Source organism: Phoenix dactylifera, chromosome 1 (assembly GCF_051530095.1).
Source record: "Phoenix dactylifera cultivar Ajwa chromosome 1, Ajwa_hap1_PhDact_Kaust_v1.1, whole genome shotgun sequence".
NCBI classification, from domain to species: Eukaryota; Viridiplantae; Streptophyta; class Magnoliopsida; order Arecales; family Arecaceae; genus Phoenix; species Phoenix dactylifera.
The window spans coordinates 2,211,488-2,283,576 of NC_143190.1; the positions used below are offsets into that span (position 1 = coordinate 2,211,488).

Here is a 72,089-nt window from a genome sequence, read left to right on the forward strand (position 1 = left end):
AAGACCAACACTTACTAAAAGACAAACTTTGATAACTACTAAAGGATAAAAAATAACTATTCTAGAAGGAATAACTAAGTAGAATAAAAAAATATTTATTTTAAGTAGGATGACTAAATAGAATAAAACTAGGAAGGGAATTCTAGTATAAATGAGCAATGATACTCAACCTCTCATTACGAAGTCTATGCTGATAACATCGAGTTTGCTATGCAAATCTTTAAATTTATAACTGCTAATTCTTTGATAAGATATTCGCCAGTTAGTCCTTTGTGAAAATCTCTCTCTTTTCTTATCTTATAGACTCACTTACAAGAAATAGGAGAAATAATAGTAGGTAAAGGAACCAAATCCCATGTCTTATTCTTCTTAAAAGCTGAAATTTCTTCTTTGATGCATCCTCCCAAACAATAATGCTTTTAGCCTCATCATATAAAGTAGGTTTTAGCTGATCATTAAAAAAAATAATCCTAATCTCCATACCTGTCAACTGATTTCCTCTTTCTTGCTTTTCTACAATGGTAATGGATCCTCGGGAGTTTCAGTTTCATCTTCAAGAAACTTTCTATCTTCGTTCTTATCTAATAATATGTCCTTTTTTTTTTTAGAATTTGAGGCATGTGCACTAGTTTTTCATAGACTTTCATAAGCATCCGAAGTAGGCAAAGATGAAGAAGATTCTTGTTGTTGAGCTAACAAAAAAGAAGCTGGGAAAGGGAAAGAAGGTTCATCAATTTTTGTGGGAACAACATCCTTCTAATATATTCGGTCCTCATCAAAAACTGCTCTAAACTCACCAACTAAAAAATTAAACCCATCAGAAGACCATCAAGAAGAGCTCTTATAAAAAACAATATGTCTGGAGATATAAATCTTCATTGTCTCAGAATTAGTGCATCTCTAACCTTTCCTAGCCTCATCATAGCCAAAATATATATATTTGATAGATTTCTTATCTAGCTTATTAGAGAATGTATCACAGCCATGCACAAAGCAAACACATCCAAACACATGAAGATGAGAAAAATTGGCAATTTCCAAATAATTTTTCATAAGGAGTCATATTATCAATACTTCTTAAAAGTATCCTGCTAAGAACATATATTATTGTCTGCATGCACTCTGTATAGAATTCATACTTCACATTCATTGCATAAATCATATTGTGGATAGTCTCAAATAGATGCCTATTCTTCCTCTATACCATGTTGTTCTATTTGCATATCTTGAAGTCTAACACATGCATCAATCTAGCCTGTTGTTGTGGTTCAAATCTGGCCCGAGGGTGACCACACTGGAGGAGTCGGAGGAGTTGCCGGAGCACAGAAGAAGACGGGGAGAGCCACCCCCTGCGGCAGGCGGTGTACCTGCACAAAGCCTCACCAGTGTTTCCGGTGAGGATCCTCTGACGATCAAGTTAGAGTGGAACTTTGTATATCCAGCCCAAAAAATCCTCCTAAGGGTTACCTATTGGGGTCCTTTATAGTCCTGATAGGAGCGCTTAGGTGGCAGAGGTATGGCCCATCTCTATTATGAGAGGGAGTGGCGCACAGCTTGAGCTTACTTGTGGCGCGTGGTGGAGTCTGCTCTGGGGAATGGTGAGACGTTGAGCCGTAGCAGGGCATGGCCCATTCCCATTATGAGCGGGAGTGGCGCACAGCTTAAGCTTGCGTGCGGTGCGCAGTGGAGTCTGTTTTGGGGAATGGTAAGGCGTTGCCCATGGCTGTCGTGGGCTGATAAGCGAAGCACGGCGTAGTGGCGTCGTAGTGCGTAGCTTCGTAGGAGGGCGGAGGCACGCACATGGGTACGATTGTTGGCAGGGCTGAGCTCGTTGAGAGGTTGGTTAGGCGGGTGTTGAGACCAGCCTAGCATCCCGGGTTCCGGAGTGTACTTGGTGGAGCGCCCCGAGTTTGAGGGTCGGGGTGCAGTACTGGAGAGGGTGTCCGAGCTTAGTCGGGCGTGTCGGCGAATAAAGAGGGCGCCCGAGCTTGGTCGGGCGCGTCGGCGAGTAAGGAAAGCGCCCGAGTTTGGTCGAACGCGTCGGCGAATAAGGAAGGCACCCGAACTTGGTCGGGCGCGTCGGCGAATAAGGAGGGCAATGGAGGAACTGTCGGTGAAGTCTGAGATCAGGCTGATTCTAGGCCGAACTAAGGAAATGTCTGATCAGCATTGGTATCTATCGGGCCAAAATTGGGCCCCTTTTTGTTGTGGGCTGGACGATCCATTTTGACCCTCATCACCTGTCATGAATCAGCGGTATCATGGTGAAGAGTCCGATTAACATAAGAATTATTAGCAGTCATAACATAAAGCTTGCTTATTTTCTTGCCTTGAGTAATAAGCTTTCTAGAAGCTTTAACATTAGCATAAATCTCCACAATATCAGATTCAAATAAAACAAAATATCCTTTATTTATGATTTATAAAACAAAAGTCAAATTATTCTTCATACCAAGCATATAATAAATATTATTCGTAGAAACAAAAAAATCAATAGATGATATGAGAGAGAATTCACCAATACTTTTGATAGAATAAAGTGAATCATTGGTAGTAGTAATAGCATCAAAACCACTATAAGCACACAAAGAATCAAATATCTCCCTATGACTAGTCAAATGGTTAGAACACTCAGAATTAACAATCCAATCATGAGTAAAATCAATATTTGGTACATGAGAAGAAGTGAAAATATTTGTATGCTGGCTATCAGGATAACTAGAATCAACAATAATAGTAGTAAGAGCCTAACTACTAGTTTTCTTCTTTGCCCCATACTTTGATGTAGAAATGCAATATTAAATTATTTGTGCTTCATCCTACAATTTTGAATTTTGTAGCCAAATTTTTGACATCTATGATAATTCGCCTTGAATTTATAATTTTTCCTTCCGATTAGGATTTTTTACTTCTTAGATTCTTCGACTAGCCTATTTTCTAAATTTTTGACTTTATTGTTTCACTTCTTATTTTTACTTTTACTACCAAAAAATAAGGTCTCTTCTTTCTAAGGGGATATAGTCAAATCATGCATATGAGTGTCATGTGCTAATGTACGTTGTTGAGCACATCCAGATATAGCAAGCATATAAGCACTATAGTCTTCATTTAAATCACAAAGTAATAGGCTACGCCATTTATTTTTATCATAACGAGAATTTGGATCAAGCATACTAAGAGAGCACCAATTTCATTCTCCAAAAATTGAAGCCAAGCCTTGTTAGACTTTAAGTGGAGAGTAGCAAGAATATCCCATGTTACTTTCTGCTCCTCTATATTTTGAATATACTGATAATTTTCTTCATCTATATTGGTCTTAAGAATATACATAGTGTTTCTAGCTTTGATCTCTTACGTTTTCCCCACTTTTGCATGGTCAGGAGTTTCTAGCGGCTTCACCATATTTGTCTTGTTCACAAGCTCCCATGAATCTTACTCAATCAAATAAGACTTAATGTAGGCCTTTCGATATGTATAATTTGTGTTGTTTAATTTTTTCGATCCTAGTGCGGGAGATGGTAGAACATTCAACCATGATGATTCTTCTTTTGAATCATCAAACAAAAATCTATATGTTTGCACCACTACATGACAAACTACTGGAAGCTCTTTAACAATATCAACCTACGAATACATGAACAATTGACCTCCAAGCCTATGGTTCTAATACCATATAAAATGATATGCTATGCAGAATAGATTGATTGTGCCGGCCCAAAATCTAGAATAAACACCAAACACGAAAAAATATTTGCAGAGAATTACAAAAAGAAAATAGTAATTAAAAAATAAGAGAAAAAATAAATTTGTTCAAAAAAAATAATAGCCAAAACAATAAGTTCGACTTTCTTTTATAAGAATTCTTTGGATTTCTTTGCGTGTAACTTTCTCTCTCTCTCTATTTATAAAGCTATACTATTGCTATCCCACTTCAATTGAAAATAAATTAAAAAACATTAAGCTTAAAATTCAATTTAACTAAAATAGACTAGCACTAAAAAAAATAAATTATTTCAACTGGCATTAGAATAAAGAATAAGAATAAATTATGGATTTTAATGCAGAAAAGATAAGGAATGAAATCATTTTTCAACCACACTAATCGACCAGCTTCGCCACAGCTAACAATTGGGTCAAAGCCAACCAAGCTTTGTTGAAATATCGGCCCTGGCATCAATAAGAGATGGGTCCATGCAGGGCGGGTTCTGGCCGGTCGCATGGCCCCAAATGCTCCTTCCATCCCCATCCATCACATCACTATTGCGGCTCTAGGTCTATTTTTATAATTTCCCATCAAGCAGACCCATATAACTCTCAGCCAAATACCGAATTCTATACCGAATTGATAAAATAAGACCATCACCTCTAGAAGGAAAAACCATGGTTGCATTAAGTTCTAGATAACAATCAAAAGCCTCATGTCTTCTTTGATGGAGGAAGGCTTGGAGGTTCCCATCCAAGACTTTGGAGTCCGCTTTCTCTTTTTTGACCACTAAATTGCACATGGACCACCTCTCTAATGGGCATAGGTATTTTGCATGTCACATTCAATATTTTGCCTATATTACATACAAAACCTCTCCCTATCACTGTTAGCAAAAATATCCAAATAAAGTCTATCTATATTTCATTGAGAATCTTGAGTTAAGGTTCTATCAATAGATCTTATGAGATCATTATCATAGGCATTCTCGGGGACTCTAGTACATTTTATGATTAATTTACCTACTTTATATGTAATGTCGGCAAAAGCTTGGGTGTGATTATTTGCAAAAAAATCCTTTATATCCAAGCTTCACCTGCCTGAAGCATAGTAATTATTTACAGCTGAGTTAAAATCAGGTTCAAGTCTGGGCCTTATAACATACCACCAATTTTTTCTGTATAAAGGTCAATAACCTCATCCAACTCAAAATTGAGATATTATATTATTTATCATAGTGAAAACATAGCTATGCTATTATGTTTATTTGACCTGGTTTGACCAAATACAACATGAGCCAGCTCGAGCTCGAACGGTGCTTGGTTCGAACATTTCTTTAGTCAAGTCTAGTTTGGGTTCAAGTTGTTAGTTTTTCTATTTGGCTAGGTTCAAGTTAAGAATGGACAATTAATTAACTATTTCAGGCCTAAGTTAAGTGACCACCTGAGTCGATTTGTTTAACTTGCATCCTCCAACTAAGTAACAAATTTGGGTAGGCATGCTTACTATAATAACTCAGGATCTCACCCAAAATGGGCTATCCGAAAAGTATTATTTGGGTTCCTTGATCCTGTATAAGTACCCAAGATCTACCCAGCGAATAACCGATATGGAACTAAACACACGCCCGCATGGGTCCTCACATACTTCCCCAGTTCAAGCCCTGACATCCTCGTCGGGCTAAGGGTTCATATCTATTCAAATCTAATCACAAACATCACGATTGGCCCGTGGTTAGCCCCAATGGATCCGTGCTGCAGTGTCCCCTAGTCCACATAGGTTATAGGCCGGGTCCGCTCTGATACCATTTGTAACAACTCAGGATCTCACCAAAAATGGCTAACCGGAAGGTATTATTTGGGTTCCTTGATTATGTATAAGTACCTAAGATCTACCCAGCGAATAACCGATGTAGGACTAAACATACGCCAGCATGGATCCCCACACTTACCTTGGGGCTTAGGTTAAGCTGGGAACACAGAAGTGTAGATCTCAAATCTACAATTAGTTACACTTGTGGCATGGCTGAGTTAGATCTCATACCCCTGGATTTTTCTAAATATGTAAAATACTGACTGGACTTGCAGTGCTGCAGAATTTAAACCTCCAATGAGGACACTTCATACTCTCTTTGCACCAGGATTTCAGATTACATGGCAGTTAATAATAGGTCCCTCTTATTAATTGCCTACAATTTTTTGATTTGCATGTTTCATTTGTGGGACAAATCATTGGCAAGGTTGTTTCAATTCTTTGTGCACTCTTTGCCCCTCTCAATTAACCACCCAAAGAATAAAGGAGCTTTCCAAGGATGGCCAAATAAAATTGGTGGGGCCTATACTAAAGAAAATATATTAGTTGGTAAGTTGATCATGGGTCATGAGCTATTCCTAATTTGCTCTTCTTGATTTCAAGTCCAGGAAATAATCATAAATTCTTGAATTGCCATCCATATCCATGCCGTATTTTCGTGAGTGGAGTTGTCAAAATAGTGTTAGAAATTGATAGGAGGCAAAATGGGTCGTCCTATTCCGGCATGGAGTCACCTAATTCCGGCCGAGCAAATCTCAAAGCCGAGCAAGCCGACCTCGGACCCCCCAAAGGCCGAGCCGACCTTGACCAGAACCAGGCCGACCTCAGCCCGCCAAAGGCTGAGCCGACCTTGACCAGCAGCCAGGGCAACCTCAGCTTGCCAAAGGCCGAACCGACCTCGCCAAGCACATCTTTACGTGTAACTTTCTCTCTCCATTTATAAGGCTATACTATCACTATTCCACTTCAATTGAAAATTAATTAAAAAACATTAACCTTAAAACTCAATTTAACTAAAATAGACTAGCACTAAGAATAAATTATGGATTTTAATGCAGAAAAGATAAGGAATGAAATCATTTTTCAACCACACTATCGACCAGCTTCGCCACAGCTAACAATTGGTCAAAGCCAACCAATCTTTGTTGAAATATCGGCCCTGGCATCAATAAGAGATGGGCTCTGGCCGGCAGCAGTCACTCCCTCCATCACCACCTCCCTTCGTCGTCGTCCCACATAAATTTAGCTTCCTATTTTGAATCTTAGGCTCCATCACATCACGATTGCGGCTCCATTCATCCAACCTATCGTGGCCTAGGAAGCCAAAAAGAGCTCTTGCTCCTGTCTCATGTCTTCATTTCGAGTGGCAGAGGCTGCAGAGTAGGAAACGAATGGGTTTTTCTCACACTCACTCATGTGGAATCACACGTACCAAGACGTTTCACTGTTCGTCGCACGGGACAAAGGGTGCTGCCATCGTGCCAATTTACACCATGCATGCATTCTGTGGTAGGTTGCAGGATGCATTCTTTTATTGTTGTGCTTTTTCTGCAGGTACTTCCATTATTGTTTCTCCTACTGATTTCATGATAACAAAATAAACGTGGCCACAGCTAATGCTCTATCACAAACAAGCAAGCAAACAAACAAACAAAAAGAAGCTTTGCTCATCGCACCACAAGTTGCCTGCTGTCTTTGACCATTGATATATCCCAGCTCCCAAGTTCATCCTCAGGGGTTCATCCTTAGCTACTCGTACAGCTTAAGGGTCCCAGGTGGTGAATTAATTAGGTTGGATACGGGTCACTCCAGTAGCACAGTATGCTGCTGAAGTAATATCTTTTTTCTGCACGCGTGCGGTGCGAAGGATAGGCCAACTTTATGATTAAAAAAGTAACTTTACTTTTCTTAATATATTATTTAATTAGGACGGAAATAGAATTAAATAATGATATGCCTATATCTATATTTATTTTATTTGACGAATATAAATATGATTAGTCGAATACAAAATTCATATGCATATTTATTTTAAATAGATATTGATGGAGGACGAAATGAATCGTCCAGCCCACAGCTAAAAAGCCGCCCAGTTTTGGTCCAATAAATGCCAACACCGTCCGGTTGAATCCTCGGTTCGGCCCAGAATCAGCTCGGCCTCGGATATTCGCCAGCTCGTCCGACCAAGTTTGAGGTGTCTCCAATACTCGCCGCCCCGTCCCGACCAAGTTCGGAGCGCCTACTTCAGTAGTACGCCTCGACCCTCGAGCTCGGGATACTCCACCGAGCACACCTCGGAACCCGGGGAGCCGAGCTACCCTCAACACCAGTCTAGCCGACCTCGCCGAACGCATGATGCGACCTCTCAACGGCTCGGCCTCGCCAATAATCGCACCCATGTGCGTGCATACGCCCTCCTACGTGGTCGTACATTACAACACCACCATGCCACGCTTCGATAGTTGGGCTTCAACAGTCAAAGGACGGCACCATGACTACTCCGGCCATATCCTGCTGTGACTGTCAACACCTTATCGTTCTCGAGAACAGACAACACTACATGCCACCAACCAGCCTTAGCTGCGCGCCATTCGGCTCAGAACCATGCCCCCTCATGATGAGGGTGGACAGTGCCTCTGCCACTTGTGCCTCTTCTCCGGGACTATAAATAATCCGGTCAAGTAACTTCTAAGAGAGCTTTTTTTGGCTGGACCAAACTTACCCCACTCTAACTTGATTGTTGGAGGGTCCTCACTGGGAATACTGGCGAGGCTTTGTGCAGGTCCGCTGCCACCGTTGCACAGGAGGTGGCCCGCTTCTTCTTCTTCAAACCACCGGCGGCTCCCTCAACTCCTCCGGCGTGGTCACTCTCGAGCCAAATTTGAGCCACAACAGATATGAATACAAATCAGATATTAAAAATATTGATTTAAATTAGATAATTAAACTTTATAACATGGAATAAAAAATACTAAGTTGATGATAAATCAAGTTAATAACATGTTAATATGGTTATTTATTTTTTTAAAAAAAATTATAAGTATCATATAAAATTATATAGGATTACAAATAGAATCGAATATTCGGATGCGGATTGGATAGCTGTTTATCCATATCCATATCCATATCCGTTTTTCTTTAATGGATATTGTTATGGTTCAAACTTGGCCTGAGGGTGACCACGCCGGAAGAGTCGAGGGAGCTGCCGTTGATGGGAGGAAGAAGACTGGGGCCACCTCCTGCGTGACGGTGGCGGAAGACCTGCACAAAGCCTCATCGGTGTTTCTGGTAAGGGCCCTCCGACAATCAAGTTAGAGTGAGGTAAATTTGGTCCAGCCAAAAGTCCCATAGGAGTTACCTGATCCGACTATTTATAGTCCCAGTGGAGAGGCCTAGGTGGCAGAGGCACTGTCCGCCCTCATCATGAGAGGGGGGCGTGGCTCTGAGCTGAATGACATGCAGCTAAGGTTGGTTAGTGGCGTGTGGTGCTGTTTGTTCTCGAGAGCGGTAAGGTGTTGACAGTCACAGTAGGGTATGGCCGGAGTAGTCATAGTGCCATTCTTTGATTGTTGAAAGCCAGTTGTCGAATCGTGGCGCGGTGGTGTTGTGAGGTACGACCACGTAGGAGGCCGTGGGCGCGCACGCGGGTACGGTTGTTGGCGAGGCCGAGCCCGTTGAGAGGTTGCGTCATGCATTTGGCGAGGTTGGCTAGACGGGTGCTGAGGGTAGCTCGGCTCTCTAGGTTCCGGGGTGTACTCGATGGAACGCCCCGAGCTCGAGGGTCGGGGCATACTACTGAAGTGGGCGCCCGAGCTTGGTTGGGGCGGGTCGCGAGTACTAGAGGCGCCCCGAACTTGGTCGGGGGAGTCGGCAAATATCCGAAGCCGATGGAGCTTTTGGCGGAGTCCGAGGCCGAGCTGATTCTGGGCCGGACCGAGGATTCAACCGGTCGGTGTTGGCGTTTATTGGGCCAAAACTAGGCAGCCTTTTAGCTATGGGTTGGACGATCCATTTCGCCCCCCATCAGATATGGAAACAAAAATAGATATTAGTCAGATGTTCAAATTTCTATCAATATCCGGATAAATTTAGATACAAAAATAAATTCTAATAGATATTATCCGATCCACTTTTACCCCTAATACTATTTGATGCTTTCCCGAGTTGAGGTGGATGCATGCAAATCCAAGAGTTAGATGGGAGAGCCGGAAAAATAGGGCACCCATTCAGTTTGCAGACAATAGAAAAAATTACAAAAACACCCTGCAAATTCAAGCTCGGTACAGTTCAATCTTTAAATTATAAAATATTCCAATTTGCCACCCAAATTGAATTCTCGTCATAATATCGCCTGACCATCTATCTGAACCCTAACACTATTAACAGATGAGAAAAAAAGATAGAAATACTTTTGACTCAAAGAGGCGGGACCGTGCCTTTCCTACAAAAGAACATTTATTTTCTTTTTTGCGAAACTACTGTCGCATAACCTAACATATATATCCCAAAGCGCTTTGCACTTCATCATTCTTCCATCAGCATAGTTCTCAAAGCAAGTTCATGAACTTGATACTGACATAGACCTTAAAGTGAGTTTATGCACAGATCTCAACAAGGACCGTCTCCTCCACACGTGACCACCTTGATCCCTAAGTTGCCTTCTTCCATGAGACCAAGGCCTCCAATGATGAAAAAATTCATGACACCAACAAGTCCATCAGCCATATCGAGCATTGATGACAAGATTTGCCGGCAAGTCCAAGGATGTGAGATCCATCTACCCACACAGATCTCAAAGCACTCTATCTTCTATCATTCATCCACTTGCACAAATCTCAAAGCAACCAATAGATGATCCAAGTGGGAGGGAATTTCTGAAATTTTATGAATGTTTTGTTCTTAGGTGACCATCGTATGATAATGATTTATAACGAAGATAGACAGATAAGCCACACTGTAATAAAAATTAAGTTTTGGTAGGTAATTAAATTTTTTAAAAAATTTGAGATCGGAATATAACCAGTCTAAAGTTGATGGAGCATCCCTATAATTTTTCTGCAAAAATAATGCCTTTGTCTCTCGCCCCATGAGAATTTGATAAGACCTTTGCGCAAACAAACTCCCACACGGAGCTTGTACCCATGATCCAATTACTTTATAATAATATATTATTTTCTTATATCAATTAACTTAATCAATGTTAGTGCAACCCGATGGTTCATGCAGGATATTGGCATTAATAAAAAGTATTTTTTATTAATATCAGCAGCCATTAAATAATATATTTTTACTAATATTTTAATTTTTATATTAATTTAGTAGTAATAATGAAATGCTTTTTATTTAATATAATTTTATTATTAATATCATTATATATCGATAGAAAATCGTAATAGATAAGAGATCTACTAATTATAGTTCTATTGATAACAGTGTTGAGGACCACGGGCTCCACCAAGGTTGGCATGGGCTGAGTTACTACGTCCAGCTCTACAACTCAAGCCCACGTAAATGTTCATGGTGGTATCAAGTGTTCAAAGCCAGGCTCAAAAGGTCCAGCCTACTACAACTGCTGATAAAATAGTCTAATCTTGAACTTAATTGAAGTTGTCATTTGACCTAGCATTTAAAACTCTTGCAAATTTTTCAGTTAGGTTCGGGTTATATAAGCGATTCTCAAACGGGTTTCACCCGTTATGTTTCACAGTACTATATTTTTCTTTTTCTTTATTTTTTTTTCATTTCAAAAACGAACGAGGCGGGCTGTCCCCAGGCCCTGCGAGTTCTATGCAGTGGAGTCCTAGGAGCTATCTAGCGGCATCATAGTTATGTAGAGAGTGGAGTCATGCAATCTTGATGCTTTCTACAATTGCCATTAGCAGGTTACTCTGGTTATTTCTGAAGGTGATGAGCCTTCGTGGGTCCTGTCTGTGGTTTATGCTAGTACTCACTATAGGTAGAGGCGGGTGTTGTGGAGTGAGGTGACAAGTTTGGTCCAACAGGGGTATCCAACCTTGGCGGCAGGGGATTTCAACTGTATCGACGGTCCCGAGGAGAAGCGTGGTAGGAGGCCTTCTCCAATAAAATCGAGGTTAGAAAGTTCCAAGACTTCCTTCTAAGAAGTGGGTTGCTTGATCTTGGCTTCTTTGGCCGAGCACGTGTCCGGGAGAGGATTGATCGGAGCTTCGCTTCAACGAGCTGGGTGTAGCGGTTTCCGGAGTTTCGGATATATCACCTGCACCGGATTGCATCGGACCACAGTCCCATTCTAGTGAGTACCACGACCCCTGTTGCACATCATGGTCTTTTTCGCTTTGAGAAGTTATGGTTATTCTTTTCTTGATCGTGACTCGTGAGATATGATTCAGGAGGTGTGGAGGCGGCCAGTGCGAGGTAATCCCATGTATAGAAAGTCTCTCAGAAACTAGCTATGGCCAAATGCAGTCTATGTAAGTAGAACCAGAAGGAGGTAGGCAAAATCTTCAGAAGAGTGGAGGAAGTTGATGCTACCATAGCACAACCATCATTGCCGGTAAGAATAATTTGCTCTACCAAAATCTCCCTCTCTCTATATATATGTACAGATTTGAGTCCTCCGGTTCCATCTCCCTCTCTCTACCCTTTAAACTGATGCCAGTTGGACTATTTATATATTGCAGGCTTGGAGACTTCTTAACACTATCTATTATGGGCTCAGCTTAACTTTCTCGCATCCTATTTCTTTCCCTTCAAATTTATAGCCTCCACCCTCCACCTTGTCAACCTTCAAGCGCAAGCTCCTGGCTTCGGCCTCCTCCAGCATCTGGACCACCCTCCTCATGGACGGCCTCATTGCCGGAAGCCTCGCCGTGCAGAGCACCGCGACTCTCAGCACCTTCACAGCGTCTTCCCTCTCCCAGTCCGGAATTGTCCTGTCCACCAGCTCCACCGCGCTCTCCCCGCTGTTCATCCTCCGGGAAACCCAGCAGACTATGTCCTTGTTCTCACCGAACTCGGGCTCTATCGGCCTTCTGCCCGTCACCAGCTCCATTAGAACCACTCCGAAACTATACACGTCGCTCTTCTCGTTCACCTTCCATGTGTAGGCATATTCTGAACCAACCCAAACCAAAGGCAATGAGTTCCAATTCAATTAACGGATAACAAAAGCTAGCCAGTTTAATTGCCACTATCACAAGCAAGCATGTAAATCAGTAGCCTTAGGGAAATGACGTTAGAAAGCTTCCAAAAAAAACAGGGAATAACAAGAAAGGAACAGCTTAAAGTCTAATTGATCGTTAGTACTATCTCAGGTAGCTTAGGGCATGAGATATGGTGTAGGTATGCTCTGCATGCCTACGTCTTGCAAATTAGATCATGATAAGATGCACAAAAGTTTAATAAGAGCATACGTGGAAAAGAGTTTCTTGCTAGTTTCCTCTGGTCTTTTGGTTATTATTGTTGTCATCATCATTCAAAGTTTCTTGCTAGTTTCTCCTTGTCTTTTAGTTATTCCTGTTGCTATTATCATACTAAAAAATGAGAGACCTATCTCTAATCAAGCTATGTATGCACAAGAGAAAACATCGGCGAGCGTGGTAAACGTACCGGGGGCGATGTAGCCGTGGGTGCCAGCGATGACATGCGCCGAGGAATCACCACCTCCGGCCGCGTAAAGTACCTTGGCGAGGCCAAAGTCGGCAATCCGAGGCTTGAAGCACTCATCCAGCAGTATATTACTCGACTTGACGTCCCGGTGAAGTATCGGGCGGCCCCAGCCGTGGTGCAGGTAGGCCAATCCCCTCGCCGCGCCCACCGCGATCTCGTGCCTCGTTTCCCACCCCAACCCACCTTGTTGCCCACACGATTCCGTGTGCAGCCTGTCCCAAAGGCTACCATTGGGCAGGTGCTCGTAAACCAGAAGGCTTGCGTCCTCGCTCGTTATGCTGCAGTAGAGCTTCACCACGTTGACGTGCCGGATGGAGCTCAAAGTCGTCACCTCCGCCTCGAACTCCCTCGACCTTACCGACCTCGACCGCCGCGTCCCCGACAGCATCGCCGCCGTGGTACCACCCTTCTCCCAGCTGCTGTTCATGGCGGCGGCGGCGGCGGCGGCGGCCATGGGGTCGTTCCAGATGTGCTTCACCGCCACCACCTTCCCGCTTCCTAGATCCACCCTGTACACGTTCCCCGACCCGCCTTTGCCGATCAAATTCTCTTGCCTGATCGAGTTGATGATCTCCTGCTCGTCGAAGCTCAGAATCTGGAATGATTTCAAATCCCACGACGGATCTTTCGCCATCCGCTGGTTGCGGTCGGACCGGCGTTTCTTGATGAAGAGGAAGAGGCCGACGGCGGCGAGGAGGAGAGCCAAAACGGCAAGCAAGGAGGTTAGGATGGTGCGGAGCTTGTCGGATGAACCTCCGAGGTTCGATGAGCAGCGCCGGAGGTAGGGGGTATCGTCGCTGCAGAGGCCGGGGTTGCCGGCGAAGCCAGTGATGTAGGCGTCGATAGCAAGGCCGGCCGGCACCGGGCCGGTGAGTTTGTTGTTGGATAGGTTGAAAGCGCTGAATTTGACAGAAGAGAGGCTCGCCGGGATCTGGCCGGAGAGCTGGTTGTTTGAGAGGTCCAGCGAGTTTAAGTTAGGGGGATCGCCGATGGTCGCCGGGATTGTGCCGGAGAGGCTGTTGCTTGCAAGGTCAATGGTGGTGAGAGAGCTGCATGAGCCTATGATTTCCGGTATCTCGCCGGAGAATGAGTTGTGCTGGAGGTAGAGAGACTGAAGCTGCTGCAATCCGCCGATGCTCGCCGGGATCTTGCCGGAGAATTGGTTATAGGTGGCGTCGAATTGCACGAGCGACGACGCTCCCGAGATCTCCGGCGGCAACTCGCCGGAGAACCGGTTGTTGTCGATAAACAGCTGGGCGAGTGATTTCGCCTTCCCGATGCCGGCATCGATCGGACCTTCGAACTGGTTCAGGGCCAGATCGATTATGTTCACGTTCGGTAGGCTCCAGATCCCGGCGGGAACCACGCCGGAGAGCGAATTGTTGCTCACCCGAAACCGGATCAACGAAGAACAATTCGCATAGCTCGCCGGAATCTCACCGGAGAAGTTGTTCTCGAGCACAAATAGCCTCGTCATCGTCCCCCACCGGCACATATCCGGCGGGATTTCGCCGGTGAAGAAATTGCTCGACACATCAATATAATCAAACTTCGCCCAGCTCCCAAGCTTAGCCGGAAGCTTCCCGGAGAGATAATTATTATACAAAGAAAGATTCACCAGATCCCTGAAATGCCCGAATTCCGGCGGTACCTCACCGGAGAAATCATTATAAAAGAGCTGGAGAGAGACCAATTTGCTAAGGGACCGGAGCTCGGAGAGATCCCCTTCCAAATTATTCATCGACGCATCAAAGGAGACGAGATTGGAGAGGTTCCGGAACCCCGGCGGGATCTTTCCGGTGAGCGAGTCATTGTACAGCTCGAGCTGCGAGAGCTTGTTCAGATTCACGATCTCCGGCGGGATCTCCCCGGTGAGGAAGTTGTTGGAGAGCTCGAGATCCCGGAGCTCCGTCAGCTTCCCGATCCACGACGGGATTTTGCCCTTGATATTAGTATTAGAGATGTAGAGCCGGGTGAGCTTGGTTAGATTCGCCACCACGGCCGGAAACGGGCTTTCGTCGAACCCGTTATACCCCAGGCACAGAGCCAAGAGCTCGGTGAGGTTACCGAGAGAGCTCCACAGGAACGGACCCGAGAACGCGTTATCGGAGAGATTCAATACCTTGAGCTTGTTGAGAGGGGACAAGTCGGGGACGACTCCGGTGAATTTATTGTAGGCGAGATCCAGTCGCTGGAGCCCGGTGCAGTTCCTGATGTCGGCGGCTAACGTACCAGACAGGTGATTGGATCCGAGGGAGAGCTCAGAGAGGGCGGGGAGTCGGCAGAGAGAAGAGAACGGTGGCTTTCCTGAAATACCCTTGCTGTTTAGGTTGATCTTGGCGACGGAGTTGGCGGAATTGCACACAATTCCGGTGAAGTTGCACGGGGAATTGTCCGGCGTCCAGGACTCGAAGCCTTCGATGTCGTTGAGCCCGAGAGAGACTTTGAGGTCTAAGAGAATTTGGAGCTCGTCTCCGCTGTCTCCTCTGCCGCCTCCTGGGAGGAGGCCGAGGCAGAGGAGGAGAGAGAATAGAATGGATAGCGGCATTTTTTTGGAGAAGGGAAGAACAAATTTGCTTTTCTTTTCTTTTTTCTTCACTTCTCACTTCTTGGTTGCTGCCGCTGCTGCTAAATAATGAGGGATGGGAGTCTCCGGAGACGCGGTTGTTCATGACTCTGAGGGTGGTGAGGCGGCTTCGTTCTGGGTGGGGTCTGGTGGGTCCCAACAGACCGTCCACGGGCGAGCGGGTTTCATGAGCTGTTTGGTTTTCTGGTTTGTTGGTTAGCGAGAAGGTGTGAAACGAAAGCTCCTTCGGCCGCCGCGGTTGACTTGGGGGTTTGCCTCCCAAGTTAACCCACACAATTTCGCCAGGATAGTGGGCAGTATAGGATGCAATTCAATAAGCTGCTCTATTAATTTTTTTGTAAATATATATGGTTTGATGGGCACCATAATTTTATAATCGTCTGCGAATATCGAAAAGCAGCAAACCACTGAAATTGACTTAGGGTTTGTGTTTTGGTTGCGCAGTTGTGCTGGCTTTGTTGAAGTGCGGAATGGTGCAGAGTTTGGTGCCGGGGCCGCGGAGGATTTGTGAGCCTCACATGTTTTATTGCTAGGCAGCCAATGATTTGAACAACTTATAAAGAGTGACTATTAGTCTGATCTAGGTCTATTTAATAATTTCTCATCAAGCAGACCCATCTAACTCTCAGCCAAATACCAAATTCTATACCGAATTGATAAAATAAGACCATCACCTCTAGAAGGACAAACCATGGTTGCATTAAGTTCTAGATAACAATCAAAAGCCTTATGTCTTCTTTGATGGAGGAAGGCTTGGAGGTTCCCATCAAAGACTTTGGAGTCCGCTTTCTCTTTTCTGACCACTAAATTGCACATGGACCACCTCTCTAATGGGCATAGGTATTTTGCATGTCACATTCAATATTTTGCCTATATTGCATACAAAACCTCTCCCTATCACTGTTAGCAAAAAGATCCAAATAAAGTCTATCTATATTTCATTGAGAATCTTGAGTTAAGGTTCTATGAATAGATCTTATGAGATCATTATCATAGGCATTCTCGGGGACTCTAGTACATTTTATGATTAATTTACCTACTTTATATGTAATGTCAGCAAAATCTTGGCTGTGATTATTTGCAAAAAATCTTTTATATCCAAGCTTCACCTGTCTGAAGCATAGTAATTATTTACAGCTGAGTTAAAATCAGGTTCAAGTCTGGACCTTATAACATACCACCAATGTTTTCTGTATAAAGGTCAATAACCTCATCCAACTCAAAATTGAGATATTACATTATTTATCATAGTGAAAACATAGCTATGCTATTATGTTTATTTGACCTGGTTTGACCAAATACAACCTGAGCCAGCTCGAGCTCAAACGGTGCTTGGATCGAACATTTCTTTAGTCAAGTCTAGTTTGGGTTCAAGTTGTTAGTTTTTCTATTTGGCTAGGTTCAAGTTAAGAAAATGGACAATTAATTAACTACCTCAGGCCTAAGTTAAGTGACCACCTGAGTCGATTTGTTTAACTTGCATCCTGCAACTAAGTAACAAATTTGAGTAGGCATGCTTACCTTGGGGCTTGGGTTAAGCTAGGAACACAGAAGTATAGATCTCAAATCTACAATCAGTTACACTTGTGGCATAGCTGAGTTAGATCTCATACCCCTGGATTTTTCTAAATATGTAAAATACTGACTGGACTTGCAGTGCTGCAGAATTTAAACCTCCGGTGAGGACACTTCATACTCTCTCTGCACCATGATTTCAGATTACATGGCAGTAAATAATAGGTCCCTCTTATTAATTGCCTACAATTTTTTGATTTGCATGTTTCATTTGTGGGACAAATCATTGGCAAGGTTGTTTCAATTCTTTGTGCACTCTGTGCCCCCCTCAATTAACCACTCAAAGAATAAAGGAGCTTTCCAAGGATGGTCAAATAAAATTGGTGGGGCCTATACTAAAGAAAATATATTAATTGGTAAGTTGATCATGGGTCATGAGCTATTCCTAATTTGTTCTTCTTGATTTCAAGTCCACTACTAGGAGATCATAGATTCTTGAATTGCCATCCATGTCCATGCCGCATTTTCGTGAGTGGAGTTGTCAAAATGGTGTTAGAAATTGATAGGAGGCAAAATGGTTCGTCCTATTCCGGCATGGAGTCATCCAATTCTGGCTGAGTAAACCTCAAAGCCGAGCAGGCCGACCTCGAATCCCCCAAAGGCCGAGCCGACCTTGACCAGCAGCCAAGGCGACCTTAGCTCGCGAAAGACCGAGCCGACCTCGCCAAGCACATCTTTACGTGTAACTTTCTCTCTCTCCATTTATAAGGCTACACTATCACTATCCCACTTCAATTGAAAATAAATTAAAAAACATTAAGCTTAAAACTCAATTTAACTAAAATAGACTAGCACTAAAAAAAAATAAATTATTTCAACTGGCATTAGAATAAAAAATAAGAATAAATTACGGATTTTAATACAGAAAAGATAAGGAATGAAATCATTTTTCAAGCACACTGTTGACCAGCTTCGCCACAACTAACAATTGGGTCAAAGCCAACCAATCTTTGTTGAAATATCGACCCTGGCATCAATAAGAGATGGGTCCATGCAGGGCGGGTTCTGGCGGTAGCATGGCCCCAAATGCTCCTCCCATCCCCATCCATCATCACCTCCCTTCGTCGTTGTCCTCTGTAAAGTTAGCCTAGCTTCCTATTTTGAATCTTAGGCTCCATCACATCACGATTCCGGCTCCATTCATCAAACCTATCGTGGCCCAGGAAGTCAAAAAGAGCTCTTGCTCCTGTCTCATGGCTTCATTTCGAGTGGCGGAGGCTGCACGGTAGCTAGGAAAGGATTGGGTTTTTCCCACACTCACTCACGTGGCATCACACCTACCAATACCTTTCAGTGTTCGTCGCACGGGACAAAGGGTGCTGCCATCGTGCCAACTTACACCATGCATGCATTCTGTGGTATAAGTTGCACGATGCATTCTTTTATTGTTTCTCCTACTGATTTCATGGTAACAAAATAAACGTGGCCACAGCTAATGCTTTATCACAAACAAAAAAAAAAAAAAAAAAAAAAGATGCTTTGCTCATCGCACCACGAGTTGCACTGCTACTCGCTACCGCTAGCCTGCTGTCTTCTTTTTTTTTTTTTTTTTTTTTGCTAAAAAAAAAGGGGTAGGGGGGAAGAAGGGACAAGCCCACCCCCGCGTAGCAGCCCTCACTGGGCCCCCGCCCCGCCAGGAGAATGTTCGATGCGGGCAGAAATGGCCGTGTGTTGGGCACCCCGACCGGTTTTACTCATACCCTCCCCACCCATGGGTCCGGCTCAGCTACTCGTCTGAGCTCTGGCTCGAGTCCCACGTATGAGTACGTCACACCTGGCACCACCCCGGCTACTAGCGGTTCAAGAGCGGTCCTACACCACAAGTCTAACCTTGTGGTTAGAATTGCTGTCCAGTACCACTAGGCTGCCACCTTGGTGGCAGCCTGCTGTCTTTGACCATTGATTTATCCCAGCTCCCAAGTTTCTCCTCCGGTGTTCATCCTTGCCTACTCGCACGGCTCAAGGGCCGCAGGTGGTGAATAATTGGTTGGACCGTACGGATAACTCCAGTGACGGTACGATGAAGTAATATCTTTTTTCCTGCACGCGTGGGGGTTGAAGGAGACCAACTTTATCATACCAAAGTAACTTTACTTTTTTAAAAAATATTATTTATGACTGAAATAAGATATGGTATGACTATATCTATTTCGAGAAAATGGCCTTAGATCCTCAAATATATTGGTCTGCTGCTCCTGACCGTACTAAGCCCAAGAAAATCATGTTTGAGGGCACAACGCTGCTATTTCGAGGGTGGATCTATTTCCTATGTTCCGAGGGCAGTGTGCTTGTGTTTCAAAGGTGCTTGAGTTTGGCGAGACCGAGGGTTAGGGCCAAGGATTGGGGGCAATGTGTTGGTGTAGCCGAGGGCACCGTACCTTTGCTACTTTGTTCTTCTATTCCAGTGAGATCAGAGGCATCTAGCTGGCATCGATGCCTCAGACCTTTGAGTCTAATTCGGATGATTGCCTAGACTCACCTTCATCCCTACATCCTCTGCATCGGATCGTCTACCGTAAAAATCTTAAAACGCTCCATCCTCTATCATCCACCTGCACAGATCTCAAAGCATCCATCCTTTGTCATTCATCTGCGTGCATAGATCTCATCAGTCCTCTATCATTCATCCGCCTACACATATCTCACAATGCTCGATCCTTTGCCATTCATCTACCTATCCACACAGATCTCAAAGCACTCTATCTTCAGTCATTCATTCACTTGCACAATTCTCAAAGCAGCCAATTGATGGTCCAAGTGGAAGGGAATTTTTGGAATTTTATGAATGTTTTGTCATTACATGACCATCATACGATAATGATTTATAACGATGATAGACAGATAAGCCACAGTGTAACAAAAATTAAGTTTTGGTGGATAATTGAAATTTTTAAAAATTTTGGGATCAGAGTATGATCAGTCTAAAGTTGATGAAACAAAAGAATAATACCTTTGTTTCTCTCCCCATGAGAATTTGATAAGACCCTGGCTCAAACAAACTCACACATGCAGCTTGTACCCATGGTCCTATTACTTTATAATAATATATTATTTTCTTATATCAATTAACTTAATAAATCTTAGTGCAACCCAATGGTTCATGCAGGATATTGGCATTAATAAAAAATATTTTTTATTAACATCAGCATCCAATAAATAATATATTTTTTACTAATATTATTAACTTTATATTAATTTAGTAGTAATAATGCAAAGCTTTTTATTTAATATAATTTAATAATTTTATATTATCATATTGTGATAGAAAATCGTAATAGATAAGAGATCTACTAATTATAGTTCTATTGATAACATTGTTGAGGGCCACAGGCTCCACCAAGTTTGTCATGGGCTGAATTACCAAGTCCTGCTCTGCAACGCAAACCCACGTAAATGTGGCATCCAGTGCTCAAAGCCAGGCTCAAAAAGGTCCAGCCTACTACCACTTCTGACCAAATAGTCTAATCTTGAGCTTAATTGAAGTTGACATCTGACTTAGCATTTAAAACTCATGCAATTTCTTCTGCTAGGTTCGAGTTATATAAGCGATTCTCAAACGGGTTTCTTCCGTTATGTTTCAGTACTTTATTTTTCTTTTTTCTCTTTTCTTTTTCATTAAACTTTTTTTTTCATTTCAAAAAATAAGCTTCAGCTAGTAGCAAGTTGAATGTAGCTTTTGTGATTATCTTCATTTTCTTCCAAATCTGTGCCAAGATTAGTCTAGTATTACTAGTTGCATGTCCACCTTGAAATCTAAGCCAATCATATGCCAAAAATTTGAGATGACCAGCCATACACTGAACTAGTGGGTCAGATTCGAACTATGTGAATTCAACGAGTAGAAAAGCACCAAACTGGTCGAGTAACACATACAATTCTGTGTTATGTAGTCTATGTAGCAATAAATAATCTTAACATCTATTGTCAACCTAATCTCGATAAATCTTATTTACTAGCATATAAATTTGTTGTATATGTGCTGTTAGGGTATTTGCAGTGTGCAAATGTAAGAAAGACATTGAGAATCCTTTATATATATATATATATATATATATATATATATATATATATATATATATATATATATATATATATAAGTGCTTGGCCCCTTCTTTTACTAAAAAACTAACCTATCTGTTGCCACTGAGGACTGGCTTAACCCAAGCACTAAGCGGGGGATACTAAAAGGCTTGGTGGTGAGTTGCTGGGATCGTAGAAACCTCGGTTTGAAATGGATGGTTGTGTCCGGGGTTCTGATCTGCGACCGAGCTTCGACCTGAAATAGCAAAGACGAAAAAATTCTTTTGCTGGAGTATATGCGACGAGAAACTTTTTGATACCTAGTCAGGATGATGCTCAGAGAAAAGAGGATGTTCTCAGTGGGTGACACCACCCAAGGATAAGAGTAGATTATTAGCAAAGCACTCTTTTTTATCTTCCCCCTATTTTGTTTTATTATTAAATCTCGTACCATGGTTTTAAGCCTTGCCACTCCCTTGGACTTCATGTATTGTTGTAGATCTTCAATATATTTTCTTAAAAAGAAATTATAACTTTCTTAGAAAATATCGAAAAATATTTTGAAATTGACAACGAAAGCAAATTATGACAAAAGTCATGAGCCTTATAGAGTTATAACACCAAGTCAACCAAGGATATACTTGGCAACAATAACTATGACTTAATTGCTTAAATAAATGATTATTGTATATTGGACACAGAACAATAACTGTTTTGGCATCACCATATTTACATCTAAACTAAACAACTTGTTTTACTCATTAAATTGTCTTGATGTTGAGCTTACTATGTAGAAACTTAGTTGGCTTATACCGATGGCTCTTGTTGCATTAAGATTTTATGGTGTTGATGTTGTTATTATAGTAGAGTTGCGAGTATGGTTGTAATTAGAATGCCTCTCTTACTGGTAGTATGAGAAAGGAAGATTTGTCATTACTTGATCAATCTCGTTAGCGTATTGGGTGCTTGAGCCCCCATACCTTTTATTTGCTCCAACTTGCATATGCAAGAAGAGAAGCAATGAACTTGTGAAATCAGAAGTTTGGATGAATAAATTTAATCTTTGCAAAGCCTATATAGTTTTTTAAATACGTATGTGAATGGATTTCTGCAACATCATCTAAAGAGTTGTGAGAAGTAGAGACATAATTTCCTTGAAGGAGAAGCAGAAGCATGATTGCAATTTATAACCATTTCCAAACCCAAATAAAAGACTCACCTCATCTCTTATCACGTTTATGCAATTACATCATATAGCCAAACCTTATCTGATTGCATGATGAATTGTAAAATATTAATTGTGGGATTGCTAGAGGTGGCAATATATTATTCGATCCATCAATAGTGTTGAAAGATAGATGAAGAGGATAGAGAAACAAGGAAGAAAAGCATATGCTTGTATATTTCTCTATATCAGAACAGTGTCATAGCCCTCTCTTTTATAGATGAGGGTGGCTGTGTACAAGTAAGGTACAGCTAAGATACAGCTACTATACAGCTACAAGACAAGACAAGTCACACTCCTATATAGCTATAGGACAAGACAAATCATACAGCTAACATCCTCCCTCAAACTCAAGATGGTAACGAAGATGCTAACTTGAGTTTGTGAACCAAATCCCGATGACGCCCTGGTGGATGAGCCTTCGTAAAAATATCAGCGAGCTGATCTGCAGAAGCAACATGTATCAACTGAAGAGTGCCTTGCTTGATATGATGCCGAATGAAGTGGCAATCTATCTCAATATGCTTTGTTCGCTCATGAAACACATCATTATGAGCAATTTGCATCGCACTTATATTATCACAATTGAGAGAGGAACCACTAGTCAGAGGAATACCCATATCATGGAGGAGCCATCGAAGCCAGATGAATTCAGAAGTAGTATCTGCCAATGCACGATACTCAGCCTCTGTACTGGAGCGAGATACAACCGTTTGTTTCTTACTTTTCCAAGAAATGAGAGAAGAACCAAGCAAGAAACAATAGCCGGTGGTAGAACGACGATCTGTAGGGTCTCCAGCCCAATCAGCATCAGAATAGGCTTGAAGATCCAAGGTAGAGTGGGCTGAGAATAAAAGACCGTGGAACAATGTACCCTTAACATACCGGAGAATACGTAAGACTGCTGCATAGTGTGTAGAACGCGGTGCATGCATAAACTGACTGACCAATGTGACTGCATAAGAGATATCTGGGCGTGTAACAGTCAGATAGATAAGACTACCAACCAACTGTCGATACAAAGTCGCATCTGTTAATGGTTCGCCATCAGTGGGAAGAAGCTTAACATTCATTTCCAGAGGACTTTCCACAGTCTTGCTATCTGTCAACCCAGCACGAGAGATCAGCTCAGAAGCATACTTAGCCTGGGAAAGGTAGTAGCCATCTGAGCTGGATGTCACCTCGAGACCAAGAAAGTAGCTAAGGGATCCTAAATCCTTCATCTCAAACTGTCGTCCAAGAAATTTTTGAAGTGCATGAATCCCTGAGATGTCATCTCCGGTAATAACCATATCATCCACATATAACAAGAGAAGAACAGTACCGGCCGCAGATCGGCGAAGAAACAGTGCAGAATCATATGCACTAGGAGTGAAACCTTGCTGAGTAAGGACTGAACTAAACTTGGAGAACCAAGCGCGAGGAGACTGCTTGAGACCATAAAGTGCCTTTCGGAGGCGACAAACCTTTCCAGGAGGATGAGCAAGACCTGGAGGAGGCTGTAGATAAACTTCCTCAGCTAAATCACCATTGAGGAAGGCGTTTTTAACATCCATCTGATGCATCCTCCACCGCTTGACAGCTGCAACTGCAAGTAAAGAACGAAAAGTGGTAAGACGTGCTACCGGGGCAAAAGTCTCTTCATAGTCAATACCATACTCTTGAGTGAATCCTCGAGCCACCAAACGAGCCTTGTAGCGTTCTACTGAACCATCAGCATGCGTCTTGATCTTGTATACCCACTTGCATCCCACTGTAGTCTTTCCAGGAGGTAGGTCAGTCAGATCCCATGTATGAGTGGCATGGAGTGCTTGAAGTTCATCGGACATAGCCTTCTGCCAAAGAGGATTAGAGCTGGCCTCGCGATAGTTACGAGGCTCATAGAGGGTAGCAAGAGTAAAAAAGCAATGATAGTCATTTAGATGAGATGGAGTGGATCGTACCCGACCAGAGCGACGGAGGGTAGTACTAGGGAGGGGTTCGGACTCGGATGATCCAGTTGTGCTGATGGGATCAGTGGACGATCCAGCTTCGGTGGAGTCGGGCATGAAACGGTCTCTTGATGAGCTCTCATCACCTGCAACAGAAGAGGAATCTGGAAAGAAATCAATAGGAGGATTGTTGAAGACTGGAGAATATTGAGGAGAACCTGTGAAAAGAGGAGATATGCTGGTAAACATTTTGTGTTCCCAAAAGTGGACATGTCGAGATATACGAAGTCGTTTGGCTATGGGGTCATAACAACGATAACCTTTATGTTCGATGCCATAACCAAGGAAACAGCAAAGACGTGATCGTGGTCCAAGTTTAGTATGTTCATGTGAAGGAAGTAGAACGAAGCAAGCACAACCAAATACTTTTAGGAAAGAGTAATCAGGAATTTTTTTATAAAGAACTTCATATGGTGATTTGTTTGAGATGATAGGAGAGGGTACCCGATTGATGGTATAGGCTGCTGTAAGAGCAGCCTCTCCCCAAAAAGATTCAGGTAATGCCGCAGAAAGAAGAAAGGACCTGACAATATCTAAGATATGCCGATGTTTTCGTTCGGCACGACCATTTTGCTGAGAAGTATAAGGGCAAGAACGATGAGATAATGTTCCATCTTGTTTAAGTGCTTCCATAAATGAGGTAGAGGTATATTCCATGGCATTGTCGCTACGAAGAATTTTTATGGGCCGACCAAACTAAGTTTTAACCATCTGCTGAAAATCACGAAAAGTATCAAGCAATTCAGAACGATCACGTAAAAGATAGAGCCATGTATACCGTGAGTAGTCATCAATAAATATCACAAAATATTTTGATCCTCCCTTAGTGGTAACAGGAGCAGGTCCCCAAACATCAGAGTGTATCAAGTCAAAAGGTGCAGTAGAAAAAGAAATACTTTTATTAAAAGGTAAGGCATTTTGTTTTCCTAATTGACAAGAGACGCAATCAAAAGATTCAAAATTAACTTTTCCTAAATGACCATTTGAAGCCAAAAACTGAACACGAGACGGAGAAGCATGTCCTAACCGAGAATGCCAGAGACTAGAGGATACAGCAGCGATTGATGGGATAAGACTAGAGTTAGGAACATGTAGTGATATGAGCTCAAACAAACGGCCAACTTTACGCCCGGTCCCAACGAGCTGACCCGTCTTCTGATCCTGCACATCACAACCTCTATCAGTAAAAGTTACTTTAAGGCCATGTTCCACAAGTTGACCAACAGACAGTAAGTTGAAAGATAATTTCGGAACAAGATATGTATTAGGTAAAGACAGAATAGGAGTAGAGACAGAACCTACGTGGCTTACATCCATATGAGAGCCGTTAGCAGTGTAAATAACAGGAACAGAGTTTAGGTTTGTGCTCAAGGAAATTAGGGATGAATCAGAGGTCATGTGATTGCAGCAGGCGGAGTCAATAAACCAGGAGGAGGGTTTACCTGAGATGGTAGAGAGGGCAGTGCGAGATAGAACCTGATGAACTATTGCCTCAATATCAGCTGTAGTAAGGGATGAAGTGGGTATAGAAGAAGAGGATGCAGAACCAGACGAATCAGTAGAAGCAACGGCCGCAAAACGGTGTGATGAGATCGTCTGGGCTTTCTGAGCTGTCTTCGTCTCCTCAGCTTGTTTCTTCCTGCACTCTGAGATCTTATGGCCTATTTTGCCACAATAGAAACACTGTTTCTGAAATTTACTAGTTTTTCCTTTGTCTGACTTTGAAGAGATAGCTGCAGCAACTGGAACAGAAGCAGAGGAGAAAAGGGGGGTAGGTAAAATACCAGCTGATGTGGCCATAACCATATCAGTAGAGATGCCTCGACGAGTAGTCTGACGAGTTTCCTCTGAAATGAGTTCAGTGAGGGCGACCTCCACAGTCGGTCGAGGAGATCGATGAAGTAGGGAAGCCCTGGTAGTCTCAAATTCGTCGCGAATGCCCATCATAAGCTGAATAAATTGCCGACGATCTCTATATTCTTGAAATTTCTTAGCAGAGTCCTCATCTGTAAAATTAGGATCAGCCTGGGAAAGTTGATCCCAGAGACTGCTGATCTGTGAATGGAAATCAAGAATGGATTGACCAGATGCTTGACGCAACTGGTGAATCCTAGACTCCAGCTGGAACTGAAGAGCCAAGTCACTTGAACAATTGTAACGATTTGCCAGAAATTCCCATGCAAGCTTGGCATTTCGAAATTTTGGGAGAAGAGTTTGAATAGAAGGCGCAGATGTATTAATAAACCAAGATAATATCTTACAGTGTGTACTCTCCCACTCCTCTCGTCGTTCTTCAAAATCAGCATCAGACTCTGTAAGACCCTGTGTAGGAGCCTTCCTGTCTCCGGTGACAAATCTCCATAATCTGCGCCCAATAAGAAAAACAGACATCTGTTGGGACCAAATGCTATAATTAGTCCCATTCAGAATGACCTCAATAGGGCGTGTAACATCAGTTGACAAGGCCATGAATGAAATCTACTCTTTTTTTTTTTTTTCTTTTTTTTTTTTTTTTTTTTTTTTTTTTGTCACGTCTCTGTAGCTTTAGCTAGCTGCCCAGATGACAGGTGACCAAACCCTTACGCCGCTTTCAACTTTCAACCTTGTCACACTTCTGCCCAGAATGAAACCCTTCTGACACCAGACTTCAAAGAGAGCACTTCAGAGAGAGCTCCTCTGCTTTTGTGCCACAGAGATGAAGGAAACCAAGGCGGAGAGGAGGTTGAAGAGAAACCCAAAGCGGAGAATAGGGTATTTTACCTGACAGCGGAGAAGGGAAAGGAAGCCGGAAGGGCGGAGGCGGCCGGAAGGGCGGAGGCCCAAAGAAGAAGCCGGTATCACGGTCGGTCAAGGCCGGCCTCCAGTTCCCGGTCGGCCGGATCGGTCGTTACCTCAAGAAAGGCCGCTACTCCCAGCGCGTCGGCACCGGCGCGCCCGTCTACCTCGCCGCCGTCCTCGAGTACCTCGCCACCGTCCTCGAGTACCTCGCCGCCGAGGTTCTGGAGTTGGCCGGGAACGCGGCGCGGGACAACAAAAGAACCCAAAGCCGGAGAAGAGGGGACAGGCGGAGAAGAGAAACCCAAAGCCGAGAAGAGAAACCCAAAGCCGGCACCTGACAGCGGACGGACAGCCGGGCTCCTCCTTCTTCTCAGGTCCACTCCGAGCTCCGGCGGGCAGGCTCGATGTGGGTGACAGCAGCGGAGAAGAAATCCACGGCAGGTTGGATGTGGGTCACAGCGGCGGAGAAACAGAGGACAATCCTCTTCTCCGGTCAGAGGACAATCCTCTTCTCCGGTCTCCTACACCACCGCCGGAGACCGAGACAAGCTTCTTGGAAGAGATCGAGAGAGAGCCGCTGCCGAAAGGACCTCTCGTTGCCGCCGGCCGCTAGCTCGAAGAGAAGTGAGATGGGAGAAGGAGACTCTCGGGACAATGGAAGAACCTCAGCTAACCTCCGGCCATTAGCTCGAAAAGAAGAATGATGGGAGAAGAAGACTGGAGAAGAGGGGAGAGGGAAAGAGGCTCTCGTAGAGCTAGAGAAGGTGAGGCTCTGATACCATGTTGAAAGATAGATGAAGAGGATAGAGAAACAAGGAAGAAAAGCATATGCTTGTATATTTCTCTATATCAGAACAGTGTCGTAGCCCTCTCTTTTATAGATGAGGGTGGCTGTGTACAAGTAAGGTACAGCTAAGATACAGCTACTATACAGCTACAAGACAAGACAAGTCACACTCCTATATAGCTATAGGACAAGACAAATCATACAGCTAACAAATAGACCCAACCTACTTTAAGCAGGTTCGGATTTGATATAAATGAGTTTGAGTATCAACGCATCTAGAGCTGTTTATTAAATGGGTTGGGTTTAGGTATAGACTTTTGACCTTCTTTAACCCTTTGACTCGTTTAATAATTAGGTTGGATCATAACCCGATCCATATAACTAGTTTAAGATCTATTTAATCTGTTTAAAAAAAAACTGCATAACCTATTTCTATCTTGTTTAATTCGATATGCTTAATTTGTTTAATCTATTTAAATCTATTTAATTGGTTAAAAATTCATTTAATCTATTTAACTTATTTAACCTAACTTGATCTGTTTAATAAATGAGTTATGTCGGTCAAATCAGATTACCTATTTAATAAGTAGGTTTGGATTTAAATATGAATTTTTAGCCTATTTAATAAATAGATTGGATTCACATTCATGAATTTTTTATCTAATATGCATCCAATTCGATCCAACTGATACGATTAAGGATGAAAGCTGATCGGATAATATCCATTTGGATCCATTATTGTATCCGAAGTTATCCAGATATGGATAGAAATTTAAATATCCGACTAATATCCATATTTAATCTATATTCATATCCGTCAAAGAAAAAAACATATAGATAAACAACTATCACATCCATATCCGAGTATTTGATTTTATTTATAAGCCCATTTAATTTTATATGAAGTTTATATTTTTAAAAAAATAAATAATCATATTAATATGCTATTAATTTAATTTATCATCTATTTTGTAATATTTTTAATTTTGTAGTTATAAAGTTTAATTATTTGATTTATATCTATATTGACATGCATATTTTTGGTATCGGATTTGTATTTATATTTATTTAAAATAAATATAGATAAATTTTTACATCCAATTAACAACTATATTTCTATTTATATTTATTAAATAAAGTAAAAATAAATATATTAATGGTCGATCCATGACCGATCCGATTCTCAGGCGTCTCAAGCTTCTTTCAACAGAATTATACGCCAAGGACGGCCACGGTTGTGCGACCTCGAAGCCTTCAAGAGTCGATAACCACAGCAGAAGGATAAGGATCGAGCGGCGTTGTATTCCCAAATTCATTCGCCCCCACGCTTCCCAATCTCTCCTAACCAAACTCTGTCTCTTTATATCGTCACTCTCGCATCACCATCGCCTTTTCGCTTCCTTTTCAGCCAAGCCCAGCCTTGGCCTCCTTTCCTCTCCCTCTCTCTTAGTTCGTTGGAGATCGGGCCTCAAAGAATGGAGCGCAGCGCCGAGGCTTCCCGACGTATTGCGAGGATCTCTTCTCACCTCCAGCCACCCGATTCCCAGGTTTCCTTTCTTTCCTGCTTTCTTCTATCTCGATCTCTCGTCTCAAGATTTGATTGAACTGTGTCCAATTTCCTGCTGTTTTCGCTGTTTTGGAATGGGAGAGTGTATGGGATTACACCTGGGTTGTGATCCCTCATGAAAAGACGGAATCTTGATGCGGGTAATGGAGACTTTTGTAGGAGTTATTGTAAATGCTTCGTTTTCTTGCTGTTCGGTTTCTTAACTTATCTGGAAATTGTTGGATTTCCATCTTTATTGAGGTGTATGATAAAAAGATGGAATCTTGGTGGAGTTTACGAACGGAAAACTGGAGGAAATTGGTTTTCTTCTATTTATTCAATATGGGAAGTGAAATTTCCTGCCTTTGTTCGAGAATTAAATCCTCGAGCAGTATTTTGATGGTTAGGTTTGAGGAAAGGTACAGCTTTTCCTCGTCAATTCCTGCTTTTTTTAACGTTTTCTTGAATATTTGATTCTTTAGATATTGTAAGATCAGTATCTTCTGCCCCTCTTTTAGCTTCTGCTGTTCTGTTCAATAAAATTCTGAATTCTGCTATCATATTTGTCTTATAGTTTCTATTAGAACTGTTTATTTCCAATATCCATGTGATAGAAATATAGAACAGGCTTGGGAGTTAGTGGTGTTGCATTTATACAGTGATATTAGATTTTTGGTTTTATTGAATAATTTATGGTCTATCTTTGAAGATGGAGGACACCTCCTTGCTGGGGCGTGAGAATTGCCGTTCTAAGGGAGGGGCACCTGGATTTAAGGTGGCAATATTGGGTGCTTCTGGCGGGATAGGTCAGCCTCTTGCACTGCTGATGAAGATGAATCCTCTGGTGTCGGTCCTGCATCTCTATGATGTTGTCAACACACCTGGTGTCACTGCAGACATCAGTCATATGGACACTGGCGCTGTGGTAATTCTCTTGACACTTTCTGTCCATCAGCAAGTTCTACATATGATGTTATTAATATTTCATGCATAAGATTATGAAACTTCAATTTATTGTTTCGTTGTCTTCAGTCACAAACCAGGAATCTTTCCTTCAAGTTGACTACTCCCAACTCTCAATAACCCTCTGCGTGGGCCAAACTTGCTTAATATTGTATCATATTGATACTGGGATAGATATTTCTCCATTTCACATCCAATATGTGATTATAAGGCCTGGGCTCTTGGGTGATGGTACTCTAAATGCATTTGTATTCACTGTCATCTAAAATGTGGTTATTTATTTTAAAAATTGCTCCAATTTAAATGATATATTGTTGGCATTGTTAGACATTGGTTATTGAATCTTAAAGTATTTGTGGTGACACAGAGATCATTTTCTCAGTATTCTTGTTGAAATTCTTTGATATAATAATATATTTCTCCATGATATTCTCCAGGTACGTGGCTTTTTGGGTCAACCCCAACTGGAAAGTGCACTTACAGGAATGGACCTTGTCATCATTCCGGCTGGTGTCCCCAGAAAGCCAGGAATGACAAGAGATGATTTGTTTAAGATCAATGCAGGAATTGTGCGGACACTTTGTGAAGGAATTGCCAAATGCTGCCCTAATGCAATTGTGAATTTGATCAGCAATCCAGTAAACTCTACTGTTCCTATTGCAGCAGAGGTTTTTAAGCAAGCTGGAACCTATGATCCCAAGCGTCTTTTGGGAGTGACAACTCTTGATGTAGTGAGAGCCAATACGTTTGTGGTATGTATCTAACTAGAACTTGCTTACTATTCTAATATATGCTACTAGAGTCGCAAGATTCATCTTATGGGGTCTTTATGAGTGTTCATAGTTCTAGAGTACTGATTCTCATGAGTCAATGTGCTTTTTGTATTTGATCTGATTTTTTTTTTTTCCGCTTACATTCATAGCCTATCCATATATGCTGTTAACAGGCAGAAGTACTGGGAATTGACCCCAGGGAGGTTAATGTTCCTGTGGTTGGTGGCCATGCAGGTGTTACAATATTACCTCTCCTCTCACAGGCGAGACAAACTCCCTTCTGGATATAATTATTTCTCTTCCCAAATAGATGCCTTTTGAGTATTCACTATTTAAATGAATTAATGGAAATTATATTATTTTTATGTAGGTTAATCCTCCATGTTCCTTCACCACAGAAGAAATTAGATATCTGACTGATCGCATTCAGAATGGGGGAACAGAAGTAGTTGAGGTAAAAATGCCATAATGATGATCCATAAAAGAATTAGGTCAAAACTTTTTTATATTCCTTTTCTTTGCAACATTTCCTCTCATTCTAAACTTTTTGCCACCCTATATAATTTTTTAGAATTTGCAGAATATGGATTTTGATTTGTCACTAATTTGATATGATATGCTGTCATCATGAAATTCATGCATTCAAACTTATTGACCTTATGATGGGAATTTAGACTTGTTAGCTTTACAAATTTAGGATTCCTATGGGGTTGTTGTGCACTGCTAACTGGTTATAGACTGTGAAATCAAAAAAGTTGCACTTTACAATAAATAACTGTTTGAATGGTATGCTGGATTCATGGATGCTTTTGAATCAAAATAATTACCAGTTTCTGTGTGTTTGTATTAGTCATTGTTTGAATATGGCTTGCTACATTGACTTTAGGAGTAGAAAATAATTCTTGTGAAATACCAATACCTTGAATTTTAAAATATGCGCATCCATTAAACTTGAGTTTCATCACCTCTTATCTCACAACATTTCCCCTTTGCTAGATGGTGGTTGCACTTTTTGGATGTTCAAGGCTTTTTGCATGACCTGTAGTAAGATTGGAGGGTAATACAGGAGTTGATGTTTTGTTTCATACATAATGCTATATATATTTAATTTAAACCATTTAGACTCAGTACTCGGTATAACCAAGCTAACTGATATGTTCAAATCTATCCACAAACTCTTCAAATATAATCTTACATAGTTGATCTATGTACACATGTACCATGTTGTAGCCTCTTCCTGGTCTGCTGGTTCATCCTACTTGCATGTTAGCATAACAACAGTGGTGTGGATATGGTAAGTTATGTTAATGCTTCAGGATGCATGGTGCTTGATCAGGGTGAGCAGATCTTGGGTAAGTTCAGTGAGGGAGATGTGCTGATAAATTGACATGATATTTAGAAGAGTATATGGATGGAAGTACTTAGTCATGTGGTCCATCTTTGCCTTTAAGCTTAAATGGTATTGCAGACAATTGAGTGGGCCTTTAGAGTGGTAATGTGATTTTATTTAAAGTTTGTAACTGATAGGGCTTGACCACTATAAAGAGAAGAGATGAATTAAAGAATTTTGGTTGGGGGGGGGGGGGGGGTTCCATAAAGGATCAATTTTCTTATTAGGAATTCATTAGTGTATCATGGAACATATTAGTGCATGGTTTAACCAATGATGGAACGATGCCTTATACTTTCCTTTTCTAACTTGTGAGGGCTACCCACTTAAGGAAGGGCCTGCCCTCTTAAATGAGAGCCCCAATCACTTTGGAGAGTGGAGTGTTATGCTCTTCAAAAATCAAGGAGATAAAAGAGATGTGTGGCCCTTAGAGGGAAAGGAGATTGGGAGCTATATTAAAAGGGAAACTGGATGATGTATAGTACCTCCAATGAGAAGTGTAGGAGCATTTGTCTCTTTTAGGAAGTATAGAAGAACCTTTTGGAAATAAAAGGTTTCAAAAGGTGGGATCTGCTTTTGTACATTTGGAACTCTATTTCAGGCATAGAGATCTTTCTAATTCTTTCTAAATGCTGCTGTTTTCTTTAATTGATCATTGACTAGGCCTCCTGCAGATCTTTCTGCCAATCCGAAACAATCAGACATGAGGGAACTTCACTTCAAATTCTGCTAATTTCAGATCTAAAAAACCACGGTGGCCTAATTTTTCAGTTAAACATGTGCTTTCAGTGCAGCAAGATCTATCGCTGAGTTATTTTTTAGAAAGATTACCCTTGTCTCTGTTTATGTCTCGGATTGGAACAAATCACTATAATTCGTCCGCGCCTACGGGTAAAAAATAACTCAGAGACAAGGGTAATCGAAATGAAATAAAGAAAAGAGAGGGAAAGAAAATCGAAATGAAATAAAGAATAAAGCAAAAAAAAATAAGTAAATAGAAAAAAATAAGTAGAAGATGGAAGAGCCCAGATTCCAAATGATATTTAATTTGTTACATATTTAATTTGTTACAAAGGAAGATGTATATACAAAATATATAGCTGGACGTGTATATTATTAGATATAGAAAATATAAAAAATGCTTCTAATTTTAGAATATAACGTAGAATATAATGAATCCTTATTTTTACCTCTATCGAATCGCGCCAAAATTGTAATCCAATAAATAAAGGTTTCGCGGGCGAATATTGCATGTATTTAATTTATTCGGAGCTATTAGAGCGGGATCCACTTTTTGGGGAATATGAGTCGAAGCAATAACAAGAATATTTCTAGTGGAACATCTTTCACAATCCCTGGAGAGATAGTTCTCTAATAGACCGAGAGATAAGTAATTCGACTCATTCACATACAGATCATGAATGTTTGGAATCCATATTATGCAAGGAGACATTGCTTTTGCTAATTCGAACATCTTTTCCAGGTTGTTTCCAATAAGGTTACATAGACACAAATTGAGTTGAGAACCTTAGACGGCATCAGTCTCTGGGAAATATTTTCAGATATTGACCTGTTGAAGGCGAAGAATGTATGACAAGAGAGTAATTTGGTAGTGGCAAAAGTGGAGACCTTCCTTTCTATCAGAAGAACTAGGGCTTCTAGTAACCAAAAAGTTAAGTCTTCACACAAACAGCCATATTGATGCACAGCAGTTAACTGATTTCTGAACCATGCACTGCAGTCCGTTGATTTTCTAGGCCACAATAGGTATGTGGTTTTACTGATCCTGGATGGAAGCTAATATGTTTTATGTTCTAAGATATTATGAATGATTATTTAGTATGAAGAACATCGACAGAGTGGTGAAAATTAAATTTTGGATATAATTTGTAGAAGTTGTAGTCTGCAAAATCTTTTTTGTTCCTTGTCCATTTTGATGATGCTAGAAACCATTGCATGGGTTTTTATCAAAAAAAAAAGAAAAGAAACCCTTGCATGGTTTTTATTTTTACAGAGAAAAAAGTGATGGAGAGGTTTCTGCACTGCATGCAATTTTGGTCCCCTAGATTCTATTGAAATGGCTTTTTAGCAACAATTTGTTTGCCAAGCATTGATCAAAAGGTGGAATTCTTTTCACTATATTAACAAGTGATGTGAACAAATCATAATTTCATATCAAATGGTTTCTTGTCTATGTGGAGAAGATGAAGTTTCTTTCAAAGAGGATACCTTCTCATGGACTATCAGCAAATACTATCTATTTATGGTAAGAGCAAAGATGATCAATTAAAAGCCCGTATCTTCCATGAAATGATGGAAGTTTTGATAAATATATGGAACATCTCTTCAAACTATCCATGAGGGCTTGTATCAGTAAAAAATTCATTGTTTATGATGTTATTGCTGAATTATGCTTTTGAATGATGGTGTAGATATATAAGGCGTCTCTGTAGCTAAAAGAGAAGTTGAAAAGGTGAATTGTCATTCTCTAGCATACCTTGGAAGCCACTATTTGTGCATCTGGATTACTTTCGTACCTGAGGCATCAGAAGCAGGGTTAAAAATAGCAAGGTGAAGATTGAGGAGAATAAAGATATGGAAAAATTGGCAAGTGTTTTTGCATGGAAAGACATACGAACAGAGAATCCATTTTTTCTTTATTGAAAGGGGAACAAGTAAAGAATGAGGATAGAATGCAAAAGGCAATATTTTGCACACCAGCTGTCCATCAATGGTAGCACTGCACATCAACCATTGATAGTAAGAATCCTACAAACCTTGTTTCTTAGTAGTTTTAAAGTCAACTTCTAAGGTACCTAGATAGTCATCCATACATCTCTTTATATTGAAGGAGGCAAATATTATTGTAAGGATATGATTTTAGTTAATTTTCTCTGATAGAGACTTAATGAGATGGCAAGTTTAGTTGAGGTCATATGCACATGCTAATGTGGTTTATCTTCTTGGGCTGGACATGTATCTATGTCAGGATCTTTGTGAGAGAGAAAACCTGCATTTTCCAACATGAAGCCTGATAAATTATCCCATGACCAAGGAAAAAGAAGGATAGGGAGGAAGAAGGCAACAAAATGGAGGTGGTCCTATAGATGTTAAGACATATTGTCTGATTTCAATGTAGTAAAAAGCGGATAGTGGGCATGTAGCGGCAAGGGGTTTCATAGCGTATACTCTTATAGTGGACGCTACAGCCCAAAGCAGGTTGTTAAAAACATATCAATGTTCTTCCATAATAAGTACCAAAAATCAGTGTTTTACATCAACTGCATGGAGAAAAGTATCATGAAAAAACTATAGAACATCATCAATAGAACATCATAATATTATATATATTTCCATATAATGTAAAAGTCCAAAATCTAGTAACAAATATCATGATGCATCAAACATAATAACATCACTCACAAGATAAACATGTCCAGAATCACAACATCAACCATAAAATAAAGATGTCTATTATTACATAGTATTAATCATAAAAGAAAGATGTCTGAAATCATATAAGGTAACAAAATGACTAGACCAGCCTGTGCTTTAATCAACCTCTTGGACTGGCCGATTACTAGACTGATTCAATTGGAAACTAATCCAGCCCGCTGTGAAATAAATCACCTGCTTTGAACCCATAATAGCATAGTGGCCGCTATTGTGGGTTTTTGCCCCATATAGTAGTAGCTTCATACACAAGCACCATATAGCAGTAGCTTCATACATATAGCACTGCCACTGATATGATACCTAGAGTAGTATTTCAGGCCAAAACCACTATAGCAGCCACTATAGGTGGCCATAGCAGTCGATTTTTATAACAATGTCTAATTTTTTTACTTAGTTTGAGGCGTTTGAAGTAATTGAGGTTGAATTTTTTGTCATGGTACACAACAAAAGGATTGCTTCAAATTGAGATAAAATGGTGAGATCTTGTGGTTGTTTTCTAGGGGTTATTTGTGTTTCCTTTGGTAATTGATGGAACTTGCCAACTCTCATCCTGCACAAACACAAAATTTTTAGTCCAAGAGGCAGTGTATAAAAGCTGAAAAGAACCACAAAATATGGATCACAGCATTTGAGCGGCCACATGCTCTTTAGAATAGGAATCCACCCTTATTTTGCATGGGTTACTGTCATGATTCTATCCCTGGGGTCCTACAAGTCCTGTTCATGTGTGCATGATCCTGAAGAACCTTGAGAGCAACCACCAACCAACACTTTAGGACCATTGCATTCTGCTGCAATGAACTTCTGGATCTGATTTCCAAAGCAATTTTATCACACAATTGGGTTCCAAAACTTAGAAATTCATTGAGATTAGATTGGTCCAATTACCAAGAGGCCTAGAATCAACATTTTATATCAGTAAGTTATACTTACCTAATCATAGTGTACTTAGCCACTATAGGTGCCAACAAATTAAACAGGTTATCTCACCTAACCCGAGGTGGAGTAAATGCACCCACTCTAGGTAGTCTATCGAGGAGCTTATTGACCTATCCTAATTGTTGGATTTTCATAGCAAGGCATGTCTGGGCTCGGTCAAATGGATCTAATCAAAAAGATTCATGCCAAATATTTGGGAAGACTTTGTATAGTGGCATAGCGAAAGATAAGTAACAAAATTGGCACGACCCTCCCGACTAGGCCCATCCTAGTTTTGGACAGACATGGACAAAGATTTCTTGTATAGTTGATTGGGCTGAGATTTTCAGGCCCAGTTTAAAACCAAGGTGTAGTTGGGCTTGTCAACGTCTAACATGACTTAGAATAACTCGGCTAATTTAATTTATATAATGTGTCTTAAACTTATGGAGTAAAAAATATACTGTATTTTTAATTTGAATTTTGACATAAAAATTAAACAAGGGAAAGGGAAGTCTTAAAGCCTAGTTTTTAATCCTATTGTGTCTCTGACTCCCCTTCCCTTATGTCTGACATCTCCCCTTCAATCCTAGGCTACTTGATGGCTGCTACTTGTTACCCATGGGCTAGCTTGTCTCCCACCACCTTTCTTAATTGACTAAGAGAGGAGAGAGCCAGTGGGGATTGGCTGGGTCACACCCATATTTGATTGTGCTGAACCTCTACTTGGATTGAGTCCAGTGTGGAGTTTAGGTGGAGTTCACGTCCAACATCCTACAATCTGGAATCCCAATAAGAATAGCCTAGAACCAAGTTAAACTAAGCAAGTTATAAGATTAAATTAATTCTCAGCAAATTTACTCATCAAGCAGATTTGAAACCATGACCACTCGAAAACCAATTCTCTTACTATTGGATGACATGACCAATTTTGAAATATCATGCAACTGAAAACTTCAACACAGTTCATTTTGAAACACCATTTTAACTAAAATAATTTCAAAATCCTTAATTTTCATATATTGATTTTGGTCTGTTGGAGGATGAGAACTGAAGTCGGTCAGTTGTCCATGGGAGACATGGTGGTCCATATGTAATGGTGAACTAATGCCTCAAAGTTGCATTAATCATTATGTTACTGGTCCTTTTGGATGAGGATCTCAGATGGGCTAGCCTTTTTAAGCGAGGGCCACTTGTTAATCTCCTATAGATAATTTTATGAATTTATAATTGTTGTTACCCTCAAAGTTTTATAGTTGCAGATCGCATAATGTGCTGGACCAAATTCACACAGGATCCACTTCAGTTATAGTCCTTTGTTAATCTCTGCAAGATTGAGGTTCCATAATGTGACCAAGGTAATTGGAAGACAAAGGCATCATGGTTGCTGCGCACAGTGGCTTGGAGACCTTGATAATCGAACTAGTATATCATTGAGTAAGAATGTGATACCGTATGCATAAGATGCTGCTCATTCGCAGGTTGCCAAGTTCAATGTCTAATTTGTGAGACAATAAAGTAATCTGTCCTGAAGTGGATTTAATAGTAAGAAAGATTGCTTGCTAATGTGTGAACCTAAAACTTCATGCTATGAGAATTGATACGAGGGTTAAGTCATTATGTATGCAATGTGAGTGAGATAAGAATGACTGAAGCAGCAACATGAAGCGTGGGTAAAGATTGCTTGCTAATATATGAGCCTAAAATTTCACCTGGTGAGAATTGATGCAAGGGTTAAGTCATTATATATGTGATGCGAGTGAGGCAAGAATGACTTAACTACCATCATGAAACATGGAGGTACACACAGTGATATGGTGCGTTACAAAACATTGGCCAGAAGATATAATGAAAGATGACATCAGAATAATTTATTTGCATGTTAAGAAAGAAAATCTTAAGCAAGGAGTGAAGGTTGTAGTGAATAGTAGCTTTTAATAGATTAAAAAAATGATGCATCACAAAATAGATGCTGAGCCAATGACTAAAGTTAAAGGCTTGGATCTAATAAAAGGTAGCTAACTGTGCCTCAGATGAACAGTTGACTCGTACAATAGGGCAAACACTAGACAACTATATTGCGATCTTGTCGTAAACAAAAAGAGTGATGGATTCAAGTTTATTATGCTAGCTGAATATCAGTAAAAATGATTTACTGGACTAGTAAGAAGGTGTAGATCCCATTTAGGTTATTCAAAGGCTGGATTTTGTTCATCCACCCCTAGCTTGTCTCGACCTGGGTCCAAATTGGAATGTTTGAGCTTTTGCCAAATAGCTTGTAAGGTCCATAAATCTCATCTGAAGCCCAACATGTAGTATGGAACCCTTTGATTCTAGTCTCCAATTATGGTTTCAAGCAGTTAGTGGTTGACACATGGGTGAGACAGTTCAATGCAGTCATGCAATATTTCTTTGGTAACATATGTGATTTGCATATGCATGTTGGGGCCTTTGGTCGGGCTTGGGTTGGTTGAGGATGGCTTGTGGTGCCATGAGCCTAGGAGTTGATCTAAACCTGGCTTGTGTGCAATGTTTTTCCATCCTGTGGAACATTATTCTCTTCAGAGTGCATCAACTTGCTATTTTAAAGTTCGGGTTTTCTTTGCAAGTTCTGTGAGCATTGGTCAGCTATACCCCTGAGGCTGTTTACGTAATTTCTGATTCTGATAATTGTAAAGACTATTAACTAAGCCTGTCTGGCCTTGTACTGACCTAAGCATTTAGCAACTGTTGGTTGGCCAGAACTTATTTGGTTCAATCTGTGTCGAAATCTTATTTAATCGATATGTTAATAGATTGTAGAATGTAACACCTTTGCGAAACTGAGTTATTTGTTTTCTGCTGCAGGCAAAGGCAGGAGCAGGCTCTGCAACCTTGTCAATGGTTGATGTTCTTTGCTTCATATTTTGTTTGCCATTCCTTTCTGAACATGACTCCTTGGTGCAATGGAATGAAACAATAATATATCATGCAGGCATATGCTGCTGCTAAATTTGCTGATGCTTGCTTGCATGGATTGCGAGGTGATGCTGGTATCGTGGAATGCTCATTTGTTGCTTCTCAGGTGCTCTTCCTATCCAATTTACTGTTTTTTTTTACTTTGTTTCTTTTCGTCTCTTTTATCCCTCTTTTCATTTTCTGTTTGACTTGCTGACAAATAGTATCATGTTTCTTCCTATAGGTAACAGAGCTACCCTTCTTTGCAACAAAAGTGAGGTTAGGTCGTCATGGAGTTGAGGAGATCTTCCCTCTGGGACCATTAAACGAGTTCGAAAGGTCAGTAGCTTTACTGCAACTGTTTTATCAATATGTTTGCAACAACTTCTGGTAGTTTGTGTCATCCGTAGGGTGTCTTGGCTGAGATACTGGATCCTCTACAACCAAAACAGTAGGAATTCTTACTGTTTAGTATGTAGCAGCTTTGAATTGCCTATGAGTGAAATCTGCAATAACTCTCCTTTGGTTATAGTAGCCTACTGCCACCAACATATTTAACTTAGGCCAAGATTTGTGCTGAAACCTTTTAAATAATTAGGGGCGGCAATTCTTTATTTGGACCCACCAGCCTGCCCAAACCCACCCGAAATAATGGGTTTGAGTGAGGACTATTTATAGTTGGTTTGGGGTATGGGTTAACTAAGACCAACCCGGTCATAAATGGGTTGGTTATGGGTATGGCCCTTCTAAAATGATGGTCGCCATGGATTGAACAAATCTTTAAAATTCATCGTAGAACTTGATAATGGTAACTGTGAGATGGGCTATGACCTAGTCCGGGATTGACTTTGATGACTAGAAGGCTGCATAGTTAACGGCTAAGAGAATAAAACAAGTTGAAGAGATGCAGATAACAATGAGTTTGATATTTATAATTTTTCTTTCTTCTTAATGCTTTTGCACTTTGTTTGGATGCCCACATCAAATCTTCCAATTCTTGGGTTATATTTTATTTTTATTTACTTAAGGATTGAAATTGACAAGCGAATTGGTGCGGGTGGGTAGGTTTATAAATGGATTGGTGTAGGTTTATGCTTTTCGGCCCAATTATATATGGGTTGGGTATGGGTTGAAGGTTCTTTGATCTGATCCAAGTTTGACCAGACCTGAACCTGACTCTGCCACCTCTATTAAATGTGACTGCACCACAATACCCAAGTTGCAGGAAAATTTCCCACTTTAGGTATTCTAGGTGATCCTAATTACCTAGCAGAATCTCAGCTATGGGGTTTGCATAAAAGTTCCCATATATTGTAATCAATTCTCTTCTAATAAACTTGAACCATGTCATGCTGGGCTATTGTATGGTCTGACAAATTCCTATGTTATTACAGGGCTGGCTTGGAGAAGGCAAAAAAAGAGTTGGCAGGAAGCATCCACAAGGGTGTTTGTTTCATTAAGAAGTGATAGAAGGGTTGAAATATATCCTAAAAGTTATTTTACCAAAAAAAAAAAAAAATCCTAAAAGTTATGTATACCTGCATGTCCACAGTGGAGAAATAACTTTTCTAGTGTCATGATGCTGCTACTTGATATAATAGTGCAAGCAATCACTTACAAGTTCACAAGGAACTCAAAATAGGTTACATTTTGGAGAGGAGATAGGTTTGCTACTATGTGCACTGTTTCCATGTGAACTCTGATGTGAAATGAATGCAGAGGCTTGTACAGTGTAAATCCGAAGAGAGACAAGAAGTTTGTCTTGTTGTAGTACCTGGTGGAATGGCATCACCTTGGTGACTAGACTTAAGCTTTTGGGCAGAAAACATGCACGGGAATTTCAAATTCTTTGAAGCCGATTAGGTATTGATCCTAATGCGGTTTGCAAAGTGGAGCTAAACCACTGAAACCTGAAGGTAAAAATTTTGAAGCTCGAGTATATGGTCATTTTGAAATTTTAAACCCTAAGAATTAATTCAAGAAACTAAATATTAGCTTTAGACAATGTTGAGAAATGAGAGTTAGTCCATTGTTATTGCTACACTCAAGATCTAGCAGCAGTACCAATTATCAGGAAAAATCTGCTAAAAAGTAAAAGAAAAGGAGGCTTTAGGCTTGAAGGTGCTGTCGATATGGATGAGGATGAGACATTAGAAAGATATTTCCGAGTCCTTCAGTCAGGATAAATGTCATTTAAAGGGGAGCTGGTTGTTGGTTTTCTTTTGGCAAAGGCTATTCAAATAATGAGGGATTATATAAGCTTCTAACCTATAGAATTGCCATAGCTGGCCAAATTTCAGGGGAAGATGACTCCATGAGAAGTGTTTCGACTTTAGATACTTTAGGGCTTCAAGAAAGTAATCATCATCGAGCGCCGGCTGACTTACTGTGGACTCACATTTTAGGCTAGATGATTGATTTAATAATTGTGGAATCACGATCAACTATGTCGATTGCAATCGTTGATGAGATGTGGACTAAGAAAACTAGATGTGATGCTATCATCATGGTATCTTTACTGCTTCGAATGCCTATTCATTTAATTTTGACGATCCTCAAAGACAGAGGTAACACCAAGTGAAGAGTCTACCTCATGAGATATGACACATCAGGTCAGAACCTTGTCACCGACATTTGATTATGTCATAGAAGAACATATATCATCAAGGCAATGGTGCCATTAAATTCTAGTAATCGAGATCAGAAAGAGGACACCTCACATGTTGCCAAAACCCCATCTTTTTTAGCCTGTGTTGCTTCAAGGATAGGCTTAATGCATGGATCCCAAGGACTCCAGCAATGGCTTCTCCTTTGCTTTCTATTCTTATGGGAAAGTCTAAAGGCGGCCTCCTTGATTGCTTTGATATTAGCTCATCACTAATTTCAAACATGGCTTGAGCAGTCCAAGCACAGAGTTGGTTGTAGTCAATCTGATGGTACCCATGGTGTAACAAGTCTTCCAAATGGCCAAGAGGAAAGGAAGGCAAGAGAGTCCATGCTCTGCTTTTTTTGTGCATCCAAAGACCCGTTGAGGGGTTTGTAGATAAGTACAGAGGCCACTTTAGCTCCGTAAAGTGAGAATTTTTGTCTGTGTCGGTGTATGAGGCCAAGGAATGAGTCTTGTATCTGTCTTCTGCACCACCAAAGCATACATGGAAGAAGAAAAGCTTCACTCAATCAAATCAAAAGCAGCATCTAGTGTTTCCTCCCCAGCAGTGGAATTCTGATACAATGAGAGAGCACAAAAAAACAAAACAAATGATATGCCGATATCTTCATGGGCTCCATGAAAATCTTGGATGATTGGTGGAGATACTTCTTTCTAGGGATCACGAGTCCCAAAAAAGCTGAGATGGTTTCTGCTACTGGGAGGCTGACCTCCAGTCTCCACCTGCCACTCTTTGCAGGCACACTTTGTGTACATTCCCTTCTCCATTTGTTGTTACTTTTTGCACTTCCAGTTGGGACATGCTGAGGGTGGAGGTTGTTCACTGTCTCCTCTCTTTTCCCACTTGTGTTTGATTTTAGATGGCCTTTTGGCCCTGTGTGCTTGCCTTCTCTCTTGTTAGATACTGCAAAAGCCTTGCTTTCTTGGAGTTGCAAAAAGCCCCTCCAGAGTCCAGAGCAGAGAATGGGGTGAAACTGACTTGATATTGGAGCCAAGATCACATTCAATAGTAAAAGGTACATAGGAAAAATTTAACATCAACCTTTATATCTGGATAAAGTGCATAATTTGGCAGATCTACTTTTCTTATGCAACTTGTTTTTTCCTTGCATGCATTTCCCTCCTCTATAGTTTTAATGATAGTTCAATCAAAAAAAAAAAAGAAAAAAAGATTAACCATAGAAAATTCCTGATGAAGTTATTTTCTTCATAAATGTGTCACCTAATTGCTGATTGAGATCTGAGATTGAATTCCACTCTCATTAGAGTTTTGCAGCTTGAGATAAACTGATTCTGTAGCATGGCTGGCAACATAGAAATGGTTGGCCTGTCAGCCTATGGAGATGAAAGCATAACATGTAAATCCTGCATGCCCTTAATATTATCAGTGTTGGACCATGAGCACAAGATATTGATGCCTTCTGTTGGGCTTTTGACTATTGTTTGCCAACCTTTCTTTGTTGTAAGTTTCATTAACTTGCTTTAAGAGGTTATTTGGTTGTTTGCAATTCTAATTGCTATGGTATGAGTTATGATTGCAATTGATATTTTTGTTTTGGTTGTCTATGATCGATAATTGCGAATGTATTCGCAACTATTTGGTTGTATGATGTTGAAATGGGCCCGTAGCCCTGCAGACGACATGTAAAGTTAAATCTTCGAAACTGTGAACTATTTGTTTTTATTATATTTGCCAACAAATGGCCAACTATTGCTCTTTGTTTTTATTATATAATGTGTAATAATATTACATGTAACAATAATTAATTGATATTTATAGTTATTATAATATTATAATAATTTTAATATCATGATTGTAATAATAAAAATTAAATTATCATATTATAACTTCTCTTGTACTATATTACACTTAAAGAAAGAAATTTAAAACTGATTGAAACTCAAGTTCAAGAAAAAAAACATTGCTATGCTAAGCATTCATGCATCGCAGGGTCTAAGCAGATTAGGAAGCTAAAAAAACATGCATTAAAATCTTAAGTATGAACGAACTTGCTTTCATATCAAATTTCCTATGGGATTCCTTAGTAAGATCAAAGTGGCATAGTGAAAAGTGCAAATTGGGAGCAAAATTTTGAATGGAAGAAAGAAAGAACTAGAAACAATAATTATAAAGAAAAGAACTTGAAAATAGAACCGTATGAGAAAATTATAGGACTCGAAGCTGACATTAATATTAAAATGATAACTAGAAAGCCTCATACGTGTTCTTTTTATTGGATTTTCAGCCTTGCATCTGGGTAGCAAAGGAACCTTGGTCATTTAGCAAAGTCTTTCGTTCCGCATCATCCGATTAGGGAGGGGATCTTGAGTAACCTTGGTCAAATAACTAATTCTCTCAGGATACAGTTTACTTAAAAAAAAAAAAAAAAACTACCTAGAAAATAGTTTTCTAAGTCCTATCAGTCTCATAAATCGTCTAATGTAAGTTTCTACAAAAAAGAAAAATGAAAAGTTTGGCTAAAAATAAAGAAAAACACATTCTCAAATAAATGGATTGTAATCTAGTATTTTCGTAAATATCTAGACTTCATTAGCATTGATACATCTAATAAATCATCCATATCTTCTTGATTTTACCTCCATTTTATGTGATTTAAGACATGTTGAATAGCTAATTTGATGATTGGCATTATGCAAATAGTTTCATCTAGAAATTATGACTATATTGACACCGGTGAAGCTCTTTCTTGGACAAATATACGCTGGACTATTTTTCGAACATAGATGGACACGAACTTCAAAACTTTAAGACCATCTGCAAGTGAAGTGCCCCCTAGTATTTTCCCTTAAAATGATATCAGATATCTGGTGCTTTCCATCCCGCGAGAGTTAACAATAATATAATTGACTCTATCATGTATATGTGATATCAAGATAAGCTTAATCATCAATTTTACTCAATTAAGATGGAATGTTTAGATCGTTCAAAATTCAAAATTTCTAAAATCATGGATTCTTGATACGTGGGTTGATATGCAACTGAGATGGAGATACTGTCGATAAATATAATATAGTAATTAGCGATGATTTTATTTATTGACATTAATATCTATTACGAATAATTTGTTATAAACTAGGTCATAGCTTGGTGGTAGCACTCCTTTTCTCATGAAATGATGGTTAAATAGTAAAAGTTGATAGCTTTTTCCCTTGCCGCAGCCACACCATCCAAACCACTTCATCATCATCAGTCTCTTTTTCCAGCCTAACTCACATGCCCCCACTTCTAAGATGTGATGATTTCTAGCACGGGCGCCATCTCCGCTTCTTTCCCCATCTTGGCTCGTGTGCATCTCACGTGCATAGTCATCGTCAGCGGTAGAAAAAAATCTCCAGAAAAAGGTTTTAAAAATATAAAAAAATAGCCACTGAGGTGGTAGCCTAGTGGAAGCGTGGTCTTACTTCCAACGAAGTAATTTCGAGTTCGAAACGTACGGGTGTCGATTAAATTGCGGAAACCGGATGCTCCCTGCTCGGATACGGGGTCTGAAAGGGCGTATCGCTCTGCTCGTAGCCTCAGTGGTGCCAAGTGTGACGTACTCATACGTGGTATTCGTGCCGGAGCCTAGAGGGATAACCAAACTGGACCAACGAGTGGGAAAGGTATGAGTAAAACCGACCAGGATGCCCAACACACGATCATTTTTGCCCACATCGAATATTCTTCTGGCGGGATAGAAGCCCAGTGGAGGCTACTATGCGGAGGTGGGCTTGTTTTTTTTTTCGAAAATAAAGTAAAATAAAATAAATAGACCGCCAAACCAAACCGTACTCAAGAAAATGAGGTCCGTAGTAATGCCACGTGCACCGCGCCCACTTTGGGTACGTCCAAGTCACTAGCTTTTGGTAATTAATGCACCCAATTGTCTCATAGGAGATACGGTCTTAAATGATGTGTCGGGTTGACCAACGTCCCGACGATCTAGATGAACTTAAAGCGGTGACATTAATTGACAGCCATGTGATTGTCGGATGTCCCTCCTCCATGACCGTCCACGTGTACATGGCACCCCGCTCTCTCCTCGTTTAAGATGCCTCAGCCGGGGCAGGTGGATGGTTGGGACATATCACTGTAGCCTCTATGACCCTCTGATTAAGAATTAAGGGTGGATGATGCGAAGGGCCCACCATGTGATTCCTAAGGGTAGACTACCCTGCAGTTCATGTAATAGAATGTGTATGGGGTTATGGTCTCATGATACAATCTTCTTACAGAGTTAAAATCACTGGAGCATGGGGGCAGTCTTATGGCTGCGGGAGGACGGAGCATACCTAGCACGACTACCGTGGGAGCGGAGTTGCGGACAGCTTGGAAGAGCATTTTGTATGCGAGATGGGCGCTGGGGGCCGACTGCCTCTGTCTCGATGATGATTCTTCCACGGGATTGACTGGATACGAGGAGTCGATACATATGGAGATGGTCATCCCCTGATACAGGACACGCATAGATTGGTGCGGAAGCTGACCTCCTATCAAATCTCTCATGTATATCGGGAGGCGAACAGTGCACCAGATCAGGTCGCCTCCTATATTGTCCGGCACTTTGAGGAGTTTTTTGAACTACTTTAGAGTGCATCCTACCCTCTTTATTTTGTTTAGTTTCTTTTGATATGTCAGGTTGTATTCATGTTAGATGTATATGAAGTGAAATACAGTTTTAACCCCCAAAAAAAAAAAAAAAATCACTGGAGCATCCATGGATTTGGTTTTTTTGTCTGGATATCTTTAATTTATAAAGAATTCCCAGCCTACTTGTTAATTTGGTTGGATTTTGATTAGATTTAAAATTTTATAATCTATATATTCTAGTAGAGTAGTTTTTTTTTGAAGTAGCTTGCGACATTCTTGTTAAATGTTTTATCTCCTCAAGATTATTGGACTGGCTAGGATTGCTCGAGTTTGTTAAATCTGAGGGTCATTTTATCGGTGGGATTAGATTGCGGAGTCATTGAGTCGATAATAAACAAAGTTGGTTTAGATAGAGTCTGGACTTGCAAATTGATATCAAGCTAATATGACCTAATTCGGTCTAGTCCATTCTCACATCTGATTCTGAAATTGGTAATAAAGAACGGCTTTCTAAGTTATTTAGTTTTATGTAAAATGGTTGTGACGTCTCATTGTTGGAGATTGTAGCACTATGAACTTTCAACGATCCTTGCTATTTTTGAATTTACTTTCGAGCCTCCAACCCTTATTCCATTTGCTCTCAAGGTGTTCTCTTTGTTTTCTATCTTATTACTGTCGAGTAATTCTTGTTCCTCTTATTATGTATATTCTTTGTATTCTCTTCCCGTCTGGCTATAACTTTTAGGACTTGTTTAGTTCGTGAAAAAAAAAAAAATATTAAAATATTTTTTTAAAAAATTGATTTCTAAAAATATGATGTTTGAAAACATAGTTTTGGCATGTTTAATTGATTATAGAAAAGTGGTACATTTCAAAATAGCTTATATTTGGTGAAATATTATACATTTCAAGAAAGTTGTGTGAAATATTTATTATACTCTTAATAAAGGAAAAAAATGTATCCATAGATTTAATGGCTCAAGGATAGTTTTGAGAAAAAAAATTCTAATTTTCAACTGGTGAGAAAGTAGCTTTTCTATATCCCTTATGGATTTTTTTTATAAAATATAATTTTTTTTGATAGCAGGGAAAGTATCACACCATTATAGTGTGGGTACATCCAACAAAACAAAAAAGAGAAGAAGGCGAAGGGGGAGGGGAGATGACTCCAGATTATCCCAAACCAGACCACTAAAGTGCTAGGCGACGAAGGATGCCACCTAGTCAGCTGCCTTGTTCACTATTCGGAGCACATGAGTGATTTGGCCATCCGGGCATCCAGACAATCCCGCAAGTAACCGTAGATGTTTTCCAGTGAAGGGTGTTTGCCACTAACTAAGGTGTGACTCTAGATCCAATGAATAGCAGAACTCTTCAAATACTCCCTCAAGTAATCCAGAAAAGCCATGACTAAGAATGGAGAGTGCAGAAACCTGTATGCCGCCTCCATCAGACGCCACATTAGGATCGATAGCCCTTGGGCATCCAAAGAGAACATGCCTAATATGATTCCCGGACGAGCTTGAACATACAAAGCAGGTGCTTGATAGGCTCGATCCCTAAAGAAAGAATAAAGGATCGGTGGATGCAAAACTTGTTGCAGATTTTATAAAAATAATATTTTTTAAAAAAATTAGTTAAATAAGAATATTTTTTCTTCTTTTCGCCCGGTTTCCTCTCTTCTCATTATGCCAACCAAACGCGTACTCGAAGTCTGTGCATAACTCTCTCGGATTCCTTACCAAATTTTGGTGGCTGATGCGGCTAGTCTTCTTCGAATTCGAAAAAAAAAAAAAAAAAACTCATTGCACTTGTAAATTTTCTACAGTCCTGTCAGGGATCACTACTATATGATGTGTGACTGAACATGACATGACAGGGACAATTACATGTCCCACCATCTGTTCGATCATCTACGGTTGATTAATGAGACACTTGAATGCTTGGTGCCGTGTATGTAGCTACAGGAAACTGAACATTGTCCACTCATTAACTTGATATTACTTTGTCATCCACCTGAAGGCGAAGTAGGTAGTTTTATTAATTTTTTCTCGCCATACATCGATGGATAGGTGGTTCATGAAGGGTAATTTGTGAAAGACTTGAAGCTGGACCTGACGATGGACAAGATCTAATTAATGGTGCTAGATGAAATTTTACACCATTGCTCCATGCATGGTGGACCAAACAAAATGGTAAAAGAACACACTATCTCCATCAAAAAAGAACATGGTATCTACATTGCTCAAAGAAGAGCGAAACCAGATCTGAATTCATTGAGCAAGCATTTATTTTAGGAAACTCCATGATTAGCGGAAAATGGAATTGCCAACGAATGTTTTAAGATCCGAACCGTTCGTCGAATCGGAAAATGGATTCGGTCACAGGTCACCGATCGGACCATGGAATCAACCTGAGTTAAATGATATAATAAATATATTAATTATTAATTATTTATATAAAAAAATTAATTCTATAAATATATAGAAAAAATTCTCACAGAGGATAGATGACTGCTTTCCATTGGCCTACTACCACAATTCGATAAGAGAGAGAGAGAGAGAGTATTCCTTTTTTTCTTGTACCACTTTTTTTTTTTATGACTTGGCTGGCTGTACCCATTTGAGAGCTATATGAAATGCTGTATTTACCAAAAAAATAAAAAATAAAAAAAGAGACAGAGGGAGAGATAAGACATCATTCGGATCAGACACCAAACTAGTTGAGGGTCTAACAGCTTCAACTGGCTACTCCATAAAACATTGTTTCTAATAACTATAGTTGAGCATACAATTGACAAATTTTTCCATCCAGGATTCCTTCAAAAGCATGAATCAGAATGCTAGGTAACACTATTTATGTTTCGTTAATATTAGATTGTAAACAAGCCGACCCAAATCGAGCAGAGCCATGTTCAATAGTAGAGTGATCGAGTTTAGTTCACCGCTGGAAAGTGGCTCTCCGAGCTCGGTTGAGCTTGGAAAGAGTTGTTTAAGCTCGGCTCATTTACCAAATGAAATAAACTTGGACAAGCTTCTTATGAAGCCTAGTTGATCTTTTATTATTTCTTTTTCTTTTTTTTGCAAAGTTATAGTATCTTGACTTTCTTTTAGAAAAAGAGCTTCAATTTAAGTTGGACTCCACATAAGCAGAGCTCAGGGCAACATATATAGGAGAGTATCACCTATGCGAAACGAGTACTAAGGGTTGAGCGTATTCTCCTTAAGAAGAATTCAGCTACGGTGATTGACTAAATACGAGATGAGAGGCGGAGGGGGATGGTGGGAGATTGTAGCGTCTTCTAGAACATACATATGTACCGAGAAGGAAACAGAGCCACCGATTGGGTCGCTCTCTTTGCTGTCCAAAATTTCGAAGAGGTTCTCTGAACATATCAGAGAGTTGCTTCTCCACTACTTTGTCGTCTTTTTTTCTCTTAATTCTGCTGACTTTATCTATACTAGAGTAGTATGAGCAAACAAACAACAAAGCCAGATCTCTTTGCAGGGCTATTTAAAACATAATTATAGGAATCCTATATAATGGCTGGATTCATTCCTATAATGTATTTACTTACATCCATACGAATTTGTAGTCTATTTTGTTCCCTCTCCAGTACATAGAAGGAGGCACGCACAAATGCGCTTACACCCCACATGGTGGTCCTTGCGTCGCCGTGCGGGCGCCTCTATCTATTAATTAGTCCTATTTAATTTCTCGGGTGGCGAGGGAAGGCTAAAATAACGAAGAGCTATGATAAGGAAATGTCACAATAATTTATGGGATCAAGTGGGTTCTATTTTACTTGTGTGGTTCTGTTGGAAAGCTTAAAATAAATAAAACTCTGGCCCCATGGTTTCCGGTGGCAGGCACAAGGCTTTTTAAACAAGATGCTGGGGGCCACCTGTCGTCAGAAGCAGCATCTTTTGTCTTCCACTCCAAATTCCGGAGCCAGACGACACCATCCCTCTTGGGGACTTGACCGAGTTGACACCACGATTACTAGTATGCTGTAATTTATGTACATGCATTCACGTAGGCTGTCACACCACCAGGATACTGCCAAGTCTAGATAAGATAAAAATCAAAATAAGTTGTGGGAAAAAATTAATCCTGTTGGACCCTACTGCATCAAATACTTTGCCACGTTTTCAGGCCATGGAGCTCCGTTTTTGAACATCAAACATCAAATACTTTGTTAGCTTTTGACGCCATGGAGCTCCGCTTCGAAAACCAGCATAGGCTTTTTTGGAGGCTTTTCGTGGATTACTATATTAGTTGTTGCAACTGTACTTCTTGATTTTTTATTTTTTATTATTTTTGAATATATTTGTATTAAAATTGTATGATTCATCTATCTTATAAAAAATAACAAAAAGATCAGCTTGTTGGGAAAGGAGTAGTGCTACAAAGAATCATACATTGGTGGAAACTACGAGGTTTGCTTTGATGTGCTATTTTGCAGGCGAGCAACGGTGATATTAATGCGAAATATAAGGAAGTGGCAACCCTTAGAAGGAGGAGTTATCCATTGTGCAACTCTTTGCTATTCAAGTTATTCATTGAGATGATTGTCTTTAATTTCAAAATAAAAATTAATAATAATAATTATACTTATAAAAATAGTTTTATTATGAGTTATGCCTATTTAGCTCTATTTTTTAATAATAAAAGACACTTTTTTTTGAGGTAACTTTCGAATGATGATTTTTTTACCTAATAAAAAATTAAAATAATAGGTATAAAAATATATTGGTAGAACTATTTTTAATGTAGGGCTCATGTTCTGGCTCGCCTTTTAACTGGCACTGTACAAAGGTGGCTGGTTTGTTTGAGGCTGCTCCTGTTGCTGCCAAACCATTATTGCTTACCAACTCCACTCATTTATAGATGTGACGGAAGGCTATATAGGAATAGAGCATGTTGTTTCTGGATCGTGCATGAGTCATGCTAAATCTCTGCTCTCTCTCCCTTCAATTTCCTCTAGCTTCGATAAGACTTGGCATTTTATGTTTGCACTTGCACGCACTCAGCTTAGTATTTTTTTTGGGGGTAGAACTTGGCTCAGTACTTTAAACATATTTAGATATATTTTGGACTCATTCATACATATTTTATATAGTTATATTTGTTTTTCATGCAATTACGTTTAAATGTGTAAGAAGACATGGACCAAACAATAAAACTTAGCTGGGAAATGGAACAGGAGATAGAATTAGGCATTTCTTTGGCCTTATCTTTTGAATAAATTACTAGACCAAATTATGGTAATCCCTAATCCTTTATAATTTGGTTAAAGAAGGGATAATCATGAATCGACAGTTCTTTCCTAAATCCTCAGCAGCTCGCTATCCTCATATGTTATCCCTATTTGATTAATGAAAATACAGAAGAAAAAAAACTTTCCTTAGCAAAATGTAATTTTTCACTGCCAGAGTATGACTGCTCACTAACTCCCTCAATTTATATATGCGATAGAAGCCTATACAAGAATAAGAGAGGATCAGTCATGATTCATGCATGCTGGATCTTCTCTCTTCAATTTTCTCCAGCTTCAGTTTTTTTGTGAGAACTTGGACAAATTCAAACCCAAGTCGCAAATATGAAATGATCCTGTTTGCATCATCTAATAATGCAATATTTGGAGAAGCAAAGTTAGAAAGAGTGTAAATAACAAAATACTAAGAGCACTTGAAGGCGAGAGAGAAATAAAAGAAAAGAAAAAAACATAAGTGAATGCATTTCAGAGACAGAGAGAGAGAGAGGTTTGCTGATCCGCTGTATTTGTTCAGTCAGTAGACTATATCCTTGCAACCGATAGACGCATGAGCTTCTGCACGCCAGCTTCTCTATTTAATTGATCGTTTCAAAGGAATCAAATAGAAATGGTTGACTTGTGGACAGCGAGGGGACTTGCACTCTGTGAGACTCTGAGCAGCGGTCAGGCCGCTAATAACTGAACTGAACCAAGAGACCCCCCCCCCTCTCTCTCTTTCTCTCTTATCGTTACATCTCTACTCGAACTGGATCTCATCAATCAACTAAATTTACTGAGCAGCCACACAGAATTGAATACCAACCCACGTCATTCCTGGCGTTTAATTCCTGCAGTTTCATTTACTTGTTCATGGAAATGAAGAACCCTGAAACAATCACCTTTGATGTTAACTCGAGGAGGAGCAGCAGTACTAGAAGAGAGAGTAAACCAAGCAAAACCCATCCAATTCAGCTGTACAGGAATTCCGACAACTTAATCCTAATCTAGGGACACAGATCGGGCAAAAGAAAGCAAGAAAGAAAACCTTACACGCCAACTTCTAAGCCTAGAACTTCAAATGCTAAGGAGATCAGGTGGTGGTGACCGTGGAGCTGGTTGCTGCTGCTCTTTGCTGGGTGTTTCTGCTGAAGGAACCGGGGCTGGTGCTTCAGATTCTTCATCGTTCGAAGAGTCCTCTCCTGGTTTCGGCGTTGGCCTCGGCAGCTCGGAGAGGATCTGGACGACTTCCCTCATCGTTGGGCGCTCGACACTCTGTTCTTCCACGCACAGCATCGCCACATAGAACACATGCATCACGTCATGAAGCGGCACCGTCGACAGCCTCGGATCCAGGATGTTCGTCACCGCCTCCTTGTTGGAGTCCGTCATCTTTCTCATCCACTGCACGATGTCGACACCATCCCCAAATTCCCCAACAGGCTTCTTTCCGCTTACAAGTTCTAGGAGCACCACTCCAAAGCTGTAGACGTCGCTCTTTTCATCCACCTTCAGAGTGTAGGCGTATTCTGCGTATAGCAAGATTTTTAATCAGCACAGAGTAGAAACCTTTAAAACCTCATGGCAATCAACAAGTTTTTACTAATTACTGTACATAGCGGCAGAACAGGAAATGAAGGGAGGCAGCAAACTCATTTATTGGGAATTACTAGATCTACTGCATGGCCATAAAACAAAGGTAAGAATAAGATCTTGCATTCGAATTTTTCTATATATCTCGTACCAGAGGCTGGATTAGTTTACGCCATGACAGGACCCGAGCAAAACAGAAACAAACAAGCGACTCTTTTAAAATAGTTTCAGACAGCGCGTGCTTTCTTTGTTCTGAAGTAATCAGAAATGATTGACATGGAGAAAGAATGACGAATATGCGATAAATTCCTCATGAATTAGTTAAAGTTTCTTTCTTTCTTTTCTTTTTAAAAAAGCTGGTTTTCTAGAAGCCGGCTTAGTTATCGTCGCCCATGGGCGAAGAAGGCAGAGGAGTTGGAGCATGCTAAAAGCTTCCATTAAAAAAGCAATCAAGTTTAACTAAGAAACTTAATTAATATAAAGGGTGAAATGAGTAGAACCTGGAGCAATGTATCCATAAGAGCCGGCGATGGCTGACATGCATTCGGAAGTACCGGAGTCCTGCAGGAACTTGGCGAGGCCAAAATCAGCAACATGGGCTTCGAAATTGGAATCCAGGAGGATGTTGTTGGACTTGACATCGCGGTGGAGGATCAAGGGGGAGCAGTCATGGTGGAGATAGCACAGGCCCTTGGCCGCTTCCACGGCAATCTTATACCTTGTGTCCCATTGCAAATGGCCTCCTTTCTTTCCATGGAGAACCTCTCCGAGGCTCCCATTGGGCATATACTCGTAAACTAGAAGATTGGTCTCATGGTTAGAACAGAAGCCCAGCAGTCTTACGATGTGCCGGTGTCGGATCCTCCCAAGCGTTTGAATCTCCGCAGAGAACCCATGGTCATGGGATGATCCCCTGCTCATTGCCGGGAGCCTCTTCACCGCCACCTCTTCACCGTTGCGCATAACGCCCTTGTATACAATTCCAGCGCCTCCTTTCCCGATGATGTTCTCCTCCTTCAGACAATCCAAGACATCGTCGCAGGTGAAATCGAGCCGCTGGAAAGCCGTGAACTTCCATGCTCGAGCTTCGCGGGCCTTCTTCAAAGACCGAGCTTTGATAATGGCGGCGATGGCGAAGGCGATGGAACAGAAAAGAAGGCCAATGACAAGCAAGAGCTTTAAGGAAGCAGAGAGGGGACCTTTGGAATGAGATGGATGCGAGTCATCGGGAATTCCGGGTCGGCAAGGCCCGAGATAGGGGCCGCAGAGGTCGGGGTTGCCGACGAAGGATGTCTGGTTGAAGTAGCTGAACTGACCGGTGCCCGGGACGAGGCCGGAGAGGTTGTTGTAGGAGAAGTCGACGGCCGTCAGGCTCTGCATTGTCGAAATGGATGTCGGAATCTCCCCTTCAAGATGGTTCCTCGACAGATTAAGGTAATTCAAGATCCTCATTTCGGTAATCTCCACCGGGATCTCGCCGGAGAGATTGTTCCGGCTGAGATCGATGAAAGTTAGGAGCTTGCACTTGCTGGTCTCTGCAGGGATCGGGCAGGAGAAGCGGTTGCCGCTGAAGTCCATCTTGGAGAGCTGCTGCAGCTTCCCGATCTCCGGAGGGATGCAGCCGGAGAACTGGTTCTGGCTGAGGAGGAGCTTCTGGAGGCCGGGGAAGTTGCCGATGGACGACGGGAGAGCGCCCGAGAGGCGGTTGTTGGAGAGGCTTATCTGGCCGAGAGTCGGCGAGCTGGCCTTCTCCGGGAAGCTGCCGTTGAGGAGGTTGTCCTGGAGCTCGACCTGGACGAGGTTGCGCAAGCTGAAGAGGCCAATGGGGATCGATCCGGTGAGGTAGTTCTCCCCCAACCGAATCCGGCTGAGGGATTTACACCGGCCGAGGGATTCCGGGATGGATCCGAAGAGGAAGTTCCCGAGGGCGATCAGGGTTTGGAGCTTGTCGCCGGAGCAGAGATCCGGCGGGAGGGATCCGGTGAGCTTGTTGGAAGAGAGGTCAAGGAGCTGGAGGCGGCCGTTGGTTCCGAGCCGGCGGGGGATCTCGCCGGTGAAGTTGTTCTCCCAGAGCTGGAGCACCTCCAGCTGCGGGAGATCGCCGACGAAGTCCGGGATGGCCCCGTAGAGCTTGTTGCGGAAGAGGTTGAGGAGGGTGAGGTTCTTGAGGTCGGCAAAGGTCGGCGGGATCTCTCCAGCGAGGGCGTTGTTGGAGAGATCCATGGACTTGAGGCTCCGGAGCTTGCCGAGCTCCGGCGTGATCTCGCCGAACAGGCCGTTCACCTGGAGGAAGAGGGTGTCGAGGTTCTGAAGGTTGCCCATCTCCGGCGGGATCTCGCCGGAGAGGCCGCAGTTGGCGGCGTCGAGACGGACGAGAGAGGTGAGGTTGCCGATGGCGGCGGGGAGGCTGCCCTGGTAGCTGTTGAAGTACCCGATGTAGAGCTCGCGGAGGCTGGTGAGGTTGCCAAGCTCCGGCGGGATGGGGCCGCCGAGCTCATTGCCGGAGATGGCGAGGTATTCAATATGCTCCCAGCGGCCGTACTCCGGCGGGATGGCGCCGGAAAAGAAGTTGCCGCCGAGGTGGAGGTGGCGGAGGGCAGGAAGGTCGGCGACGTCGACGGGAAGGACGCCGGTGAGGTTGTTGTTGTAGATGTCGAGAACGCGGAGGTTCTTGAGGCTGGAGAGCGCGGAGGGGAAGGTGCCATTGAAGACATTATTGGAGAGATTGAGGTAGCGGAGGCCGGAGAGAAGGGAGAGCTCCGGCGGTATGGGGCCGGAGAGGTTGAGGTTGGAGATGTCGAGGGAGACGACGCGGCCGGCAGCGTCGCAGGCGACGCCGGCCCAGGAGCGGCAGTGATCGGCCGTGGCGTCCCAGCCGGCGAAGGACCCGGAGGGGCTGCCGCTCGCCGCCTTGACGTCGAGTAGGGCGCGGTGCTCCACCGCCGTTACTTCGCCGGCGTCGGCGGCGGCAGAAGGACGGACGGCGGCGAGGAAGAGGAGGAGAAGATAGAGCGATGGCATTTTCTTTGTTTCTTTCCTCAGCCACTTCTTCTGAGTAGGGAGAGAGAGTGCTGGCTTCTTACTCTCCGGTTTCGAGTGCAGAGTGCGGGGAAAGGCGTGGGTTTTTTTATGCCGGCTTTTCGGGTGTCTTTTTGTGTGATTTTTAGGGCTTTTTGCTTTAAGTTGTGTCCTTTCCCCTCACTCACGCTTTTTTATATTTTGTTTTTTTTTTTTTTATCCGATAGGGGATGGCGTTCGCGGCTGAATTTTTTTAAAAGAAAAATCTTTAAAAGGAAGTTTATTTGATATATGTACGCTCTTTTAATGGTGCATATACTACTCTGGAAGTTAAAAGTACGTCTCAATAAAAAAAAAAAAAAGGAAGCGAAAGTATGGAACTTGTGAGGCGAATATTATCACCAGAAGGATAAGATGGCCAAGAGGGTTGATGGGACCATTTACTGCAACATGGCTGAGCTGGCGGGCTGTGAGGGAGGGGGAGAGATTGGAGATGGTTGAATGGGATAAAAGGGAAAGCATCACGGAAGCCACGGCATCCATCTTGTCCCATTCCGTGTGTTAATGATTGGAAAATTTGTTCATGCAATGGTATGGTGAAGTATTTTATTTTCCCGAACGCAGCTCCAGCATGTAATAATTAATAAATTCATACCTAAATTCTTCTGTAATTCATGTATCTTGATATTTGGTACCAGTTTTTTAGAAAAAAATTATTAGATGGACCATATTTATCCTAGATTTATAATAAAAAATAAATTCATCTCATAATTTCATTTTAGGAAGCATATGACTCGAAGTCTGACCAAAAATAAATATAATTTTGAACCAAGACCCAATTTATAATCCATTCTATTATGGTGGATCTCGTCCATCTAATAATTTTGTCCGCTAAAATCTAATAATTTCGTCGGCTAGGGTCTCCTCTACGGTTTGCTCGGCTTAGAGCTATAGCATATAGTGTGGTGGTGGACTACCAGCGGAGATTATAGACTTGATTTTATGGGGTGTTTCACAGCTTGACCCGTGAGTTGGCTTTCCATTCCCTTCCAGGGTTAGGGGCTCATTATTAAATGTGATTAAGAGAAATAATGATGGCTGGTTTTAGGTAATTGAACTTTTGGGATTTTTCAGAAAGTAGGGCTGGCCCAACCCTTAGATGACTGAGGCAGTTGCCTAAAGTTCCGGCCCAAGGAAGGCCCACCGCAGGAAAGACCTCAAAGACAAAATGGAAAGAAAAACGATTCTTTGTGAGTTCACCTTAGGCCGGCCCACTGTAGGGAAGATCTCAAAAACAAAACGGCCTTAGGCCTTCAAATACATTAGGCCGCTCCTGCCAGAAAGTAGGGGGTCTTAGGGCTTGCAAATATAGAGTCCCAAGGTTTTCTTATGATCTCCGAGTCTGAGGATGAGGTTTCATCTAAATTAACTCCACAAGCTTTTGGTCATCTTTGTAATGCCAACACATGCACACTCACCTTGCTCTGTGAGCCCTGATCATGTATGAGGTGGATATCAAGTAGAGGAGTATGATTGGGATGATGCACATAAAGATGCATTTATAATTGGTCAAAAAATTAGCCAATATGAACCCGACTTGTTTATTAAACAGGTTAAAATTTCAAAATAAATTCCACCTGTTTATTAAACAAATAACCATACCCAACTCATTTATTAAATAAATCTAGACGAGTTAAACTATTTATGATTGAAATCCATTTACGTCAAATCCAAATCTGCTTAAAGTGGGCCGTTTGTGAATCAGTTTAATGGATCGGGTCATAAAATGCCACTTTTGCTAACAAGATAGCTAGCTCTTTGGGGTTGGGCTCAACAACCCGCGTCCATCTTAAATGTCGAAAGCCAAAGGATTGACATGTGGGTGGCTCACAATCCAATTTTCGGCTGTGCTGCAGAGGGTTTGAGGCCAATTGGAAAGCATGGTGGTGGAGGCAGCTTCGTCTAACCACTTCATGGCCATGGCTTGGTAACTTACACTATTGTCTATTTGGTTTGTCTTTAGAGTTAAATCATATCTTACATTGCATGCACCAATCAGGTCATGCACCATGCTAATCAGATCGTCTCATTCTCGTAGGCCAATCACCAAGAAAAGTATATGATGAACGGGGTCTACAGGAATGAGACTATCTCATTGGTGTGGTGCACACAATGCAGGATATAATTTCTCATCTTTAGAAGCTTGTTTTGAGGTGAAGGAGAATATGACGGTGTTCTAAGGTGGGCCATCCCTCTCAGCACCATTCCTCTTTCCTCCATCCACCAACCATTTCACCACTCATCGTGGAGGTTGGCTATACCTAAAAGTTGTGCCATGCATATGCATTGTTGCAAGGTCCAATATTCTATTGCTAGCTTGTATCCTTTTTGAAGTCGGCCTCTCATACAACTATTGGTGTACTTATACGTGCACAATATAAATATAGGCAAAATAAAAATATTGATATAAATATGTGGTAATTCAAGAAAAGATTGAATAAAAATGAAGTCATTCATAAAAAGATAGAGATAGTGCTAATTGAGGACATATTAAAAGGTCGACTTAAATGATTTGGACACGTAAAATGTTGGCTGAGTGGTGCACTAACACGAAGAAAAGATTTAATAGATATAAGGGAAAAAAAGAAGAAGCAGAGATAGACCGAAAGTTATATGGGATGAAATAGTAAAAAAGGACTTAATATTTCTACATTTTTTAGAAAGTACGGCTCTAAATAGAATGGAATTTAGAAAACTTACTCATACATATTAATGACTCTAACTAGTTTGAGATTAAAGCTTATTTTGAGTTGAGTTTGGCCAACATAGGATATGGCGGAATTTTGTTGTGATGGTAATGAATTTTCTACATGCTAGTTGCAAAGCTACATAAAATATTTTTATGGAAAAAGAGAAAGGTACGACCCTTCAATGGGCTATCATACAATTAAATGTCTAACTATGTTTTCTTCTGATTCATTGGGATATCTTACTAACTTTTGTCATTATCTTGATCTTTGTTTTGGTGTAATATATAGCTAAGTAAGCAGTGGAAATGCAGGTGGCTGGTGAAAAAGAGTAGTACCGGTGAGGAAGCCATAATTCGTGCAGATGGGTGGTCAAATTTGGCCATTGAAGAAAAGGATCCCTAAGAAGGTGTTCGTCCTCTCTCTCACATGCGCAATAGAAAAGAGCCCTCTTCCTCACATACAGAAAAGCTAGCATGCACACAAACAATAGAAGTAGGAATGTGACTGCCTCTCGTGAACTCGCAGCCCAACAGTTTAAGCTTTTAGGTCGTTGGTCTGTAATTAATGGTGGCAAATCCAGATCTATTGTATAGCATAATTTTTATTGATCTTTTTTTTTGTTTTACCGAGGGAGACGATGGTCATAAAGAATCTAATAGGGCCGACTAGGATTCAACCATGACGAGAGCATCATAAAATTGGGTGAGAAAAATTGTTATAATCCCACGTTGATTAATAAAAGGAATGAAGTTTATTAATTCGAGCTAATTCTCCTCCCAACAGCTTAGATTTTGGACTATGAGTCCAGGATTGTAAGTCCACCTCATTTGGTCTGTTGAGCGAGAAATATAGTTTCATATTCTGTATTTTGCTCAAGTTTCACTTGGTCCCCTTCTACTTTAAAAACTCTCAAATCAGTCCACATGGTTATATCCCATATTGGCCATTCAGTCCATATCCTTGAATCTAAAGTAAAGCCTGCTTTTAGTAAGAGACTCGCATCATTATCATGCGAGCTTTAATTTATATATTTAGGGGCGGCAATTGACTTAGATCAGATTAAAAAATTTCAAACATGCACATGACCTATTTATCAAATAAGCCAGAATTTAAAATATAAATCTACCATATTTAATAAATAGGTAATTCGACCCAACTTGCTTAACCTATTTAATAAATAGATAACTTGCTTAATCTGTCAACATGCTAACAAGTATAATCTATACAACCTATTAACTTATTAACTTGTTTAACCTTCTTAACTCGATCCTATCCGATTATTAAATAGGTTAAATAGGTTAAACGGGTCAAAGAGCTCGAACTTGAATCCAATTCTATTATTAAATAGTTTAAACAGATAGGCCTATTTATGATCCAAATTTGATTGGCCAAAATTTCAGTCTACTTATTGTAGGTTGAACATGTAAAAAAATATAAAATATATAAATAAGTCTACTTCATCCTATAAGCTTAATCTTCTAGGATAAATGGCGATGTTAATATGGTACCAGAGCAGAGGTCCTTAATTCGAACTCTGTCTCCACACTCTTTAATCTCATTATTAAAAATTTCACATGTTGAGCTTATGAAGAAAAGTCTGGCCCACATGTGAGGAAGAGTATAAGAAAATATAAAATATATAAATAAATCTATCTCATTCTATAAGCTTAAGCTTTTAGGACAAGTGGTGATTTCAACGGAACACGGATCAGATTGGCAGATTGGGTCACATTATGCTAATCCATCCCTCCGTTCCACTCCACCCGCCTCATTGAGTCCCCATGGTGATCCATGGACAAGGTAAAATTCAAGCAAAGTACCAAAAAAATAGAAACGTATTTTTCCTTAAGTTTTCATGCTCATTAGCGCCACCAATATTACAGTGTGGGTCCCCGGGGACCAACGAGCCCAGCTTCCTCATCCATGGAGAGAATGACCCGGACGACCCCACTTCCTCATTCCCGTCGTATTCAGCAGTGTCGGCAGAAGCCATTTTAAAACGAAGCCCAGTCACCAGTTCTGGCATCCACTGACAACTCGCCAGGGGAGCGACAATTTCAGGATCTTATTTTCAAATACAAAACGTATGTAAAAAAGTTTGAACAAAAATATAGCATACAAGATCAATTATGTTAATTATGCCATTTTTTAATATAAAAGAGTATAGAAGAGCCCAATTAGTTACAGAATTAAAAAAAAAAAGTGGGGAAAAACTAAATCTCTCTAAGACCAGTCCGTGTCCTCAGGATGGATGCGAGGGACATACGTTATAAGGCTATGGATTATTGAAAGAGAATCATTCAGGAGAGACAAAACATCCATTGTATTATTTGTGGACAATGAATCGACATCGGAATCCCCTTCGATCTATGCCTTACTGTACTCTTAGTTGCAACAAGGACACAAAAAAATTATATCTCATACTATATGCACAATTTAGCTATGCATGCTGCCAATTATAATTGCTCGTTTCTATGAATTCATTCATTGAATGCTCGTCTCGATACATCGCTGTAGGAACAAGCTGCTGTGATTATCAACGTGTACGTCCACGTGCGGGACATAGTGCGGCGTATAAAGCATCCAAGGACGGCGCTCTAAGATGGCTATCACTAATATATAATTTGTCTATTTATTTTGAATAAGTCATGAATATATATATTATTAAAAGAATCATGATTAAATCATCTCTATTTATCAAGCACCCATCTCAATGCACTCTAAAAGAACGAGTGGCTATCATTATCGATATATACATCCATATGGTACACGCAGTGTAGGGTATAAAGCATGCCAATCTAAAATGGATATTACTACCATACAATTCATCTATTTATTTTGAATAAGTTATGAATATATATATATATATATATATATATATATATATATATATATATATATATATATATATATATATATATATATATATATATATATATATATATATATATATATATATATTACTAAAAGAATGGTGATTAAAGGATCATCCATTATCTCTTGTATCTACAATCGCCAACAACCATTCAAATTTTGGAGAATTCAGAGAATATTGTTACTAAAAGTAGGCCAGAAAAAAGGCTAAGCAGGCAGCCATCACGGGACCTTCATACGCCACAATAGAATCTTGTGGGTAAAGAGGCTTCGTTTAATATACCGGCTATTGGGTTCAGGGAAAGCAACATGTGACTGCATCGAAATTGGAAGAGAGATTCTCTCTGCTTTAAAGTTATTTTATTCAACAATTAAATTGACTTTATTTGCTTGCAAATGGTAGAGGATTGAAATGCGTGCTGCTAGGGTTTTCTTATCAAATGGATTGGGTGCACCTAGGTAGTTAGATTACTGTCTGTGTGTTTGTAAATTATTAAAAAGGGAACCAGGTTTCTATCTCCAATGGTGTAGTGCTTGTCCGGTGGCCTGACCGGATGCCAACCCAAGTATTCTTGGGCCCCATTTGGTAAAGTTTTTGGAGGACTAAAAAATATTTTTTTTGCCCTTCTAAAAGTACCTTTGGATAATATAGTGGTGTTTAATAAAAAAACAGAAAACTATATTGGCTTTACCAGAAAGCTGAAAAGATTTACTTAAGAAAAGCTCTATTTTGGAGCTTTTTTCCAAAAGTGCTTTCTCACTAAGGTCGAAAAGCTGTTTTAATTTTAATAAAAAAAAATTGATGACCAAAATGCCAATTCCTACAACTCAATATATTCTAATCCGTTATATTATATTATATTATATTGCTATAATATAGTATAATGTTATAATATTATATTATATATTATGTTATAATTAAAATAATATTATATTACATTGTAGTAATATTGTACTATTAATAATAATACTAATAATAGTAATAATACTAACAATATATATATATATATATATATGTAGATATTATATTATATTATATTATATATTATGTTATCATTATAATAAGATTATGTTACATTATAGTAATATTGTTCTATTAATAATACACTACTATATTATATTATATCATATTATGTCATATTATTATGCTATAGTATTCAATATTATATTACACTATATTATAATAATATTATACAAAATAATAATATTTTAATATATAATGATATCTAATATTATATTGTATTATACTCTACTATAAAATACTATGCAATATACTTTATTATCATTGTATCATACCAAAAGTACTTTATTATTTTGGTTACCAAACTTATATTAAAGTTTCACAATATTTTAAAAATATAGTTACCAAAGAGTAAATAGCTGTTAATTGAAACTCTACTTACAAAAGCTCTACTTTCCGAAATCTCTACTTCTAAAAGCTCTGCTGCCAATAGCAATCCCAAATAGGGCCTTAGGTTTAATGGCTGATGCCTTCAGAATACTACATTGCGGTAACACACGATATTGGTTTTATTTGCTGGAGATAATGTGAATGTATTACCACATGATGTCAATATATCTCAAGATGTGTTCATATCTTGGTCATTGTATCAGGCCATTATTTTAGGATATCTTAGTCCAAGCTTTTTTCAGCCTTGTTTTTGAACCTACCAACAAAAATGTCAGTTTTACGTTGGCATTGAATCTCCTGAGATAGCAGATAAAGCTGAAATATTAGCTTTACAAACCTCAAAAAAACTTGTAAGTTAACACTGCGGTGCACTGCACACTGACCATTTCCTCAGCAGTTCCATCTGAGATAAAACATCATCCACCTGCTCTCTCTCTCTCTCTCTCTCTCTCTCCCTCCCTCTCTCTCTCTCTCTCTCTCCCTCCAGATATTAGTTCTTGCAAAAGTTCTGGTTAGGAGATTAGATGATCCTAGTCTATTTGATGCATGTCAAAAAAAAGAAGAGCTAGGCTTCACTCGACCTAGCCCGTATTAGAAGAAGGTTGGGCCAATATGTTTACAGAATGGGCTGGTCTTGGCAGCCCAGTAACCCAATCCATCCCGGCCCAATACTTGTTTGGCATGTATACATATATTTGACATACATATTACAGAAATATAGCAAAAATTTGATGCTAACTAGTGAGTCAAGGAGTCATTCTTCTAATTAAGGATTGTATACAAATTATCGATATAGATCTGGAATAATAATTATGACTGTAGAGGGGGGACGGAGAAATATTTTTTGAATTTCGATTTGTTACTAACTTGGGCTGGCCTGATTTCATCAAAGCTCATTTATTGGGCCGAGCTCGGGTTAAGTAGGGGCTAGGCTGATCTTGGGCCAAATGTCTTGTGACCTGGGCTAATTTGGGCTGGCCTGATTCTCATGAAGCTTCCCATGAGGAATTAGGACTGGGAATAGTTTGCCGAGATTAAGAATGTGGACACCATTTAATAAATAAATGTACGTAGAAGGATTACGGAAATAAAATTTGGCTGGATATTTAGCCAAATTGAACTCAAATAACCTTCTAAAGCATCTCTGTTATGTGAAAAGCTAATATACTAGCGCGGATGGGTGTTCTTTGGCAAGGCGATGGAAATCTTAAGTCCGCAATGTGGTTTCTTTTCTTCCTCTATTACGGAAAGTGGCTGCAATATTTCTTGTGTGAATTCTTGCCCATAAAACGCTCTCATGTCGAGCTTTCAATGTGATGGACAGAGTAGGTTTTGATCCCGAACACCCAAAAGTAAATACATAATTATGAATTTATCTTAGTGAAAAGCATCCATTTTACGTCCGAAGGGACGATGGTACATTTATTTTTATTTTTTTATTTTTTGCCTGAAAGAAAAAGGAAGGGGGGAGGAGGTTTTATTTTTTTTATTTTTTATTTTTTGCCTGAAAGAAAAAAGAAGGGGGTAGGAGGGGACAAGCCCACCCCACGTACGTAGCAGCCCCCATTCCGCCAGAAGAATATTAGATGCGGACAAAAATGACTGTGTGTTGGGCCTCCCATCGACGCTCGTACGTTTCGAACTCGAAACCACTTGGTTGGAAGTAAAACTCCGTTCCACTGAACTACCACTTCAGTAGCAATGATGGTACATCTTAACCATGAGAACTAAACTTCTCTGCCAAGCGACTTGCAGGCTTAAATTTCAGCGGTCAAAAGCATACAAACTCCGTTGGATATCTGTTTATTTCTTTCTTTTTTTAATGTTTAAAACTATTTCTTTTTGTTTTTAAAAAATAAAATCATAAAAATTGGGATTAAAAATATATTTGAAGTTAATATTGTTATTTTCTATTTTCAAAATTATTTTCATTGCATTTAGAAAAATAAAAAAATAAAAAAAAAATATTACAAGTCAAAAAAACTCATTTTTTTGTCACTATAGTTAATACCACCAACACCTGCGCATCCATTGCAATTATCATCTCTACCGCAACTAATCCAACCATTATCGCCACTTATGTATTATCGACAATAACCCTTCTACTTTGCAGCAAAAATACCAATATTGTCATTATCATTAAGCCGCCGATAACCTAGACAACATCATTGCTGCTACCGTTGCTATCTTAGTCGCAGTTGCCATATTGCTGATACCCCCACCACCACCACCACCACTATCATAACTCACCGTATTGCAGCTGCTCCTGCCAACAATACACAGACACTTTACTAGTGGCTGCTACCATCATCTTCACCGTTATCACCATATTTATATCTTTAAAATAATCGACAGTACCAAAATATATTTATATTTTAAAAATTTTAAAAATTCAAAAATTGGACAGAGAGATTAAAATAATGCCCAACAGCATCATAGTGCTTTAGCGCCGGACACCAACCACGGCCCAGTATCGATCTCAAGCACCATGATCTCAATGAAGGCTCCAGCATGGCCTGCTAGAACTTGTTCCAAAAACTACAGGCGAACAAACACCGACCATTTTCCTCTGATTTCGTGCGATTTTCATGCCAATTCCTGTTCACAAAATTTATGCACATGAAGTCCAACCGTCCATTCAAAATTTACATCATTACAACGTGCAGAATGATGACTCAGAAGTTTTTGACAAATCTCTTGCTCTTCTGACATTCTCCACCAAAGATTTGGTATATATAGATCAACCAATATTTTGGTTAGAGACACAAGATAAAAGACTTTCCACCACCTCTAGATTTGTACACTTTCTATGTCTTTTAAATCCAAGTTAGTCCAACTAAACGAACGAGATCAAAGAGTGAAATAAATGGGTGGTGGATGAATAATTGGCATTTGAGTCATGGATATGTTCTCGTTTTTCAAGCTGTAAACTCTGACCTCCCGAGTCTCAAAGGGCTGGACCTCTGCAGTCCTCTCTGGGATCAATCCTTCCCACCACCTCAAAACGAACTGCAGCCTTCTCAGGAAGCCACTTCTGGAAACCCTGACTAATCCACCTCTCCATCACGAAGCCTCTTCTCCACAGCAGATCCCATCTTCACATAGGTTTGTGCCAACACCTATGCCTTAAGAAGTCTGAATGATCCTTCTTCGGATCCCTTCGTTCCAAGCACAGAGGCCAATAGCTTCTCCAGTCCTTGAAGGTTAAAGTCGGATCCATTGAGTGATGTCAGAGGCCACAAGGGAGTACTGTCAGAACCTTCAACATCTTCAGAGATGGCTCGGAGGGAACGAAGGAGAGTTCGGCCAGCCATGGGGCAACATACCTCAGCTTGAGCTTGTCCTCTGGGGACTTCGAAGGAGATGACGTGAGAGAGGTGGGGCCAACAATCAGGATGGAGAGGAGGGGTTTTTGGTTTGATCGTGAGGCATCGCGGAGGGCTTCAGCAATGGTCAAGAGAGCGAATGAACGTGGAACAACCCTTTTGGTGGGTGCGGTTGAGGGGAAGAGGGAGGTCCAGTGGATGCCCTATACTAATGGACTTGGCACCCTTCACTGTCACAACTGCACCATCTGCTAAGATAATCTTCTTCAGCACACCTGCTTCGACATCATGCTGCAGAGACATAATAATAGCAAATGCAATTATCAGGCAATGGATACTTAGAGGAAGTCACTAAATCTAAATGCATGCATACACAATATATCATTATTCAAGACTACGCAATAGTGTCTATGACTTAGGTGCAGTTGTGATTGATGCTAATAGAGTTGCCCTGGTTCTCTCCAAAACCTATCGAAATCTTGAAAAATACTAAAAACTCATTTGATCGTGGGAAGAATATTTCCTCAATAGAATATTTTTCCTAGGAGGCTAATATCTGGATATATGATGCTTGAAAAGGTGATTTTTACATATTTAGTTGACCATAGGAAAGTGGAACATTTTAGAGTAGCTTATGTTTGGTTGAGCACTGCGAAAGTTATGTAAAATACTTGTTATGCCGTTAATAAAGAAAAAAACCGTGCCCCATTCTATCTAAAAGCTTTAAGGCATTTTTGATAAAAAAAATTATCCCAATTTTCAACCAGTGGGAGAGTGACTTTCCCATATCTAACAAAGGTTTTTCTTTTCCATAAAATATAGAAATTTTATTCCCATGAAAAAGCTACACCCCTGTCTCTTTCTTTTGAAAACTCCAACAAAATATGAGGCATTTCTCCATTTTTCCGTTGACTATACTTTCCATGCTCCTTTTCTCGAGAACCAAAGGAGTCCTAAAGGATTGAGGACTGTACGACTTTTCTCTTTTAACCTTCAGGTCAGGCAGTGCAGGTTAACAAACTTCCAACTTAAAATATTTTAAGGACGCCATGTGGATTATGTTGCAGTATTTCTTAGATGGAATTATGAGAAATTCCATAGCTTATTGGCCCTTTAAACAAACAAATTAAACCTAAATCCAAAAAAGATGTAAAATTGATAGATATCTCAATTGCAAACATCACTAGCAGAAAATGATCAAGTTTGATGCCCACGATTTGAACATGATCATGATTGCAAGGAATAGTCTTGTTACACAAAAATGATGAAATCCTAAACTCTAACAAATTCCAGACATTTTGTCTTTCTCCTGTTATGACTTGATGACATCCCAAATACTAGGAGTGAAGGCTACTTTTTATGTTATAATGCTGAATTGTTCAATATTTCAAACATGCAAATGAAACCTAGGAAACTAAAATCCCAGGCTACACTATTATGAACTCTGGCCTAGTAGTTTTGTAAATATCAAAAGAAATACTCAGGTACTAAATAGAAATCACTCAATTGACGCTCTCCAATAAAATATAGTAGTCTCTTCAATTAATATAACCCTATTATGGGCCACCACACTGCGGCAAATTAGAGTTGCCTTATCTCTCCAAATATCATTGCAACATACCAAAATACAAACTATAAAATATGTTTAAATATTCTATATGGATAATATAGGCCAGAAATTTCCAATTAAAAACAGTCAGGAGAAAAATATACACTGTTCATGGATTATAATGTTTTTCACCGGAATTTTAGAAGTTCTAAATCATGTTGGTAATAACAACTAGAAAGTTAAGTAACAAAGAGATACAAATCAAACACCACTTTGCTAGATGAACCCAAGATTGATGCCCAAGAACTGATTTTTTGATCGTAATTACAATGTTTTATCTGATTATTCAAATTTAGATGATCCTATACTCAAAAAAAAATCAGAAAATATCGACATCCTGGCATCCTAATCTGCTAAATCCTGAGTATAGAGGAAAAAAAAAAACTAAGCTTTCCTACACAATTCAATCCAGCATAAAAATGTTCAGACACATAGGGTTGAAAAATCCCAAATTTTAAAATTGCAAGTAGAAAGGGGACCAATTATTTCCAAAATCTTTGCAAAATTACAACTTGAAAACACAATTGGCACGAAAAACGTTTATTATGGAGAACTACTAACCGGCAAGGCCAGCCTCATATCCTCCCCCTCTTGAATCCAAAGTTCCATAGGCCCGGCAAGCTGAAATGGAGGCAAAACCGGCAAAACCTTAGCATCCGGCCTCCTCCCCTCCTCTGCCGCCGCCCGGAGACTTCAACAAAAAAATCAAATCTATGATGGTGTTTGGGGAGGGTTTCTCACCAAGATCGTCTCGGAGGACAGATAATTTAGGGTTTCCGAGGAGGACCAAGTGCTCGCGGCTTCTATCAAGAAGAGCACGAGGACTCCTGCGAGGAATCGAGATCGCGTCGCCATGGATTTTTACTTCAATTAAGGAGCAGATTTTTTTTTTCCTTTTTCTCTTCTTTTTCTTTGATTTCGGAGAGACCGAGGGCTTTTATAGAGAAAGAGAGACGGCTCCTCGGATTAGCTCAATAATGCCTGCTTTCGCGGGTTCATTGATTCACGACACGTGGATTTAACAAATCCAACGGCTCGCCGAGGTTTGAAGATCGTAACGATCATGCGCGCACGGTACACGGCATGCATCTAGAGAAAGCTGCGTTCGCAGTCACCACAAAAGTCCGGATAGCTCTGGAGTCTGATGAGTAATAATTGAATCAGAATCATCAGTTGTGGGAGGAGCGGTAGACCGAAGAGAATCCAAATGTCACCTCCAACCACTGCTTAAAAATATTGAGACTATGAATTATGGTGGATTAACTTTACAGATAAAATATTTATTCAAAAAAACCAACAAAATTACGGATTGGGTAGCCTCTTATCTAGCCAATCACTTCCGAGATACTTTTTGGATGGATAAAATAGAGTTATTTGGTGTACTCCGGAAGTTATTATTTTTTAACTTTTTTAGATGTATATGTATCTGTACTATATAATATATCTACTTTATATATAACACCTCCACGTGCCCTGATGGTAAAATAATTTTTACTTTTTATTGAATTTTTTTATGATATTATTTTAATATAATGTCGTTATATAACGGAAATACGATAATTACTTAGCTTTTGCATTCTTTATTTAAATAAAATATTTTTTGTTATTTTAAATTTTTGTATCAGCTGAAAATAGATTCTTGTTATAACTATTATCAAGATTAACTTGACATTTCTTTATTCATCCAAATAAAATACATTTTAAATATAAATATTAACTTGTTTGAGGTAAAAAAATGTGAATATTGATTTAGTAAACAAAATCATAGAATACTTTTATATTATTTTTATTTTTTCCTACTATATATAACAAAAAGACTTCTAAGTTTCCTCCATTAGACGTTCAATCATCGAGCACGTATATGAAAAATAATCATCAAAAGTATGGAGAAGAAAATAATAAAAATGTATGTCTTGGAAATCCCAAATAAGCTAGCATAAAAATTATATTTTTTTAAGAAAATATTCAGACGTTAAGAAATTTTTTTTGACATCTTAACTTTCTTTTCGGATCATCATTCATTAATTTTTGCCTATTGTATCTTCATTTTTAGGCCTATCTAAACTCTTAAAATCTCGGACCTTAATATGTTGAATAAATGGGAAAAATATCTAAAAGTTTTTGAAAAAATAATGTATGGCTTTTTTTTAGTCGAAAATTGCATTCTTTATATCGAGATAAAAGTAGCATGGAGAAGCTTTACTTGCTGGAAATCACCGAAATAGTTTTTCAAACTTTTCATCATGTTACAAACTTTTACATTAATTACAAGATGTTAGGTGTCATTACCATTGCGCATGCCAAGCACTTTATGTCTACACGATTTGAGTATGTTTAACATCCCTCAAAAATTTAAAGGTAGAATTATTTGAAATAGGGCAGTTTTGTTAGTGATGTGGTAGAGCTGCTCGTTTTCATGGGAAATGAGCTATGAGTGTGCTATTATCCTTTTGATGTGTGATTGAGCTAAGCTTGATTGACTTTGGTCGAGGGCTTCATTTAATTATGATATTAGTAAGTTGAAATTGGATTAGAGTCAAAATATTTTTCGTATGATTCTCTTGCAATAACTTTATGTTTGAGATCAACCAAACATGATGTGTCACAAACAAGAATGAGTTACTTGATAGCTTAGTTAGTAGTTACCTTCTCACTTAACTCAAATCATTAGAAGTCTATAATTAACATATGAGTCTATTTTGTGATCAGGTTTTTCTTTCATCTCATGTTCTAGTCCGCATCAAATTCTTTGGACTACAAATACATATGTACTCTTTTCCTATGCATAAAAAATTGAATTAATAAATTTTATGAGTTCTCTTCTATTTTTGTCTATGCTTAAGGCTATGCAAAAGAATGATCATATCTTTATTTCTTCATATATTTT

At 40.2% G+C, this 72,089-nt stretch overlaps 4 protein-coding genes and 1 pseudogene across 5 annotated transcripts; 1 reads left to right on the top strand and 4 right to left on the bottom strand.

Moving 5' to 3' along the window:
* Positions 1-12,006: 12,006 nt before the first annotated feature.
* LOC120104079 (receptor-like protein kinase 7) lies at positions 12,007-16,321 on the bottom strand. The gene is made up of 2 exons (XM_039114523.2): positions 13,103-16,321; positions 12,007-12,607 (listed from the first exon to the last, which is right to left on the bottom strand). The coding sequence occupies exons 1-2, from the start codon at positions 15,708-15,710 to the stop codon at positions 12,201-12,203; spliced, it is 3,015 nt and encodes a 1,004-aa protein (XP_038970451.2). The 5' UTR covers positions 15,711-16,321; the 3' UTR covers positions 12,007-12,200.
* Positions 16,322-25,436: 9,115 nt separating this feature from the next.
* On the bottom strand, positions 25,437-27,029 carry LOC148714993 (uncharacterized). The gene is made up of 2 exons (XM_088716751.1): positions 26,003-27,029; positions 25,437-25,721 (listed from the first exon to the last, which is right to left on the bottom strand). Exons 1-2 carry the CDS (start codon positions 27,027-27,029, stop codon positions 25,684-25,686), a joined length of 1,065 nt encoding a protein of 354 aa, XP_088572877.1. The 3' UTR covers positions 25,437-25,683.
* Positions 27,030-29,311: 2,282 nt separating this feature from the next.
* Positions 29,312-41,845, top strand: LOC103705712 (malate dehydrogenase, glyoxysomal). Its single transcript, XM_039114522.2, has 9 exons — positions 29,312-29,672; positions 30,381-30,596; positions 31,072-31,386; positions 31,581-31,670; positions 31,778-31,861; positions 40,019-40,054; positions 40,146-40,235; positions 40,353-40,447; positions 41,503-41,845. Exons 1-9 carry the CDS (start codon positions 29,601-29,603, stop codon positions 41,573-41,575), a joined length of 1,071 nt encoding a protein of 356 aa, XP_038970450.2. The 5' UTR covers positions 29,312-29,600; the 3' UTR covers positions 41,576-41,845.
* Positions 41,846-53,459: 11,614 nt separating this feature from the next.
* Positions 53,460-57,365, bottom strand: LOC103705711 (uncharacterized). The gene is made up of 2 exons (XM_008789532.4): positions 54,715-57,365; positions 53,460-54,150 (listed from the first exon to the last, which is right to left on the bottom strand). The coding sequence occupies exons 1-2, from the start codon at positions 57,233-57,235 to the stop codon at positions 53,699-53,701; spliced, it is 2,973 nt and encodes a 990-aa protein (XP_008787754.3). The 5' UTR covers positions 57,236-57,365; the 3' UTR covers positions 53,460-53,698.
* Positions 57,366-66,877: 9,512 nt separating this feature from the next.
* Positions 66,878-70,107, bottom strand: LOC103705710 (protein TUNICAMYCIN INDUCED 1-like; annotated as a pseudogene). Its single transcript, XR_016399502.1, has 3 exons — positions 69,944-70,107; positions 69,764-69,823; positions 66,878-67,884 (listed from the first exon to the last, which is right to left on the bottom strand). The product of XR_016399502.1 is annotated as a protein TUNICAMYCIN INDUCED 1-like (transcript).
* Between the last annotated feature and the right edge of the window lie 1,982 nt (positions 70,108-72,089).

Coding starts and splice junctions, on each gene's coding strand:
- LOC120104079 (XM_039114523.2), bottom strand. CDS start 15,710: ATGCCGCTATCCATTCTATTCTCTCTCCTCCTCTGCCTCGGCCTCCTC. Junction 12,608..13,102: donor CCACGGCTACATCGCCCCCG/GTACGTTTACCA, acceptor GGGTTGGTTCAG/AATATGCCTACACATGGAAG.
- LOC148714993 (XM_088716751.1), bottom strand. CDS start 27,029: ATGGCCTTGTCAACTGATGTTACACGCCCTATTGAGGTCATTCTGAAT. Junction 25,722..26,002: donor TGCCCTCTCTACCATCTCAG/GTAAACCCTCCT, acceptor TGTGATGTGCAG/GATCAGAAGACGGGTCAGCT.
- LOC103705712 (XM_039114522.2), top strand. CDS start 29,601: ATGGAGCGCAGCGCCGAGGCTTCCCGACGTATTGCGAGGATCTCTTCT. Junction 31,671..31,777: donor TATTACCTCTCCTCTCACAG/GCGAGACAAACT, acceptor ATTTTTATGTAG/GTTAATCCTCCATGTTCCTT. Junction 40,448..41,502: donor CCATTAAACGAGTTCGAAAG/GTCAGTAGCTTT, acceptor ATGTTATTACAG/GGCTGGCTTGGAGAAGGCAA.
- LOC103705711 (XM_008789532.4), bottom strand. CDS start 57,235: ATGCCATCGCTCTATCTTCTCCTCCTCTTCCTCGCCGCCGTCCGTCCT. Junction 54,151..54,714: donor TTATGGATACATTGCTCCAG/GTTCTACTCATT, acceptor TGCTATACGCAG/AATACGCCTACACTCTGAAG.